The sequence below is a fragment of the Hakea prostrata genome, chromosome 10, assembly GCF_041222555.1.
Source record: "Hakea prostrata isolate BN-2017 chromosome 10, UWA_Hpros_2, whole genome shotgun sequence".
Classification (NCBI taxonomy): domain Eukaryota; kingdom Viridiplantae; phylum Streptophyta; class Magnoliopsida; order Proteales; family Proteaceae; genus Hakea; species Hakea prostrata.
The window spans coordinates 29,289,333-29,361,421 of record NC_142609.1 but is presented as its reverse complement, the minus strand read 5'-3'; the positions used below and the strand labels follow the sequence as shown (position 1 = coordinate 29,361,421).

At 39.2% G+C, this 72,089-nt stretch overlaps 1 protein-coding gene across 1 annotated transcript; it reads left to right on the top strand.

Moving 5' to 3' along the window:
* Positions 1–12,383: 12,383 nt before the first annotated feature.
* Positions 12,384–70,133, top strand: LOC149002433 (uncharacterized). Its single transcript, XM_089136616.1, has 6 exons — positions 12,384–12,642; positions 35,967–36,069; positions 45,685–46,046; positions 46,321–46,416; positions 69,236–69,295; positions 69,408–70,133. Exons 2-6 carry the CDS (start codon positions 35,967–35,969, stop codon positions 69,609–69,611), a joined length of 825 nt encoding a protein of 274 aa, XP_088992742.1. The 5' UTR covers positions 12,384–12,642; the 3' UTR covers positions 69,612–70,133.
* The last annotated feature ends 1,956 nt before the right edge of the window (positions 70,134–72,089 follow it).

Genomic DNA, 72,089 nt, shown 5'->3' with positions numbered 1-72,089 from the left:
ACAATTTGGTCGTGCCCAAGAAGCTCCAAATTTGGAGCTTTTTGGGCACAATTCAAGCACACTCCTTGAAAAATGTGGGGTACACTTGGGTTCAAACAACTGCAAGGCGTTGATGGAGGGCATCAGTGTATTTTCACCTTTTAAACATGAAACACTCCAAAACCAAAACTCCTCCACTCTCTCACATCTCTCTCTGGCATCCCAGCGAATTCGCCACCTTCTTCATCGTCGTCCAACCAGCAAGTTCAATAGTCAATACCGTTACTCCATCATCTCTGCTACTCCTAATCGATCACGGAAAACTTTTTTACTCATCGCCATCATCGTCCAACTAGCGAGTTCAGCAATCTCTCCTACTCCCAATCAATCACCCAGGAACCCTCTATCGAAGGTAGGATTTTGAATCTTCTTTCTACTATATGTTACCTCTAGATTTATGTGGTTTTCTCTTGTACTAGGGTTTTGTAATATGTTTGTATTTTAGAGGAAGAAGAAAAGACAAGTAAACAGAGTTACAAAGTTGCATAATTAAATCTGCTTTTCATCCCTCTTTATCATTTCATTGATTTCAAAAAAATCTGGGTTTTTCTTCATCGGTCTTCTTGTTTCTACTCCTTCTCAGCTTAAAGAATCTATGATTTATCAAACAATGAAAGTCAAACATAGACAATTCTTGCTGAAGGCACTCCAATAATCCTATATATTTTGATGCTCTGGTTGTATGATATCAAAGCATTCTTAATTTATCTATCTTTGAATTTTGGCTAAATAACTGCACTAGTGATTAGATCAGTAAGAAGGTAAGTATGCGGATGTGGGGTGAGCCTTCTCTATTCACTATCAGTTGTTTTGCCCCATAACATATCAAATAGTGGCCAATATTTTGGACAGACAGACCCCTAGATTTTCTTGCTCAGTTTCAACTTCTACTTCGAAACGTCAAGTAGTAAAACAAGACTTTGAGAAGCCCAGCAAATGGGTGAATGCACAGAACAGTTACAACACAGAGAAGGTTGTAGGCATAAATGCGAGTCTGAAAATTGACAAATGGTGTGTTCAAATCATTGCCCATTTCTAGCTTTCTTTCCATTGTATTTGTTCTGAGAAATTGCTTTTGATTCTTGTCTATGGCCTTCTTCAAAATAGTTCATAATGGCTAAGAAGTTTAAAAATTATGTCACGAGATAACCTTAAACTTTACAATTGTTACCAGCCATCTGCCACCTTGGAATGTTATCCAAAAATTGAAGATTTTATATATCAACTCTTCCATAAGAACTGGTTTGCATTCTCTTCTACTCGGATATCCCAATGGACTGTTCGATTAGATAATATTAATTAAAATCTCTTCTCTAAAGATGCAAACATGGTTGTAGATGCAGCATTCTCTTGGAATGCTTGCTTGGCTAAATCTGATTCATCAGAATAGTTTGTTCATCCAAGTGGAATTGATTGTGGGGGCTTTCAAATGAGATCAGTCTATTGCCAAAAGTTGAACTAATCATTTTCCTGATTGGAAGTTCTCATTTTTTTTTTTTTTTTCTTTCTTTTTTTGGTTATGGATTGTATGGATTATGTGTGCGCTTTAATAGAGTATAGACTATAAAAATTTGGCGTTGCATTGTATTTACCTTTTTTTAGTTTATTAAAAAAAGTTCCAATTTTGTACATACCATAAAAGATTTTGTGCCCATTTTGCCAAAGAAACGTGCACAACCATACAAGATTTTAATACATATTTTGTGCCGAGTTAGGCAAACTGACACAGAAGCAAAAAAAGTTCATTCTGTGCCAAATTGGGCAAATCAACACTGAATCATTACCATACAACTCCTTAATGAACATAACTCTAGGGATTGTTGGGACCTACTGAAGTGTTTCGTTGTGAGGATCTTTATCATTCACTACCATTTTTTCCGGTAAGACAGGTAAGGACGCAGTTACATACATAATTTGGATTGCTTGATATGTTGACCTACTTATTATTTTAAACATATCAATGACCCTATATCTTATTGTAATTATTGTTATGCCTAACTACTTGTTAATTATGAATTATGAATGATGTTCATTATACTTTACTTCTTTTTGTGTTGGGGAATGATGTTGATTGGTGCGACTATGACTTGGGGAATACGTGGGTTTGGTATTCTTAGCATGGGACATCAAGAGCTATGGTATTGGAATATTGCCTCTGGTGTTCCCAATACCTTTCATAGTTGTTGTCCTTCATGACTAGGATGTCTAGATGCATGGTTAAGTTACCCATACATTCTATAATAACCCCCATATTTCTTGCCGAAAGAAGCTATGGGCTATCCGGATTGAAGCCCATGGATCTGGATTCTGTTGATGAGGAACCTGCCTAACTGGGAACCCAAAGAAGATCTAGTGGAAAATCTGACGGACTGGGTAGATGGATTTCTAGCTTGAGTCAAGTCAAGTTTGAAGATGTCTAAGATCAAGGTAAGAACCCCCCCCCCCCCACATGTTGGGCTAAGTTAAAGTGGTGTTGGGGATCAACCAGATGAGCAAAGCACCCAAGTACTGAAAAATACTGGGGGGCAATTGCTTAAGGTGGTTGATAGACCCAACCAACTGCCCCAAGCGACTAGTTGGTCTGGTTGCGGGATTTAAACCCCATTTTGCCCCCGATCCTCTATACATAGTCATCCACGACCTAATTTCATATTATTATATTCGTGGAGGCTGCGTAGACACTGGGGAAACTGTGTACACATGGTTGGTGGTGAAGAACCCTCGAATCACGGAGAAGGCTTTGATTTTGCTTTGACTTTCAGTTCTTTTGGAGGTTAGTTAAGCACACTCACATTTTCCTTGAATTCTTTAGTGTTAGAGAGTTGTTCCTCCCTCTAAAATTCTGTAGTGGTGAGTAGGAGTGTTTAGAATCCTTCCCATCAATGATCTCGACCAGATCACGTCCGAAGATGGATTCCTATATCTGGATTAAGGGCTGATTTGCCGAATAAGATGCAGTGGATTTTAGATATTCCTCTTGTAATTTAGAGTGTGGTGACCTCTTTGGAGTTCTAAGGACGAAATTTGGATTTGAATCACCCCAAATCCAGATCGAGGATGGGTGATCAAAAGTCTAAATTTCAAACTTAGAAATATGCCCGAGAGAGGGTCGGTCGATCAGGAAGTCGGCCCAACCAACAGCCCTAAGCAAACCGGCTGGGTCACAATGGCCATGTCAATTTGATTTTTGCTCCTTTTGGATCTCAGACATTAATGAAACTTCTTAACCCTAATCTAGGTGATCTCTGAGGTTTGTTAGAGTGGTTACTTGTGAGGGTTAATATGTTTCTCAATAGTTTCTCCGCTAAGACAGGTAAGGTTACAATTGCATATATGGTTTGACATATGATATGATAAGATGTCTATCACTTTGAACAAGTATGTAGTTTTATATCCTACAGTAATATTAGTTTAATTCTATTACTTGATGATGACATGTTGTGGATGATGGTAGATGAGTCATTTTTTGATATGGATGTGTTTGGTGCGAATATGATTGAGAGTTATCCTTGCTAGGTATTCCTAGCTTGGGATATCAAGGACTGTGGTATGTGACAGTGTTCTTTGATGCCCCTAGCACTATCATGGTTGTTGGATTTCATACCTAGGAGGTCTAGATTGCACGGTTAGGTACCTTTACATGCTACTACCCTTTTGGTAAGGATATTGAAGCCGAATGATCCGTGATAATGGTGACGTAACTCTGTTTCATCCTACAAGCAGAGCCAGTCCATGCGGAGAATCAGTGGTCCACTATTCATGCAAGGGTAGGGTTGCATATGTTAGGGTTGGGCTCATGGGCACCCAATAAGCGTCTGGGAGTCGTGAAGGGACATGAGAACATCTGCCCCAACAATATGTGGATGGCCATAGGGTTAGGGAATGGAGTCCAACAGAGGTAACCATCCGTGAGGATTCTCATTCCTAGGTGGAGAAGGATATTGAACCGAGTTGATTGGTGCCATAGGATAGGTATTTGGACTATATGAATATGTTATTGTAGGACCTTGAATTGGGCTAGAATCCCAACATGTGCCGATACCATGCTAATGGTTGTGGTGAGAGAGTGTGAACCTAAACCCCAACCAAGGTTGATTGGCGAGGACGATACCCCCTTGCCTGGTATCCAGTTCATGAGGGATTAGAGTGACGAGACCTACCAAGAGGAAGGCTAGTGTTATATCTTAAAGCATTTCTACCTTCTTAGACACTTGCATGGTTAGCTGTTAGATGCATCCATACTATTGCATATCATCTCTTCATTATTATTATTGATATGTTTATAATGTTGATGTGCATATGGGATTGCTCCCTTACTGAGTTCGTTAGAACTCATTCTTTGTGGATATTTCTTTTTTCTTTAGATGAATATATTGATGTGGGAGAAGTTTTGTATGTCTGGGAGAACCCAAATGAAGAGACTCTGGAGACATCAAGGGGAAGTGGTGTTGTGTGACGAAGCCTCCTGTGAGTGCATGAGTGTGTTTATAGCACCTACTGATGGCAAGAGGATCCAAGTGGTTCGTCACTTGGATAGATCGATGAAAGAGGGCTTTATGACTCCTTTTATTGAAAGATTAGAAGAGAAAAGTGTGAGCCCTGAGAAAGACAAAATTAATGATTAGATTTTGAGATTCTCTCTACTTCCGTTGAAATACTCTTTTGGATACATCTCTTTTATTCAGTCTTTGGATTACATTCACTACCTTTTCATTGGATTTTGGACACTTTGTTCCCTTTACATTAATTATTAAATTGTTCTTTGCTCTTAATTTGATATTGTGCACATTTATTATTACCGATGGTTAAATCGTATATCTTGTGACTGTGGATCGCACCCACAGGTTGTCAGGCGGGACTGATACCAGCGGGTGGGGTATGACACATGCTACTACCCTTTCGGCAGGGGTATTGAAGTTGAGGGACCCGTGATGGCAATGACGTGGTTCTATGGGTGTCCACAAGACGGCTTGGGCGTCATGAGTAGACACAATGTCCCACTATTTATTATGCAATGGTAGGGTTGCTTATGTTAGGGTTGGGCTCAGGGGCATTCAAAAGACGACTTAGGTGTCGTGAGGAGACATGTGAGGCTTCCACTCCAATATATGTGGATGACCATAGGATTAAGGAATGTTGTCTAATAGATGACTTGGGTGTCGTGAGGATAAGCATTCCTAGGTGGAGAAGGATATTAGACTAAAAGGGCACCAGACATGAGGAAATGTATTTGGACCAAATATAGTGTGTTACTCTATGACTTTTGCATTGGGTTAAAACCCTGACATACACCAATACTCAGACCAATGATTGTGGTGAGAGAGTGTGGACTTAAACCCCAACCAAGGTTGATGATGTGGACTAAACCCCTTACCTGGGATCCCCATAAAGGTAGCTAGTTTGTGAGGGATCAAAGTGACGAGACCTATCCATAAGAGGGCTAATGTATATCTCAATGCATGTCTACCTAGATAGAGGCTAGCATAGTTAGACAACTTAGATGCATACTTTGCATATTATTTCATCACTCATTACCTTATTATCATACGATCTTGGTATTAAGTGATTGTTGCCTTATGAAGTTCTTTAGAACTCATTCTTGTGGATTCTCTAGTCTTCTTCAGACTACTTTGTAGGTCATGAGGGAACCCTTCTCCAAAAGAGTTTGCCGACGAAGGAACCAAGCTATGAACCCGTAGAGGATTACTCCTAAGTGCACGGATACTCCCGCTTCTATTTCAACTATTCCTACGGAGTCCAGCCTTTTAGAGATTCCGAAGGATATTTGTCACATCCACCCAACCGATACCCTATCTAACATACCCGAGTGTGCGACCCACAGTCCCAAAGATCAGTATCGAGGAAATCAACCTCCCACATTTACAATAATATAATCGAGATTTAACTATATTAATCAAGATAAGATTCAAGAGAAATAAACAATCAGAGTGTGGAAAATGATACCAATAGAATAAATCAAATGTAAAGTGTAGCGGAAAATTACTCTACCAACAGTAGTAGCGGAAAAGTAGATCAAAAGTAAAGGAAAGATACAGTCGGTTCCCAAAATAAAAGGGAAAAGAAAAGAAGTAAACAAAGCTAAACAAAGGTCTCATATAATCTATAAAGTATCCAAAAGAGAAAGAGATGATGTCCCATTGCTGGCACACAAGTGCTAGAGTCGGACTAATCCTGATAAACTCCAGTCTCGTACTAGTAGTCTTCACCGTCGTAGTCACTGTAGACAGTACCTTGAGTACCATATGAGTCATCAGCTCAGTCTTCATAGTATTGACCCTCAATATCATCTGTACATGCAGGTAAGTCTAACAAAGATGTTGCAAAAAGGAGTGAGTTCAAAAGAACTCAGCAAGGCAGTTCATTCCCATAATAACATAATAACATACGATAACAAATCATACAGAATGCAATATGATATGAAACAGACAACACAGATATAATCCTAACTCTATGTATGCTGGTCTTTATTGGCAGACATGCTTTAAGTCATAGCACCATACTCCTCTAGGTAGGGTCTAAATCACTTTCCCTCAACCATCTCGGTATCTTGGGTTCTCTGGTTGGCAATGGGTCCTGAAACCTTCTCGGACAACCTTGGCTGAGGTTTAGGTCAACACTATCTAACGCCTTCGTTTGGTATGAGAACTGGCGCATGTCAAGGTAAAGCCTAGCCAAATGCAAGTCTTCTACTTGGTTATATCAATTTAGATCCAAATACTTCCATTCCTCGCCTCTCACAATCCTTTCTGACATCCTTCTCCCTAAAGTCAGCGTATCCTATGGCTACAACCAACTCTGACTACAGACCCATCAACCCTATTGGTCATCCACAAACAGTAAATAGTTGGATACAGACCTTGAGTTCCCATGATCGCACGCCTACCACTACAACCCTACCAATGAATGGCCCCCACAATGCGATTCATGTCCTCTCACGGGTTGATTACCGATCTTGAGTGCCCACAAATCTCCATTGTTGCCACGGGTTGCTCGGACTCAATACCCTTCCAATCGGGTCTAATATAACAGGGACATCCTAGTCAAACACTTCTAGACATGCCATAGGTATGTCAACCAGTAATCAGGGAAAGCGCCAAGGGGCACCATAGGAATGCGTCCCGTACCACCTCCATTAGTGTCCAATGACAAAAATGCCAAAAGGGCATTCCCCATTCCCCAATCACAACATAAGCAATCAAATTCCCAAATTAGTCATTCACAAGCACAACTGATAATACAAAATATAATTAAATAATCACTCGTACACAATTGAAATAATAATTCAATCACATGAACAAGTACTACTATAGTTGAGAAACTACAACAGTAATATAATTATAAGAAAACTAATATGATAGTAGTATGATCATGTAATCCAATCAATTTCAAGTAAACATGTATATTAGGTTATTAGGGATCAACCGTCCTTACCTTAAACAGTCTTCGAAGAATTCCGGAAAATAAAGAGGAAAGGTCCAAGACTAGCAAATAAACCCTAAACAAGCATATAACAATCATTAGGAATAAGCCCTAGAAGATTAGAAGTCAAACAGATCTAATCAGACGAATAACCAAGCTATTGTCAACTTGGGCAGCTTGGTGAGTCGATTGACCCAGTTGACCCAAGGAACAATACGGGGCAGAAAACCCTAAATCGGTCATAACTTCTTCGTTTGAAGTCCGATTGCTCCGAAATTTGAAGGGGAGTTCTCAAAAAACATAATAAGACTATCTAAGAAGGTCTAAGCATCAAACATGGTCAGAAGAATAAGTTTCTAATTGAACCATAAAATTAGGTCTTTATCGTTGATAGTCCGTGGATCTCACGGAAAGACTAGAGAGAATGAGGATTCACTCTAAGGAAAGAAGAATAGCAATTCATAATCAAGAAAAGTGTTGGGGAGGATCCAACAAATAAAAGATAAATCATGGTTCCTATATGGATACCCTTTCTTGAAGGTTACCCACAATTAACTCTCAAAATAACCCAAGGTAGGTTCAGAGAGAGCACAAGAAGAAATAGGGATCCACCCATTGATGCGTCCAAAATCTGCTCAGCCCTTAGATCTCCTGTGGATGACCTGCAAAAACAAACGTCAGATGTGGCCCGACTGCTGGGGTCAGGAGTCCACCTCCGAAGGCTAAATCAGTTGATGAACTGATCATAAACGGCTCTGCTTGAGCACAGAGCTAAAGAATGAATGATGAGAATACGATTCAGATTGTATGTATTTTCTGTCCCTACCTTGTGGGTAGGTGGTGTCTTATATAGTGTGTACCTTCGAATCTCCTTCGTTGGATGTATTTGAGCCTTCTTCGGATAGCCGTCAGATCTTAACGAATAGATCCGTTTGAGGTTTGGCTAATAGATAACTCCTTTGATAATATGATCGTTATATGGTAGTTATCCATTTGATAATGATCGGTATCTTGCGCAAATGTTGCTAACCGTCTCCTTGATGATTAGTCCATTCCAATTATAGCGGATTCGGGCGTATCTGTTGACTGAGTCAGTTTACTTCCTCCGCAAGGTACCTTCTGAACCCGGCCCGCTAGGAAGCGAGTCGATTCCTTTCGTTTCGACCGAGGTCGAGGGTCGAACCAAGGATGAACCCGGTTCGATTATATTTTCTCCGTATCACCCATCAATCATGGAGATAGAAGGAAAGGTTGTAACAATGGTGTGAGACCTTTCCCACAATCACAAAGAAAGGTAGAAAATTAAGGAAAGAGTAATCAAGATCTCAGGTAAGATCAAATACAAAGAACATCACCATATGGCTTCAAGAACATAGAGTGAATGGGGGATTTACTCTAAGGCTAAGAGGATCAGAGAAGAGGCCATTACAGTAGTGTAATACCTTCCTCACAATCGAACAATCAGAAGAAAAGAAGAGAGAAAAGATCAAAGAAGAAACAGATCGATTACTAACCTTTGTAGAAGAAGATTCGATGAAGAAACTCAAACGGATGCTTGGGGATCTTCCTTGGCTTCGAAGAGGAGGTTCTAGGGTTCTTCCCATGATCTCTAGAGGCTTTAGAATTGATAGTGAGTGAAAATCATGGAGTTCCCCTTTAAATAGAACAAAAACCCTTAAAGAAATCAGAGTTTTACAAATTTGACCTTGTTGTCACTGTGGGTCGATTGGTTGGTCGACTAGCCCAGTCGACCCATGTTGACAGCAAGCCCAAAATAGGGAATTCAATGTCCAAACCTTAATACTTTTGAATGGGCTTCTCACAACTCATCAAACAACTTACCTAGCATGGAGGGATGCCTTCAAACCATATCCAACTAGGCTTTAAGTCCAACAACTAGGCTCTCCTTCATCAATGTGCAGTTTCTTCTCCAACTCAGACAAAGTTTTCAAGTATGGAACGTCATCATCAATTTCCATGGGTTTTGGGTCAAACACCATGTCTTCCATTGAGATGGCCCATAGTTGCCTTCTTCCATCACTTCGGGTCTTAGGACCTACAAACAACAGGGTTTTCAGGTTAGGGTTAGGGCTGGATTTCACAATATCCTTGAGATTTCATATGAGGACATTGTAGCATTGGTTGTGTTTACGTATTACTTTGTTTGCCACGTTCGGATGACTGCTAGACTCTTCAAGTGGCTTGGGATAGATGAACTGGATTTGTAATCAACATTGAGACATTCACTTTTGCTTTTGTTGAACTATGCTTAGATGATTTATTTCCCTTAATACTCATCCTTTTTATGGAAATTTGTGGAGACTTTATTATTATTAATTGATGAATTGCCTTTGCTCTTGATTATAGAATTGTGTGTCTTATTTACTATTAATAGTGTTTAACTGAGATCTTGTGGCTGTGGATTACATCCACGGGTTATTGGTTTGGATCCAGTATCGTCGAGTGGGGTGTGACAGATTTGATACTCACATGCTGACCCAAGAGATCGTGTCTTCCCCAACAACACTCAATTAAAAATTACCATGGTGGCCACTATGGTTGCCATTATAATGGACCGGTATATAAGAAGATACCTTAGGAGGAAACCCTATCGACTTGATGTTGACGTGAGTTTCTTGAGACCCAACGTATAATTGGCAACCAAACAAGAATGAGCGAAAGACTGTTTTATAATGTGGATCATTTGTTGTGCACGAGGAGGCTCTTAGAAGACAACAAATTGGTTTTAATAGAGGAGAATTTTAATCCACATTCTAGTTGTAAAAGGATTAGAAATTTTATCAATTAAAAACCTTACTAAAATCATAGCTTTGAATAGGAAAATAGAGGCTCCATTTCCATGTCAATATCTTATGATTTTCAAAATAAAGAACTATCTGGAGAGAGTGATAACCCATTTTGGCTAAATTTTCTTGTTCTCCATCCATTTCATACAATGAAGTAGTAAGATTACTTCACGTCTCCCTTTGTCCATGGTTTTGGGACTCGCTTTATGAGCAATTAGTTTTCTTCAATGTTTTATTCTGCTAGTTTATTGGTTTTTCAGGTCATAGGATGTGTAGGAAACTTGGGACTGCAAATTTGCATTGATGGATCATAGAGGTTTTAATGATTGGAGATTGAGGGTAAGAGTGTCAAATAAAAAATGAAAATGAGAGATAGACTCTATAGCTCTAGCAAGGGCAACATTGTAAAATTATAAAATTTGGAGGCAAGCAGTGTGTGAAATCTCGGTGATGTTTGCCAGTTTGCTAGTTGTCAAAACCAGCGAAATGGAGAAACCTTGCTGAGATTTCACTGACTTACCAAAAAAGCAAAGCCATCATCCATTCATCCCCCATCAAGTCATCATTAAATGCTTTACCACGTTTGTGGTCAACAAAGCTCAACATAGTATTTGTTTGTTTTTAGTCATTCAGACTCTCACATAGTCAACTCATTCTTTCATTTCTTCTTGTTTTCTCATTGAGTTGCAGAGTTTCCGACCACCATCTCCATTTCCGATGATCTACGTCAAAGGTTCGAAGCTATCGTCATGGACGATGACGAACACCATCTCCTGCAACTGTAAACTCAACGAGCTCTCCTTAGTCTCGCCTCTCACTTCTTTTCTCTCTAAAACGCTAAAATGATGTTGTTTCAATCTCTCTCCATCACTGTTTCTCTACAGATATGGTAAGGGTTTAGTTTGATTCGAGGATTCGAACGAAAGCTGGAGATACCGGCGACGTCTTGAGGCAATTTTCCGTGTATTTTGCTAGTTTTCAGCGATTTTTGGAAAATTCGTTTCGCCCGGCCATTTCGGTTCGCCGTTCATCGAAACTGCCGAATTTTGGCAAAATTGTGTACTTTGGAGGCAAGTGGCTATGAGTACTACTGTAAAAGTAAAAAGACATTAAGGACATTTTAGGAATTATGAATTATTCAATCATGCTTTAATGGAATCTGCTAACTAAATGTACCATTATGCTATTTTAAGAGACATATAGCGGTGTCTCGACAAATTTGATATATTTTGGGAGTGACTATGATTTTTGCAATATACTTTGGGTGTCCAAAATACTTTCCCCTTTTTTTAAGGTAATTTGAGCATGAGTTAATTAAAAATTACTCTAAAAATGATAAGAATATTCTTTATTCCTATGAGATTTTTCCTATGCTCTCAAATAAAAATATAATACACACACCCAAAATGAGAAAAAAGTTAAAAAAATAAAAGAGTTTTTTATGTGTGAGTCCTCTTAGTAGACCACAAATTAATGTTGGGTTCTCTTAGTGCAATATATTATGTGTAAGTCCCAAAAACTAACATCGTTAGCCACTATTAAGTATATTAAAATTTCAAACATAAAATGATGAAAATGTCCCTCAGGTTATTTAATACATTGTATTATTATATTTTTCTCCATTTATATATATAACCCATATAATGAATGCATTTAATGGCGACTAACCGTGTTAGTCTGCTTGGGATCCGCACATAATATACAATGTGGATCATCTTCCGACGACTTTACAACAACAAACTATGTGAGGGTCAAGTAAAAAATAATAAAATATATTATTTAAAAGAATTCATCCCCTTAATCCTATGGGTCTCGCTGTAATTTGTGATCAATACTCCTTAAAGATCAAGAGATAATCCAGACTCCATAATATGATAATATATTGAATTAAGGAACCTAATGTGAGTTTGTGGTCACTTAAAGGTCCTACATAAAAAACTCTAATAGTTTTGCCAATGGAGGGGTAGTAGTATGGTTATGAACTTAACTTCTCAGTGGGGGGTCGTGGTTCAACCCCTACCTCAACATGTGTAATATCCTTATTCTTATATATAAAAAACGCCTTTATACCAAAAACTCTAATGGTTTTGAGAAAAACTCATTTTACTTTTCAGCTGGGGAGAAAACTGTGAAAAGTAAAAACCGAAAGAAAGGAAACGATCGAAGGGATATCAACTCCTACTGGAGCGAAGCTTGAACCCAGCAGCCGACCTTGAGAAAGGGGATCCCTCTTCTTCGTCTTCTCTATCTCCGGTGACTTAAGTGTATCAAAATCATCTTTTTGCAGCAGTTTGTCTCTTCTCCATCTTATTCCTCTCGGCATTTCCTGGTGTTTGCGAGAAGTTGTGCCGTTAAGGTCAGTAAATAAATCGGGTTTTCTCATTAGGATTCTGAGTTCATACAATTCTTCTTGTTTTCGGCTTTCCCAAAATTTGTCAGATGGGTTTTCTCCAAGTGGGGCGTTCTCCTGTTTACCTATATTTGTTTGAACTAATTGAATCTACTTTCTTGAAAACGATCAATCTCGTTTTTGGGTTTAGTAAAAGCAGAGAACAAGCAAAACCTTCTGCTGGTACAAGGCTATCAGCTCTGTTTCTCAGTGAAGCTTCCTTTTAGTCCATAACCCTATAGACACTGTTACGACTTTTAGTTATATGTGGAACTTCATTGTTCCTTTGAGGCTTTGAATTTGTAATGTGCTGGTTAAAGTTCGTCTTTGATTGAAAAGTGTATGACTGCCATTTACACTTTGGGCTGATCGTCTCTGTCTATAAATAACAGAGGTGGAGAACAGATACAGAATTATTTGTTTTTCCATGTTCTTGATCTTCAATTTGTGATGCCAGTGAGATTTTGGTGCTTTTTTTCAATGTTGATAGAAAGAAGTAACAGTCACTTCTTATAGCTATGGTCGTATGGATAGGTTTTCCCCTTTCGGACCGTAACCATATTTTGCTCTCTTCTGCTGTTATTCAACTTCTGTTCTTTGTAATAACACTTCCAGGAACTTCAAAGGTGACTTCTCAACCTTTTCTGTATTTCCACACGTTCCCTATTAAAAGTTAAATTAGACACCTAGTTTCACAAGGGCTATTCAATTTCAGTTCTAGAAAGCAATTCTGCTTGCAAGCTGCTGTTGACTACTTTCAATTTCTAGTTATATTAAATATTTCAAAGAATTATCAAAAAAGAGTCGTTGTTGAAGCTACTCTGCCCCTACAACCAGCTGCAAGCAAGGGCAACCAGCAGAAGTTCAACAATCAGCAGTACTTTATCTTTCTTCTTCCTTGTTTTATGTCTCTTTGTTCTTAGATTTAACCCTTGATAGCGGTGGCTAAATATCTCTAACCCTTGGGACGGAGTGGAAGAACTTGAAGTCAAAAGGTACAGGTAGAGTCCTGTTGGAGACTGTGCTTCGAATCCCAAGCAACAGTTTTTTTGATCTTTATGTTCAACACTGTGCTCTGATCCCCAGCGGATATCATAGATTCATAGGTGGGTGGATTTCCATGAAAACCCAAACTTTACTTCCATATTGCAGAGAGAGGAGAAGAGCTTTTTGCTTACATCAATCCAAAGCATGCTTTGGTAAAATTAGCAATTTGAGGCTCACTTTGGAATATGAACAGTAAAATGTGCTCATGAAATAAAATTAATTCACATAATCTGCACCATGGAACACAATTTCGCCGAAAGTCAGTGAACGGCGAAACGATACTTCCGGCGAAAACGGATTTTTCAAAAATCGCCAGAAAATCGGTGAAAATTCGCCGATTTCCCGGCGAACCAGCGAAATACACCGAAAACAGCCCCAGGAAGTTGCCAGTATCTCCTGCTATCGTTCCAATCCTTGAATCAAACTGAACCTTACCAAATTTGTAGAGAAATAGCAATAGAGAGATTGAAACAACATCATTTTAGCATTTCAGAGAGAAGAGGTGAGAGGAGAGACTGCAAAGAGCTTGTTGAGTTCACAATCGCTGGAGATGGTGGTCATCATCGTCCATAACTATGGCTTCAGCCTTCAACGCAGATCGTTGGAAACGGAAATGGGTCTGCAACTCTGCAACTCAGCGAGAAGAAAGAAGAAAAAATGAAAAATGAGTCTTGAGTCTTAAGTCTTGACTGTCTAACTGTCTGAGACTCTAAGTGACTTTAAAAAAACAAAAAACCCCAAACATTGCATTGAGATTTGTTCACCACCCACGTGGTACAGCCTTTAAAGCATTTAATGGTGATTGATGAGGGATGAATGGATATGCTTGCCTTATGCTTACCCACCTTACATGAGTAATTAATGGGAATATAGAAGATTTTTCACAGGTTTAGAGCTGTGCAGTACATCACATCAATCACTTTTTTTTTATAATATAATTTATATTTTATAATTACTTTTTCGGTAAGTTGGTAACCAGTGAAATGACGAACCTCCCCGAGATTTCAGTCCTTGCCAACAACCTGCATGAACCACGGATGTTATATCTCGCCGATATTTCGGCGAGATATATCCATATCACCCGGTTCTCTAGGTAGCGAACCGGGCGATATGAATGAACTTTCGTTCTATGATCTGCACACTTGGTCAGTTGTTGCATAAGATAATGTAGAAAGTACCCCATTGGGCCCATACGACTGATAATATAATGTTTTCTGTTCATTTCCAATGTCATAAATTTCACCAACATGTAGAATTGCTTAAAAAGGCTTTTCTATGTCTGATTTCAATGAAAGTTTCTGGAGAAGATCTCCTTGCAGAGTCTTGCTATTGTTTTACTATTAATTATTTTCTTGTTTAAAATGTTATCTTTTGTGTGGATGATTGGATGGAAGTTGTAGCACTTCTGGTCTTTTGACCCATTGTCTAGACAGTTAGATTGGGATCAGTTGAACTGGGAGTCACCTAAGGTTGATTTGGTTCATTCCTATTTGGTCCAATGTAATACTCAATCTGATTGAATTAGGACAAGTCATGATGAGTTCTACAAATTTTTATTGGGTTTAAATTCATGGTTTGACTTCTCGATATCCATGTGTACACAATGAATAGGAATTAGCTTTTATTGTACTGTGAGGAGGAGAGAAAAAGTTGATTTTTGTCCATGATACTCTTATTATAGTTTAAACCCAAACCCAGAGCCAGAACTGTTGACACCTGGGCCTAATCACCCAAATTATGGGAGGGATGCTAGTAATAACTGCTGGGATTGCAGTTAGGGTGTAGGTAGGTTGCTTGGCTCATGTACTTCCTTACTTCTCTAGTCCTTCCGTCTATTTGAAGTATGTAACACAACTTTTTAAACTCCCAATCTTCTAGTTTCTGTTTCTGTTACTAGTTAACGTTTTGAATTGCATTCCTCTTCTTTAAACTTCTATGAATGTACATTTTTGGTTTGTGCGTAGAACCCAGTTTCTTTTCAAGGTCCAGAAATTCCTATGTCAATCATTCTATTGTTGCAGTGCTTTCTCATTAATTTCCATTCCAATTCTTACATTTCTTATTTTTTCTTTAGTTTCCTTACAGCATTTCCTCAATATTCAAATGGTTATGGACGGTTTTGTGCTTGGTTATGAATGATGTGTTTTGGATTTCTTGAATTATGATGGGTACTTCTGTAATAGGTTATGGTCCTTATGGATGATATTGTGATTGTAATGGATTAGCTTTATTAAACTATGGCTGGTTTGTAATAGGTAGTTGTGATTCATATGGATGATATGGTTTTAAATTGCTTTGGATTTCTTAAGCTATGCTGGTTTTGTAATAGGATTATTGATTGTGGTTGTGTTGATGTGAATTTGTTGAACTATGGAAAAATAATTCGTGATAATATACCCATCAATTGTCCATAGCCAATTGGCCAAACTATGGAAAAACCATTAGATTAACCATTTTTCTGACGTCGGATTCGGAAACCGGCATTCAGCAACCAGAAATTGGAAAATGACAATTGGCAATCAGTAATAGCATAGTTTATCGGATCAAATAAGTATCAAATATCTGATTAAATTTTGGATTCAAATTCAGATACCTTGTGGAAATATTTGACGGATATCGGATTAGAGTCGGATAGCGGTTTTTCTTATGGAATTTGGATAAGGATAGTGGTGTATCCGAGCTGAATCTGATCCCTTTACAAGTCTAGTTAATTGTCATTTGGATGAATGCAGCAAAACATGGCTGTGTTTTTCGTATCCACCTTAGTCCATTTTACACTCGTGCTAGATATGTATAGTAAGCCAATAATACTTTTACTTGAGGTGCTGTCAAAAAAGGAAAAAGCGATTTCTGTCTCTAACAAACAGTCAACCCTAGCAGCTAGGCTTGCTAAAAGATCCTTATACTTCATTTTCTCTATCTCGAGTGACCCAGTCCATCAAAGTCAGCTTGCTGCAGTGTTGATCTCTTCTTCATCTTATTCGTCTATCGTCTCCTGGTGGTGTGATTGCGAGGAGCAGAAACCCTCCAGGTGAGTGAAATAAGAATTGGTTTTCCCCTTTCAATTCTTCTGTATTCATATTGTTGTCACTGAATAACCGACAGAGTCACTGTCAATTGACTCAATCCAAAAATAGTAAATTCAAGACAAGCACCACTAGAAAGTGTTCCTTCTTGAGTTATCCCAAATTTATTACCCAAGAAATCTTGAATATCGTCATGGTAGGAAACTACTTGAGCTGAACTTTATTAACAAATAACTTTGTAGGTGTATTGTACTAGTTTTGGCATGAATGTACTCATGTAGTATAATTGCTGTTTAAGTTTATATTTTAGTCTTGATAATTGAGAAATTTCTCTGACACTACTCACTTTGATAGTCACTTTGAGTTATTCTTACTCTGTTTGCTCTTATATTCTTTTATAAATTTATCAAGCTGTTCTTATGATTGCAATATGTTTTGTATTATTTTTGTTAAAATCTCTTTCAAGGTATATACGAGTCCATATCCTCTAGAACTTGCTTAATGTTGGTTAGTCTTTCATGTCCTATTGTGGGATTGATGAAAACCACGTCTAGGGCAAAGGGTAAATTGGTAATTCCCTAGACTTAGGGTGTAGCCAAGGAAGTTCCAGCGAAAGAGGGAAGGGTTTTAGGGTTTCATACAGCAACCTAAGCCTGCTGAATATGAAAGTCAGATCTGAATTCTGTTGGATTTTGAAATTCTAGGGCAAACTAGGGTTTCGGTTACAGTTGAGACAGGGGCTAGGCTTGCTGTCCTGCAGTTCAGACTTGAGAATGCTAGTGATCTGCAATTCAGAAGCTGTTTCAAAGGACGGACTGAGGTATTGGTGTTTAGGGTTTTTCTGAAACTTTCAAAACTCTGCAATTCACTTGAAGAAGATGGAAGTGTAAGAATACTTCAAATCCAGAAAATTGGGCTGATTTGGGAATATGAGGTTAGGACTTGATATGGAGAAAATATGATCGAACCGGGTTCATACTTGGTTTGATCCTCGACCCTGGTCGAGACAAAAGGAATCGACTTGCTCCTGAGAGAATCGGATCCGTAAGATGGCTTGCTGAGGAAGAAAACTTATTCAGCTACAAGCACGCCCTAATCCAACTTATGGATTAGGTTAATTACCCTAATGATGGCAGACTCAAATTGACGGCTGCTACTAATCATTATCGAAGGGATAATCATCGCATAACCTGGAGGTTTCTCAGGAGTCCTCTACTAGTCCAAACTAGTAGAAGTCTATCGCTGAACGGATCTAACTGTTAAGATCCAACGACTACCCGAAGAAGGCTCAAGTGCATCCAACGAAGGAGATTCGAAGGTACACTCTATATAAACCTCACTGCCATACGAGGTGAGGGACTCAGATTCATATACAAACTGGTAGACGTAAACTATCAGAGGCTTACGATCTAGATCACCTTTCCCAGTTCTTCATTCCTTAGCTCTGTGCTTCTAGCAAAGCCGTTTGTGATTAAGTTCATCAACTGACTTAGCCTTCGGAGGTGGACTCTCGACCCTCGCGGTCGGGCCACGTCTGACGCTTTCGTTTTGCAGGTCATCACGAGGAGATCTAAGGGCTGAGCAGATTTTAGACGCATCATTTGGCGCCGTCTGTGGGAAAGACTTGTAAAGCCATGGTGACTAGATCGGCAGCAGCCGTAGTGGCCGCTGCACAGGGCGATTCCGGTGTTCAAATCCCTTGAGTGAATAATCCAGACGTTCCCCAGGGAAGCCAACATCCTGTTGAAGTAGATGGTGGTTAAGGAGGACATAATCCTCCAGATACATTCCAAGATGATCACCAGACGAGTGGTATTACCACAAGAACCTGATCATCGCGATTCAGGGAGACGTGCATTACCACGTGATCAAAGATTGGCTGAAGATCGGAATATCGGTCAGAACTTTCGTGAAGGTGACCGAGGACCTATGAGAATTGACCATCAACCTAGGCGAGACGAGGTTCGACAAACCGCAGGAAAGTACAAGCGATTCAAATACAAGGTTGGATACAGGGGTGAGGACTCACTCACCAACTGTCAGAAGAACCGTTCATGATGATCGAGCAGTTCGCGATGAGCGGAATGTTCGTGATGGACGGGCCGTTCGTGATGATCGAATAGCTCGTGAGGATCGTGTTTTTCGAGGTCGTGATCATATTGCTGAAGATCACCCGACCCAGATTGGTCAGGAATTGGCCAACATCAATCAGAAATTAGGGCAGTTGGCTAAGGGAAGGATAACTGAAGATATTTACTCAGTCATTCGGAAGACCCCCTTTGCCGAGCCAATTGTGGGATATCAGTTTCCCCATAACTTCCGTTTGCCTACCTTTTCTACATTCGATGGCTCCGGAGATCCAACGGCCCACATTGGCTATTACCAACAGACCATGGCAGTTTCAGGTAATTCTGATGAAATTCTATGCAGGTTTTTTTGTTCATCTTTATCCGGAGCAGCACAAAAGTGGTTTTCGAACCTCCCATCTGGAAGGATCATAAACTTTGATGAGTTGGCGCGCAAATTCATAGGACGATTCCAGAGTGGAATACAAGTCAAGAAAACGGAAGAAACCTTGTTTACAGTCAGACAAGGAAAGAGCGAATCGATCAGAGAGTTTCTGAAAAGATTCAACAAAGTAACGATGGAGATAGAATATTTGGATGAGCAAGTAGCCAAAACTGCTCTATTCACTGGACTCACTAACCGAAAACTCCTGGAGTTATTACTACAGGATATGCCTGCAACTTATGCTGAGTTGGTACAGAGATGCCAGAAGCAGGCCAAAGTCATGGAGATCTTAGATGTGCGCCAAGGAGACAATAAAGTCTCCACTAAGGAACAAAAGGCTCCTGAGCAGAAGCCAAAGCCAAAGAAGAATGTCCGCGATCGGGTTGGAAAATCTCAGGCTTGGCGCCAGAGGTCTCCCGGTAAAAGTGAGTATACTCCATTGAATGCTCCTCGGACTGATATTTTAAATATCATCAAAAGGCAAAATATTTTGAAGTGGCCACCTAAAATTCCTTTGAAGCCTGGAGAGCAGCAGGATCGAGAAAAGTATTGCCGATTCCACAAGGACTATGGTCATTATACAAATGACTGTCGTCATCTAAAAGCAGATATTGAGAGATTAATATCTCAGGGACACTTGTTCAATTTTGTTAGCAGAAGAAGGGAGGAGCCACGTGAGCCACGCGCGGCTGCCCCTAAAAGGGATCGTTCGGTTAGTTCAGAACGATCAAGGGAGGCTCCGAAGTCTAAGAAGGGCAAGGAGGTGATTGAAGCTACTCGGTCACCGATCCTTACAATTTTCGGAGGACCAGAGCCGAATCACTCCGGAGTTTGAAGACAAAATCCAAATTTATCGGAACCGGAGAGACGTAGAAGCGGAAGAAGCCAAACGGTGAAGATTCTATCACCTTTGGCGAGGAAGATAAAAGGGGCGTTTGTCTACCTCATGATGATGCCATAGTCATCAAGGTAGAGATTGCACACCGAGAAGTGCATAGAGTTTTGGTTGATACAGGGTCTGCCGCTGACCTAATTTCTAAAGCTGAAGGTGGATGAGGACTTGATGGAGCCTTCATCCACGCATTTATATGGTTTTGCAGGATCATCTGCGGTGGCGGAAGGATCTGTCCAGTTGGACTTATCTATTGGGAGTTTTCCTAAGGAAGCAACCGTCCGAATCAATATTTTGGTGGTTCGGGAACTGCCAGCTTATAATGTTATCCTCAGGCGACCATCTTTATCCAAGATAGGTGCTATTGTTTCGACAAAACACCTGAAGATAAAATTCCCGACTGATATGGGAATTGGTCAAGTTTTCTCTGACCAAAGGATCTCTCGACAATGTTATGTTGCCTATTTAAAAGACAAGGAGGGCCCGAGGAAGGTGACTGCCTTACCTATAGAAGTTCGAGATGATCGGGAAGAAGCAGAAATGCAAAGGCCCGAACCAGTGGAAAAGCTGGAACAAATCCAACTGTGTACCGAGGATAAGAAAAAGATTACTTATATCGGGTCTGAGCAGCTGGAGGAATTCAAAGATGAGTTGAAGTTATTTCTTCAACAGAATAATGACGTATTCGCATGGTCTGCTGAAGACATGCCAGGAATTGATCGGGCTGTCGTAGAGCACAAACTCTGGATAGATCCGAAGGTGAAACCAGTGATACGAAAAAAGAGAAATTTCTCCATTGAAAAGTATGAAGCCGTTCGGGGCGAAGTTGAAAAACTGAAAAATTCTGGTTTCATAGAACCAATTGAATGTCCAACTTGGTTAGTTAACGTGGTAATGGTAAAAAAGGCGAATGGGAAGTGGAGGATGTGTACAGACTACACAAATCTCAACAAGGCTTGCTCTAAAGATTGTTATCCATTACCTCGGATTGACCTCTTGATAGATGCGACTGCAAGATATGAAACTCTAAGTTTCATGGATGCCTACTCAAGGTATAATCAGATCCTTATGAATAAGGAGGATGAGAAGTTCACGGCTTTCATGACTGATCGTGAAAGCTACTATTACAAAGTCATGCCATTTGGCCTGAAGAATGCAGGAGCTACATATCAGAGGGCCGTCAACAAGATTTTCAAAGATTTGATAGGGAAGAATGTTGAAGCTTATGTTGACGACATGCTTGTGAAGAGCTTTACAAAAGTGAATCATATTGCAGATTTAACTGAGGTATTCTCAGTACTGCGAAAATATCAAATGAAGCTGAATCCAGAAAAGTGCGCCTTTGGAGTTTCTTCAGGCAAATTTTTGGGCTTCATGGTGTCACAAAGAGGTATTGAGGCTAATCCTGCCAAAATACAGGCTCTGGTTGACATGGAGGCTCCCAAAACTGTTCGTGATGTGCAGTGTTTAACAGGGAGAGTTGCCGCTTTGAATCGTTTCATCTCCAAGTCTGGAGAAAAGTGTTTGCCGTTCTTTAAGGCACTCAAAGATTTGAGGGGCAGCAAGGAAGCAAAATGGACCGAAGAATGCCAGAAAGCTTTCGAGGAGTTAAAAGAGGCACTGGGACAACCACCGATTTTGTCCCGACCAGAGAAGGGGGAAATATTACAGCTATATCTAGCGACGTCCCTTTCAACGGTCAGTGCAGTACTTGTTCATGAAAAAGATAAAAAACAGTGGCCGATTTACTATGTGAGTCACGTATTACTTGATGCAGAGACACGATATTCGCAGATTGAGAAGCAGGCTCTGGCTCTCATGATGGCCGCCAGGAAGTTAAGGCCATATTTCCAGGCTCATCCAATTGAGGTATTTACAACTTTTCCTCTCAGTAAAGTTCTTAATAAACCTGATTTGTCTGGAAGAATGGTGGCCTGGTCGGTGAGCTCAGTGAGTTCCAAGTGAGCTTTAAGCCCAGAACCGTAATCAAAGCTCAGGCACTAGCTGATTTTGTAGTAGAAACTACTGCACTAGTGGAGTCTACCATTGAAGATCCCATTATACCAACCACTTGGGAGGTATATGTGGATGGTTCGAGTAATAAAGATGGAGTAGGAGCTGGAATTCTATTGAAAAGTCCAGCAGGATTTATTATTCGATATGCTTTGAGATTTGCATTCGAAGCAAGTAATAACGAAGCAGAATATGAAGCTCTAATAGCTGGACTTCGGTTGTCAAAAGCATTGTCCATTGCAGATGTTACTATTTATAGTGACTCTCAACTTATAGTCAACCAAGTCCAGAGGGAGTATGGTATTAAAGAACCACGCTTGTAGAAATATCAAGAAATTGTGTAGGCATTTCAAAAGCAATTTCGGAATCTAAAGATATCTCAGATTTCGAGGACTGAAAATACAGTGGCAGATGAGCTATCTCGATTAGCCAATGCCAAAGAAAAAAATCTAGACCCTTCGGTCCACATTGAAGAGATAACATTTCCAAGTTATCATGAGAAGGAAATTTCTTATATTGAAGCAGAGCGTTGCTGGATGGATACGATAATTGAGTATCTGAGAGATGACAAATTACCTAAGGATCCAAAAGAGGCAAGATTGATCAAGATACAATCAGCATGATTTGTCATCCAGAATGGGAGACTATACAAAAGATCTTATTCAGGACCCCTTATGAGATGTATAGGTCCCGAAGGAGCAAAATCAGCTTTGGCTGAAGTTCATGAAGGGATTTGTGGTGCTCACATGGGTGGACGAGCCCTGGCACACAAAATTCTAAGGCTTGGTTTATATTGGCCTAAGATCCAAGAGGCTGGTATGGAGTATGTTCGTTGATGTAGCAACTGTCAAATTCATGCTACAGTATCGAAGCGCCCAGCGGAAACCATGACTTCGATTCTAGATCCCATTCCCTTTGCGATGTGGGGATTTGATATCATGGGCAAATTTACCAAGGCGTCGAGCGGACGAGAATATCTGATAGTAGCAATTGATTACTTCACGAAATGGGTTGAAGCCAACGCCCTGGCAACAATTACTGAGAAAAAAGTGGAGAAATTCGTGCTTGAGTCAATCATATATCGCTTTGGGATTCCAAAGATTATCGTCACTGACCATGGTACTCAGTTCGACTGTCCGCAATTCGAGAAATTTTGCGGAATATATATGATCGAGTATCGTATGTCCTCAGTGGCATACCCCCAGAGCAATGGACAAGTTGAAGTTACTAACCGAACGCTACTGGAGGGGATAAAGAAGACTCGAAGCTGACAAGGCTTTATGGGTCGAAGAACTTCATAATGTACTGTGGGCCTATAGAACTACGGTTCGAACACCCACAGGAGAAACTCCATTCAGGTTAGCATATGGGTCCGAAGCATTAGCATCTGTAGAGATAATGGCGGGGACAATACGGGATCGAGGTTCGAGGAAAAAGCGAACGAGCAAGGACTGCTTGATAGTCTTGATCTGTTGGACGAAGTTCGGACAAAGGCAATAGCACGAACTCAACATTATCAAAGAAGGATAACGTCTCATTATAATACCCGAGTGAAGAATCGTCGGTATTTAGCCGGAGATTTGGTGTTGAGAAACACCTTAGCTTCAAACCCACGTCACCAAAGAAAATTGGACCCTTCCTGGGAAGGACCTTATATGGTTGTAAAACCAGTCGGTTCAGGAGCTTACAGGCTGAAGAACATCAACACCCTGAAAGAGTTGGATCGTTCGTGGAATGCCAGGCATCTCAAAATTTTTTATCCTTGATGATGATTTCAATTTTGTTCGTGATGTAAACATTTTCAACTCAATCAATGCAATTATTGGCTTTCAACAAATTATTTTTTGATTGGGGGGGCATCATACACCACATTCAAGAACAAGATCCAAGGCATCGGATGAAAATCCGTGTGGGTCCTTCAACACTTATGGAATTTTTTCGGAACTTCTTAAGTCAAGGCATCGGATGAAAATCTGAGTGAGTTCCTTTCGCAAGGTGTCGGTTTAAAACCCGAGTAAGTTCCTTCAAGACTTATTGAATTTTCGAAATATCCTTAAGTAAAGGCATCGGTTTAAAACCCGAGTGAGTTCCTTCTACAAGGCATCGGTTTAAAACCCGAGTGAGTTCCTTCTCAGACTTATTGTATTTCTCCGGAAATCCTTAAGTAAAGGCATCGGTTTAAAACCCGAGTGAGTTCCTTCTTAGACTTATTGTATTTCTCCGGAAATCTTTAAGTAAAGGCATTGTTCTAAACAACTAAGACCTAGTGCAACAGCGATTCAAGTGACTAGCAAAGTTCAAGATGAAGTTAATTTCTTGTTTCTTCAAAAGACCAGAAGAGGCCGGTCTCAACATCAAACATAAGATTACAAAAGCTGGATACAATCTTCGGTCAAAAAAGAAAGTCATCATCGATGATCATTAAGAAGTCATACAAGATCGGCACAACTTTGCTAGAACAAACACATGAGTCAATCTTTGGTATGGATTCAAGGAAAAGAAGAGGAGAAATGAGGATTACAAAAAACATTTCAGTATGTATAAAATCCTCCGCAATTTCATACACTTTGTTCAGCTTGTCCAGGAGAAGTATGGTCCTCGACCAAACTTGCATTCAATACGAGCTCCTCATAATTGAATCCTTCCAAGGGAGAATAAACAGGAGAATCTTCCAGATAATGCATAATATCTGGATCAGAAGGCGGAGGATCAATCTTATTTTTGGTCCAGTCAGGAGGAGGAAGGCCCAGGTTGGTAAATACTTCAGGATGGCAAACAACACTGTAGGGAGTCGTATCAAAATGAGGATCCTTCCTTAGTATTGATTCCCATACTTCGTTCTCATCATCCCGGTACGCCTACAAGTTATAAGCATCAACATATCAACAAAGGGCTTACTGTGTAAATACTTGAAGACGCAGGCTCTGCGAACATCAGTTGGAAGGGATTCGGGCAAAGGAATGACAGCTTGCCTTTGAGGTAACGCTTCAGATCCTTTGGCTCCTGACTTTCCAACTCCTCGCTCCAGTTGCCGGATCTTCTCCTTGGCATCATCCAAGTCTGACCGGAGACAATTGATCACCGAATTCTTTTCTCCTGCAACCTCCCAAGCTATTTTCCTAAGGCGAGCAATCTCAGCATCTTTAGCTTCAGAGATTTCCCGAACTGGAAACTTCATTGCTCAACCTATTGAGCCTAGAGGCTGCTTCCACTTGGTTGTGGAAGTTACCAGTAAGACTCCTGCAAACAACTTCCGAGTTAAAAAAGAGCAGAAGAGTAATATTCATAATCAAAAGATAATGAAGAAAGACTTACATCACCATTGACTTCATAAAGACCTCATCTGGAAGTTTGGAAAGAACTGCGCTCTCAGAAGTCATTCAAGCAGAAGTGCACCATTCCAACGCTCTGTCAAACTCGTTTGACACTAATTCTGGCGAAGGATGAGAAGGATGAGCTACATCAAGAGAAGGATGAGCTTCATCACTTGCCAACCGACGACGCTTCCTGGTGGCAAAATCCTCCAACTCCAAAGGAGAGAAAGAGGATGCCAAACAAACACTAAAATTGGAAATAGCAGCAGCACCTACTGGGACCGCACCTTCATCAGATGCCAACATAGTTGCCTCAGATGCCCGAAGAGTCTCCTTCGGGGGTGCACGAACGATCTCTGCAGCAGGGGTGTCAGCAGCGCCATCAACAGCGGAGTGATCAAGATCTTCCTGGGAAGAACAAGCGATCACTTCAAGCAGAAGAGGCGTAGGGGTGGCATCAATAGAAACTGTGGGAATCTGACTTGAAGATTCACCAACAGAAGTCGCCTTACGCTTAGAGGATTCACCAGCTGAAACCACCTCACTGGCCCCAACCACCGCCGATGAAACGATTTTCTTACAAGATTTCGCTTTAATAAAGTTCGGGTCGATTCTGGGAGCCACTGTATACACAGAAAAAACCGTATCAGTACAGAAATCCAACAACAAAAGCAACGAGGGAAAACCCTAGTTCTCTGTCAAATATGAAATACCGATTAAATAAACCCCAAGTATTACTACTATGCAGTTAACTCAGGGGGAAAGGGAAAGAGATGAGTAATAGCAAAAAGCTCACTTGTTCGGAAGCTGACAGAGTTATTGTTGAAGTACGACGAATACGGAAGCAAGCAGGAGAACGGAATGTTGCTTTTGCAAATCTAACTTACAGATAGCAGGATAGATGGAGAGTACCCACGAAGGCTTTAAATAGCCTCAGGTATTGAGACGACGGTTGAGAGCTAAAGACAACCAATGGCCCAGATCGATAAGACACTTCGAAATCCGCAACAAGCAAGATCAACGGTCAGAGGGAGGCCACATGGAAACATGTGGAAGCGAGCACACGATGCAGGAATACTTCCAATCGTCGCACCGCCATTGTGATAATGGATGTATTACCAATTTATTGGAAACAGTGAATGGTATACCAAAGCAAGAAAACGTTTGGACTTCGCAGGTACCATAAGGGAAACGTGTGGATTTTGCAATAAATGAAGGAGTGGGGAAGACTAATGCATCTTTCCAAAACGTATCTTCATAATATCTTTACAAGATTATCATTCGTCGAGGAATGTGAAGTTAAGTGATAAGTTTTATCATTTATATTTTGATATTCAAGACAAGATTTCGATAGGAGACGAGGAAATAGTAAGGCAAACATGGAAGAAGTGTATATTCATTAGCAAGGAGGTCAATCTTTACAAAAAAGAAAAAAGATAACTCCTTAAGCCTCTTCCTCATTATTGCCCGAGGAGCCCTGTACATGAGGACTTTTCTCAGGATCCTGAGAGGAGCCTTCCTCTGGATTGTCGTTGTCAGAGTCCTCTTCAGCAGCAGCTTGTGACTCGGCTTGTGACTTTTCCTCTTGAAGTGTCGGCTCGTCAGCAAGATATTCCTCATATTGTGGGTCAGTTGGAAAAGGATCATCCTCTTCCCGAGCCCAGTCTTGGAGATTCATGCCTAATTTCCCGAAGACCTCTTTGTGGCATACCTCACGAAAGGGAGCAGTATCGAAGGAAGGGATTGACTCAAGAATTCTTTCCCAAACGTCATTTTGCCCCAAACGATAAGCTTGGATGTTGTAAGCACCTAGCAGTTTGGAGAAAGGTACGCTGTTCAGGTACTTCCGAACACAATCCTTCCGAAGCTCTGGCTTGATGTGCTTAGGCTTGCTAGGAATCGCCCACTTCAAGTATCTTTCGTTCTCCGCACACTGAAATTCCAGTCTGTCACCGAACAACGTGGCATCTTCTTTCTGCTTCTTGGCCTCACGCTCGGCGGCAACATCGCGAGCCGTTGAAGAATTGAGGGCCTCCTTAAGGGAGTTCATCTCCTCTTCATGCTTTCTTTGCAGCTCTTCGGCAGCTGCCGTAAGCCGGTCTATCTCAGAATTGGCTTTGGCCAAATTCTCTTCACAGGTCTGCAGCAAGGAGCCGTTGTGGCCAACCCGGCTCAATGCTTCCATGTGCTGATAGAAGCTCAACACAGCATTCCTGGGAAGGCAGAAATTATCAGAAGAAGTCATAAGAGATTATGAAAAAAATAAACAAGTAGGAAGACCGTTACCTTGTGGACTGATTAACAAGGGCAACGTCGTCCCGGGCTTCAAATTCTCGACGATCGGAAGGTATAAGACTGAGGGAGCTCCACTCTGCAGCTTTCTCAGGATCTTGTGTCACCCTGTCGGTCAACTTCAGGGTCCACTGGGGAGTGAAGACCTCCTCACAGTCCGCAGAATTTTTGGATTTTTTATGGGAGGAAGCATCAAATGTATCATGCCTCCTTTTGGTTCGGGCGGAGGAGGAGACATTTGACCTCTCCACCATCGGCTTCTTCCCTTTACCCGAAGCATCAGCCACAGGCCTGACATTCCTGATACCCTTGTAAGAAGGGTCGGGGGAGGGAACAGAAGCCTCTTGATCAACGGTCAAGGCTCTAGGTGATCGTTGCTCAGCTGTCACAACGGCCCTAGCGGCCTTCACTCGCAGGTTCTCGGGGTTCATTCTTGGAGGCACTGCAAAGAAGAACAAGAGTCAGAATTAAAGATGTATGACTTCAGTAAATTTAAAAGATAATGGTTAGAAGCTCACAATGAGCCAAGCCTCAGTACTGAAGGATGGAGTTATACTTCACCTCAAGTCCATGTATCTCTTGATACCATGGAATGGATTTGATTTTCCTAATGGCCGCCTCGTCTTCTTTGGATAAGGGAAGGCCCCGGTTATTCTCAGAAGAAGAAGTCCACCGCCTCCAGACGGTCGGGAAGTTAAGATTTGATGGAGGCGCTCGACAGAAAAAGTATCGTTCGCGCCATCTTTTGTGGTTAGAAGGGCAAGTTCCTTTGACAAGGATGCTGCCCCTCCAATCAAGTTCAGCCTTATTGCATTTGGACAGAAAAACCCAGCCGGGAGGATGGGAGATAGAAAGAACATGAAAATGCACAAAGAGAGAAAGAGATGGCGTAATGCCAAGTTCAAAACACAAACCCAAGAAGCCGACGATGAGACACCAGCTATTGGGAAGGAGCATTCCAAGGCAAATGTCCCAGTCATTCAGAACGGCTGAGAACAAAGGATTAAAAAAGGGAAAGCAAACCCCGCTTTCCAGTGCATCTATGTACAGGGAAAACTCACCCGAAAGGGTTGAATCAACCCTCTCATCAGGATGGGGAGCCCTAACCTGATAAGAGGGAGGAAAATCAAAATCTTGGATTGCTGAAAGGAGGGTTTCCTCCTTGAAAACGGAGGGGACAGAGCCAGGTCCGCCATCAGACCTGGAAGTTTGAGGCTGCCTAGAAGACTCGACAGTTACCCTAGGAGTCTTGGAAGATCCAGACTCAGGAAGGACAGAAGGAGTTTTGGTTTTTCTCTCCAAACTTTTTTGAGAAACTTCAGCAAATTCGCGCGAGGGACGTTTAGGGTTTTATTATCACTATCCGACTGTTCGGAAGGAGGGGAAGCTAAAGCTTCGTTACCACTACTATTACTGACACTGGGTACCAGAGAAACCCTATTATCCCCCATTACTTGTTTCAGTAAGATACAAAAAGAAAAAGACCAGTAAACTTACTGATTCAGTGATGCAAAAGCTTGAGAGCCAGAAAGGCGCGAAGCAGACGACGAAGGTTCAAATTCCATACAAGAAGAATGAAACCTACGAAGACAACGAACCGCTTTTAAAGCACCCGCACGAGTGTTCGGGAATCTGAACGATCGAGATTGATTCAACATTGACGATCGAGATTAGAAGACGTTTTGAAAGTTTGAACTCACGAATCCAAAACAGGCGTTCGGAAACCATCGCTTGGGTTACGTGAGCCACGACAAATCGACTGCAAGGAGACACATGGCATTGCCCTCACAACGCTCGAGGAAAAGTGACCACCGCATTAAATGTGATATGACATTTAATGAAACACGCAGAGACTATTGCCTGACGAAGAACCCAGTTAAAAACCAAGCCCTAGGGATCGACCGAACGCTTGGTCTGGGGGGCTCGTGATATGGAGAAAATATGATCGAACCGGGTTCATACTTGGTTTGATCCTCAACCCCGGTCGAGATAGAAGGAATTGACTCGCTCCCGAGAGAACCGGATCCGTAAGATGGCTTGCTGAGGAAGAAAACTTATTCAGCTACAAGCACGCCCTAATCCAACTTATGGATTAGGTTAATTACCCTAATGATGGCAGATTCAAATTGACGGCTGCTGCTAATCATTATCGAAGGGATAATCATCGCATAACCTGGAGGTTTTCTCAGGAGTCCTCTACTAGTCCAAACTAGTATAAGTCTTATCGCTGAACGGATCTAACTGTTAAGATCCAACGACTACCCGAAGAAGGCTCAAGTGCATCCAACGAAGGAGATTCGAAGGTACACTCTATATAAACCTCACTGCCATACGAGGTGAGGGACTCAGATTCATATACAGACTGGTAGACGTAAACTATCAGAGGCTTACGATCTAGATCACCTTTCCCAGTTCTTTATTCCTTAGCTCTGTGCTTCTAGCAGAGCCATTTGTGATTAAGTTCATCAACTGACTTAGCCTTCGGAGGTGGACTCCCGACCCCAGCGGTCGGGCCACGTTTGACGCTTTCGTTTTGCAGGTCATCACGAGGAGATCTAAGGGTTGAGCAGATTTTGGACGCATCAGGACTGTAATCTAGTACTAGGGGCGACGAAAAGAGAAGGGAAAGGAAGTTTAATGGGGCTGGGGTTTGGGATTTCCTATTGGGACTAGGTGGCTGTATTGCTGAGAAGGGGGAAACGGGAGGGGCCACAAATGCTAAGGGGGAAAGTTGGGGTTAATTGGAATTGAAGGGGAAGGGGTAGGGGTTAGTCGTGATGGGGTGGGGATGGTTTCCTAGGTCAAACAAGAGGGGAAGGGGCTGGGATGCTATGGTTGACTGGGGAGGCTTCTACAGTTTGTGCAAGAGAGGGGGAAGGGTGGAAAGACTGCTGTACCTGGAGATTGGAATGCTTGCTGGAATGGTTGCTTGGATGCTTGATGATCTCTTGAGAGCTTCTGAATTGAAGGAGATAAAAAAGAACTTGAAAGCTTTTTACTCAACCAATGCTCACCCATACAGGAGACCCTGATCCTCAAACAATCAATTCATTAATTCATCCAAGACAGAAAATAACAATGCATGAAGAGGCTACTTATAGCCTAAAATAACGGACTCTGACTCCAAGTGGGATCTCCTTACTAATAGGATCCCACTACATATTGGACTGGACTCTTATCCAAAACTCCTAACAGGTAAGGAATCTTATCTTATCTAAACTACTAAATTGGACTCCTTCAAAAACAACTTTATAATCAAACTGGACTGGACTCTATAAACAAATCCAAGCCTCACTCAAATTAACAATCTAGACTCCACGAATTTTTTTCTGGAAATAATAAAAATAAATTCAGAAATGAAATAAGGGCTAAAATGCCCAAAATACTCTTTAAAGAGGTTCGGCCAGCTTAAGGTGGCTTCTTGGAGCCATCTTTGGGGCCCCGCTTAGACTTTTGGCCAGGGTGGGTCCTTGCATTCACATCAGGGATTTTATGGATCTGTGATGGATGGTGTTTTCTTTCATATAATGAACTTTATCTTTTGAATTTTGTTTCGAACATTATGACTGGAACTTTATTTTGTGGGTTGGATGAACCGTATCCTAGATGATGCTTTTATTTTTCTTGTGATGAACTTTATCTTTTGGATGTTCATACTTTAAGACATTACAACATGAACTTTACCTTGTGGATTCTGTGAGTTATATGATGTATATTGTTGTAGGTATCTCCTTGATGTTGTAAAAAAAAAAAAAAAAAAAAAAAATGTGATGCAGTATCTGAACCCTCCCAGTCCAAGATTAAGTCCAAGACCAAGTGTAGGGCCAAAGGAGCCACCTAGGTTGCTGTCTGATTGCTTTATTTTCAGTGTTGATTACTTCGTTCCAGTTTCAATTGCTTTCTTCAGCTAGTCGATAGGTTAGTGGCAGAATTTACGACTCTATCCATATGAGGGGAATTGTTCATTTGCATTTTTCATTTTCATAAAACATATGTATGATTAGTTAGAGTTTAAGTCTGTCCTTGTACACATCAAATTAAAAGACATAGTAAAAATAGAATTCAGCTAGAATAGGGCTTGAAGTACAAGACCAATTAGGAAACCCAACGCCTAGGATGTATAAATAAGCCCCTCCACTTGATGGGGAGAGGCAGATTTGAATATTCAATGAAAGCTTCCTTTCAAGCACTTTGTGTGGGTTTTAATTATTGGTTTTGTCAATTAGTTTGAGGATCCAATTAGGAGTTCTGGTTATCAATAAGTTTGAAGATCCAAACCTTAGGAAGGTTTAGTGAAGTCCATTTCAGATCCTTGACAGTGGCTGTAGGAGACAGCCTTTGACCACCATCTTCAACAGAACTCCAGCTCCAACAAGGCTCTATTCAAAGTTCTGAACAGGTACTACTGAAAGCCCCCCCTAATCCCATCCTAACAGTTTTCAGTTGTTCTGTCAAAACTAGTGGAGGGAGGGGTGATGTTTCCTGAAGAGGATGGTGTTGGAGGGGATCGGCAGCTACTGAGTTTTCGGGTTTGGTGAGGAAGAAGAGGTGCCGAAGGGATGGGATGGGAGACAAGGATGGGTGCGATGGTAGGGGAAGAAGAGAGGGCTGGAGAGATCCAAGTTTTAGGGGTTTTGGGGAAAAGAATGCTGCAAGAGAGAAAGAGGGGGTAAACAGTTGGGGCTCTGAGGGACGAAAACTTATTGTCGTTGAGATCTTAAAGTAGATTAATTGCAAGAACAAAGCCACAAACCAGGCTACCACAGAATTTCCTCCTTAGAAAACCTCCAAACTCCACTCATTTCTCCTTCAATGAGTTTTCATTCAATGATAAACTGATTTGTTTACATGTATTGGGCTGTATTTATAGCCTACATTCAGGGACTCATACTTGGGCTGAACCTTGAAAGCAAAGCAAAACAAATAAAAACTTATAAAATGATGAGGACTCTTACTTCAATTAGGACTCTTCTTCATCTCATCCTAGAAGGATTCAAATTACATAGTAAGAGTAGGATTGGACTCCTAGTGAAATTTGGACAACAGTTGAGAGGAATCCTACTTTAAGTGGAACTCCCAAGTAGACTAGGACTCTTAACAAGGACTGATTTAAATAACAAAATAAAAATAGGACTAGACACTTGACAACTTTCTGCATCTAACAAGAGCAACTTGGACTGGACTAGGGGTACCCAAAATGACGAAAATGCCCTTGCTGTTGAAAAGTTGTCCCACCCTGCTGGGTTGGGTCGTTGGGTCTTCCGGGGGGGGGGGTCCTACATCAGGATTCAAAGATTGTGCTCACTGCCTCACTAAACATTGACAACTTTCGTGGTAGCATATGCTGGAGGTGGACGATAGTTGGGACAAATTTCGGCCTTCCACTCATGGATTCCTCTTCCATAGAATCAAATCTTCTCCACCAGCCTTTATAGAGGTTGAATGAGATCATTGTGAGAAATCTAAACATGGTTAGGGTCATTAGAACTACTCTCTTCCACCATGGCTCTTATAACAAGTAATGTAAAGCTAAGATCAAGGATGACTTAGCCCCAATCAAACCCACAAACAGAAAAGGTCAGGACTAAGATAGAATTGGAGATCCAAGGGGCATGGCCAAATCAGATTGTAGAGACTAGATCAGGTTTTGAATGAAGGACAGCAATAGTTCATACAGCAACAACTTCAACGTAGGCTTGAAAAAGAGAAGAATAAGGGATAAAAATGTTTCAGTTCTCTACGCTGGGTCCTCAACCATAGGTATTTAGCTCTCAACAGCAAGGTCCTCGCCCTTCTTACCACTCAAGCAAAGAGGCAAGATAATAAATTCAAAGCAAAGCTTCATTAGCAAGTTAATAAAAATTTGTGGGCGTACAACCTGTTACATATTTATAGTGCTATTAATTGCTCTTCAAGTTACAAAATAGTATAGAAACTATGACTGAGAATATTTTGCTGATCTGCTGAATATATAATAAAAAAATAGAAACTTACTTGAATCTAGGCTTTATTATCAGCCACATGCTTGAATCCTAAAATAGAAACTAACTTTTAGAAATTTAGGAACACTAAATAGAAATAGAAACTAAATGAATCACATGATGTCTTCTATCTTCAGTCTTCATAAAAGATCTTGACATAATCTATTCATGGGTCTCACAAAATCCTCAAATAATATCTTTCAAGGCCAACAAAGGTCTATGATACTGTTCATGTGAACAGTGTGTTGGCCTCTTTGTTGTCTTTTAGAAGACCAGCTGGGCTGATTTGACTTGGCCCAGTTGTCCCAGTGTAAACAAGTTCGATTCAGCCACTACATCTGGAGTCAATTTCTACAACTAGTAGACAATGAGAGGGGATAAACTCCAGATTGTTGGGGCAGGATTTTCTTGCATATTGCCTAGATGAAGGCAAATCTGTTCTTGTGGTATCCATTTGGGAGTCCCCCCCAAATTCCCCATCAAAATGTTTTTTCAATCTCTTGCAGCTGAACATGGCCTTTTCTGGTGAAAGAGAAGGTTTTCTTGTTTTAGAACTTGAGCTGGAGCTGTTTTCACTTGAGTAGCAATTATAGCTTGCCTTAATTCCTTAAGCTAGAAGTAGCTTTAAATCCAGACTTCTGAGTACTTAAAATTTTCTTTTGGTAAGTCAGACTTCTGTAATAAGCACAATGATGTATCCAGGGTTGGGCCCCCCCAGAATGGACCCAAGCCCAACCGTGAGGCAGGGAGGCCAATTCCATCTCAGGTGTAGAGTGGTCAATTCCTACCCCTGCATCGTGCTGTAATGAAGACTGAAATCTAGTAAATTAGTTTATTTAGAAGCCTTGAGAGTCAAATCAGTATTTATTTTCTTATTATAAACTTTCAATTGGAAAGAGTCATAAAGTTGTGTTATTTTAGGAAAGAATTGTTTCATTTTTAAGAAATTTTACTTTTTAGGATAACTTAAAGAGGAAGAATTCTTTCCTTTTTGAGTCTAGTTTGTTTGCAGTTTGGTTACTTAGATCTTAGATCTAATGGCTGAGATTGCATTAGATTCCTTTGGATAAGTGTTTCAGAGTCCAAGCTGTAATGGGACCCTAACAGCCAGGATATCCCAGTATGAGTTAGTTAGAGTCCTTTGTTTCAGGCTATAAATAGCCTTTCTATTGTAAGTTATTTTGGTGTTGATGAATGACGAGTTTGAGAATTTGACTTTGGGAAAGTCGTGGGATTCCTCTTGGAACGCTGCTGCGGCTATGATAGAGTGCTCTTGTTTCAAGTTTTGAGATTCCTTCATCATCTTCAGGCTCCTCTGTAGATTTTCCAGCAAGCTCACCACCATTCAAGTAAGTTAAGACCCCACCCCATCCCCTTCAGGTGCAGCTATTCCCCAATCCAAACCCTCACTACAGTAGTTCCTTTCCCCCTATTCTTCTTCCCCACGATTTCAGTCCTAACCCCACTAGGATTCCCTCAACCCCAGCCCCAAGACACACCTTTATACCTTCTATTGGATTGCCTAAGCCTATAGTACCTAGTCCTAATCTTAAAACCCCCAAAGCAGCTCTAATTCTGGTGTTCAGAATTTCTGCACTTCATCTACTTCCTTGAGAAGAGTTGCAGAATTTTTGAAGTTTCCAAGAAAACCCTAACCTTTCCAAACTTAATCCCCCTTTCTCTGAAACAATTTCTAACTTACAGATTAGTAGTATTACTAATTCTGACTTACCGAAACAGCAACCCTTGCTCCTTCCCAACCCTAGTCGAAACCGTAAATTTGCCCCTAAATTCCAATTCATATTTGAATTTCAAAATTCAGCAAAATTCAGACCTGTTTCACCAAACCCAAAAGCCTTATAAACCCTACAACCCTTAGCGAAGGCCTTCATAAGCCCTAGTTGAGTGCTGGTTCCATTCTAGAAGATCCTGATTGTCTAACCCAAAACCTGGGGTTACATCACACAGTTAAATATTCACGTTGTCTTTATTTTTCCCTTCTTCAACTTACATGTTGAGCGCTTGTGCATGTTTGTGGTGTATTGGTTAATGCTGTTCAAAATTATCCTTCTCGTTTTTATTGTTACACTAATACTATCATTATTATTTCTGTTATCTCATTATTTGTTCATGTATCTGGTGTAACCATTTGTTATTTAGAGAAGCCAAAGAATGCGTGTCTTGACATGTATTTTTGTGTGTGATTATTGCACAGATGAAATTTGTCCGCTTATTGTCAAGAACAGTTGATGGTGACTTATTCCGGCGCTGCCACCCGCCCTGGGTAGTCAGAACTTTCTGTACAAACATGCCATCCGGTTTGTCCTCTCTTACAAACATTGTTGTTCAAATTTTTGATCCATTAGTTAGAGTTTGTACATGGAAGTTACTGAATGAACCATTGTTATCTTAAATACAGATAAACTGAAAGGAAACTATTGAAGCAAGACATAGCTAAAAAGGGAAGCTGCCAAAGTACTATAACACAATCTATGCAAAATTAAATAAAAAATGCATTATTGATGGAGTTCTACAATCACTGGCCGCTATTAAACTGTAATAGGTACAGAGGTGGAGTAAATGAGTAGACTGGGTAAGAGGCTAAGGTTCGTAAGTCGAAGAGACACCCCATCAAACACTTCCTTAAGGATTTTTGTTTCTAATATTTATTTTGAGGCAAACCAACTTTAAGTTTACAAAAGTACTATTCACATTTTATTTCACATTTAATATGTATTAGTACTAGTTCATATAAAAATCACATTCTTTATAATGTATACGCATAAATGAGGTAGAGAAGTGTTCCTTTCAGTTGAACATTGGGATATGCAAATAATACACATATAATATGACTAACTAGTTGGACATGATATGCTATATCAAGCCTAGTATGTAGTAGCTAAGTGTTATATTACACATGCCATTTGTTTCGATCAGATTTTAAATTATTGGGTTTGGTAAAGTGGGAGGAGCTGTTATAGGAGTTGGAATTGGACACTCAGGTAGTTTTTTTTGAGGTTTTATTCTTATATAAATGCCATACATTAAATTATTTAAAGCCTACAGTCTAACCTTCAATAGCAGTAATCTTCGGACACACTGAGGTTCCGACCAACAGGTGGTTGTAGCAGCAATATAAAAAAAAATTAAATAAATAAATTAATTAATTTTATATATATATATATATATATATATTATTTTGCTAGGGTTATACAATGCCCTAGGAGACTGCAATCGATACAAGGCATGGTTAAGTTTACAAACCTTCCCATGAGTGCGTGTAGGAACAAATCTAGGTGGAATACCCATGTAGTCTTCTCCTTGTAGTTCTCCATTAAGGCAAGCATTTTTTGCCTCCAACTGTATTAGCTCTGATCTTGGCTTTAGGTGCAACAGTTTCCTAATAGTCAATTCCATAGGTTTTTGTGAATCCTCAAGCAATCAATATGGCTTTTTTAAGTATGCAAGTATCATTAACTTTATGCTTCACCACAGAGGCACATTTGCGCCCCATGGCTTTCTCACCTGTTGGAAGATGAGCTAGCTCCCAGTCCTTGCTCGTTCTCAAAGCTCTCATTTATTCATTCTTTGCCTCTTTCCAGTAAGAATGAGTTAGAACCTCGTGCCAATTGTTAGGAATGGATACATAGGATAATGAAGAAACAAATGTTTGTGAAATATGGGATAGAGAGTCATACACTACATTGGAGATTGGTTGTTGGTTGCATGTTCTACTTGACTTTATTAAGCAATTGGTCAATTAAAGGTAGGATCAACAGACTCACCAGAGAATGGAGCAACTGTTGATCTAGAACTGGTAGATACATTTGGTCACAAGAGACGATGATGGGCTTCAGAACTTGTTTTTTCCTTTCTTCCTTGTATGATCAAAGACCTTGAGCTAAGACTGTAATGAGGCTTGAGGTTGGTTGAACTATTAACTCTTGTTTCCAGTGAACTGAGGCAATTGTCCCTGTTACACCATGTTGAAGTAGTATTTCGTCACTGTAAATCTCCAAGGGAAGGACCCCCCCCCCCGCCCCCGGGTGGGGAAAAGATGGAATCGAGCAGTGGAAAGGTACTTGTAATTGAAAAACAAGGTTTATTGTAACAAACAGCTTGAGATCATAAGGTTGGTATAATTTGTAGCTTTTTGAGAAGCTAAATTTCCAAGAAAGATGCATTGTACCCAGTTGTCCATGAACATGATGATCACATGCAAAAGCAACATTTGCAAAGACTTTTGCTGGGGGTGGATCTGGAGTATTGTAAAGGTCAAGTAGCCAAGGAGGAGGTTGATGGGACAGCATTCATCTAGCATTTTTGTAGGCATTCGGTTAGTTAGATAAACAGTTAGAAGAATGTTGCCTTAGAAACCAGCGGGAACTTGCATAGAGAATGTTAGAGCATGAGCTACCTCGAGGTGAAGGTGCATATGCTCAGCTACTTCAATCAAGGCAAAGGTTACAAGTCTTGGCAGTAGGTCATGAGTCATGGCAAAAAAAAAAGCACTCGTGTCCTCTTTTTTTTAAGTAGCCATTTTATTTGGCATATATAGCAAATTAAAAATTATATAAATATACTAATTTGTTAAATGAATGTTAAAGAATCATACGAATACAAGTTATTCATTAAAAAAATAAGTAAATTAACAAACCATGTTTGTCATATTATCTTAGCATATAAACATGTTCATCTTAAAAATTTAAGCAGTTGAATAACTTCTTTTTCCATGAGACTTTTGTGTATTAGATAGAGCACAAAACCAGCTTTCCAACAGGCCCATAATTGCATAATCTTATTTATATTGGAGGAGTTACGTTCTTGTCAAACTTTGTTTTGATGTGTGTGATGCTATCATTATCGCTCTAAATAATTTTAAAAAAATAAAATAAAAATAGAAGTATGAATGTTTAACTATAGTATTTGTTTTTAGCAATGTTTTATCGTATTAAAATTTATGCAACTTTTAGTCTTGAGAAAAATCCACCATTAAAAAAATTAAATGTTTCAATTAAGAATAAACCAACTTTTTTGTAGAACTTTTTTCTTCTTTTTTTTTTTTTTGGGGGGGGGGGGGTGAGGTGGCTGTATTTGCTTATTTGTAAATAAGAAAGTGTATTTGATTTACTTGAATGATACCATGTACATTGAGATATGATTGTAAAGCAGGTTGTTACTTTGTGATAGTGTGAACTTCTAGTCTTAGCATTAAGCTGGGTTTATGAAACAACTTTTATTGGAAAATATCATTCTTTTGATGAGGCAAATACAGATTAGTGGTATGACTGATCTTGATTTTTGATTTGTTTTCATGAAATAGTCAACAAATAAAAGAGGTGATATAAAGGATGATGTTTCCCAAAGAGTTAAATTATGGTGGATGAAGTGAAAGGTGCATTCGACGTTTTGTGCGATCGACGTATTCCATTAATTAAAGTTTAAAGGGAAATTCTATAGGACTGTCGTTCGACCAGCTATGATATACAGTGCAAAGTGTTGGGTTGTTAAAAAGAATTATATAGAGAAACTCAATGTAGCAGAAATGAGGATGCTAAAATGGATGAGTGGCAAAACTAGGAAGGATAAGATAATGAATGATCATATTAGAGTTTGTCTGGGAGTTGCTCCCATAAGTGATAAGCTTCAAGAAAGTCGTTTAAGGTGGCACAACCACGTTCAACGGAGACCTATAAATGCCTCTTGTACGGAGAAGTGATATAATCCCAATTAAAGGAACTAGAGAGCTAGGGACAGATCTAAGATAACCTTAAGAGAAGCGGTGAGAAAGGATATGCATAGCTTAGGCTTTTTATCTAGCATGACCTCAAACAGAACTAATTGGAAGGCAAGAATCCATGTAGCCGACCCCATTTAGTTGGGACAAGGCTTATTGTTGTTGTTGTATTTGTTTTCATGAAATAGTCAACAAATAAATATTTGATCAAAAGATTCAAATTTTTTGGGTTGAATTATGTTAAATATTTCAAGAATATGAAAGTTACTTGCCACATTTCACAAATAAATGTACTTATTAGAATTTCCCCCACACTTTTCTTTGCTAGTTCTCAAGCAAAGCAAAAATAAAGAATTGAAAAAATAAGGGATAAAAAATCCCAACTATTGTAGGAATCATGGTTACACTTAACATGTGCAGCAAACCTTAACCCACAAGGCTACCCCTAGAGGACGAGTCGTATCTTGTGGGTGTTTGTAGTGAATATACACCCAAAATTCTAATTTAGCTCAAAACTAAATAATGTAGGTTTCAACTTTGACAATAGGTAAGCATACACTCACAGTCCGTAACTATGACAATTCTTGACAATTCTCCTCAACTGGTTTTGCTTTAACTTTATTGCCCCTTTATTCTTAAGACCAAGCATATATTGAATAAGAGTCTCACCTTATATCTTTCAAGTATAACCTCTCTTTAGGCAAAACCACTTGTAGAGTAAATGGGACCAAGGACTAAGGCTTTGGAGTGTTTTTTACCGAAGAGTTTCAATAAGGCATTAACGACACTCATATGTATTTATATATTTTTCATACCATTCTTCTCTTTTTTTTTTTCTTTTTTTTTTTTCTTTTTTCTTTTTGAGTAGTGAACTCCACTACGGCTGGCCTGAATAACATGATGAAGCAAACACCAAAACCCAACTTACTTTATTGTTTCGCTTTTATGTATACACTCACATTGACAGTGATGCTAGAGTTCTTTTCAATAATCTCCTTCCTAGGGATTTCAATGAAGTCACCGCCATAGTTGTCACGGCGACGAGGCGATGCAAGGCGGTTTAGGCTAATTGAGGCGATGAATCGACGAGGCGCCCTCCGAGGCGCTTTTGAGGCAGTTTTTTAAGTGAAATTTTTAGTGTACATCTCATTCACTCTAAATCTATCATATCTTATATAATAAAAAAATTAATATCAGACTACCTCAAGTCATCCAACATACTACAAACCACACATAATAGGTCCTAAATAAGAAGTCGCAAGAAAAAAGGAAGAGAAGAAGTTGCTTGTCACTGACCACTGCTTGCCAGAGTGTCGCTGCGGGAATGGAAGAGAAGAAGAGAGGAAGAGAGAAAGAGATTAGGGATTAGAGTGAGAGTGAGAGTGTGAGACTTGAGTTAAGAACTTAATCTCTTTCAATTTTGTTTGTTTTTATTTTTATTTTAACATTTGATCACATGTAGCGTCATTATACATATGCATATAGATTCAAACAATAGATACTTTACAATCGGAATCTAATAAATATTTCAATATATGCCTTCAATTAGGCATCTTTCTCGTGATTTAAAAAAGAAAGAAAAAAAAGCAGACGCCTTATTGCCTAAAAATAAGGCGACGCCAATTTGAGGCACTCCAAAGGAGCCCAGACACCGAGGCGACGATTAAGCGACGCCTTGACAACTATGGTCACCACGATTCCTAAGTTAGAGTACCTTGTACAATTCTGTGGAATTTTATTTTTACTTTCTACTCTTTTTATTTTATTGTTATTTCTTTTCTTTTCTTCTCTGTGTCATGCCATTGGTCTCAACTCCTAATCGAAGGATCAAGAACCCACAAGACCCACAGATGGTCCAACACCTCTAATTTAACATGGGTTGGACCCCCCCCCCCCACAAAAAAAAAAAAAAAAAAAAGGCCCCAAAAACCAGACCGAAAAAAAGGCACTTAGGCTTGCCGAATACACCAGGGGTATTTTGGTCATTTTTCAAGCCCCCTTTTGGGGCTCAATATGGATTTTGATAGAATCCCTTCAATCCAATGGTCATGGATCCAATTTTGGTTTTTTTGTTTGGGTTAGTGTTTGAGAGTTATAGCTTTTTTTTTTTGGTTGTGTTGAGTTGGTTGTGGATAAGATTCCTTATCTCAAGGGGATCTTTAGAGGTTGTTTTCTATTTAGAAATTGTTAAAGAGTCCAGTTTGATTTAAAGTTGTTTTTTTAGTTAGATAAGATTCCTTATCTTGTTTGTTAGGAGGGTTTTGGATAAGAGTCCAGTCCAATATGTAATGGGATCCTATCAGTTAAGGAGATCCCAATTGGAGTCGGAGTCTGTTATCTTTGTCTATAAATAGCCTTTTTCTGCATTGTAATTGGCAGATTGATTGATGAATAAAATTGTGATTTGAAGAATGGACATGAGAGAAGTCGTGGGATCCTGAGATGGGTAACCTGCGGCTGGGTATTTGCCATTGTCTTCTGCAGTTTTGAAAGTTCTTTATTCTTTTTGAAGCTTTGAACTCTATTCTGCAACTTCCAGCAAGTTTCTACAAGCTACAGCCATCAAATGACAGCTCCAGATCAGCTCCAGGTTAATCCAGTCACCTCCCAACCCCATTAGAGCCCCTTTCCAACCCCTTCCTCTTCTTCTAGGCCACCTGCAAGTTTCTTTTATTTTTCCAGAATTTTCTGGGATTTTTGGACCTTTTTCTGGACGCAAAATTTGAGGACAGATCTATGGATCTGGCCCAAACATTAGGAGTATCCTTCCCCTAACCCTAGTAACCTTCCCTTCTAGCTTCAGCCCAATCGGACTAAACCCTAAACCTAATTCAATTTGAATTTCAAGTCAGAAATTTCAAATTACGAGAAATTTCAAATTACGGTAACTGCAGGCCTAATTCCCTGTTACAGCAAGGTTCCCTAAAGCCTCAAAATACCTTATAACCTCTGAACCACCTTCCCCTTCTGCTGGAAATCTTGGGCTACGTGAAAAATTCCAGGGAATTTAACAAATCACCCCCTGCCCTAGATTTGGGGTTTCGTCAACCTCAAGTTGAGGGCCTCTTATTTTTCTAAGGGAAGTTTCATCTCAAGATACATACAATTTACATTCCTCTGAACATGGTTTTTATGTGTGAGCGCTCGATGGATACCAAAATCACTCTTTTTGTTATCACATCATAGCACTAGAAAGGGTATGTATATCAACCAAAAGCCAAAATCTAAATCTAAAAAAAAAACTTAAGTTTCTCCCCCCCCCCCCCAACAGTTAATTGATGCAATGCCCTCAATACATGAAGAAAAAGAAAAACAAGGACAAAGTGAAGGAGGGTTATACCTTTTAGTCACCAGTGTAAACAAGCTTATAGAGATGCATAATCTCTACACTATCACCCCTTGGCATCTCATTTAATGGCTTCGGTCGATGACTATTTACTTTAAAAGTTACTGTAGTGGTAGGATCCATAATCTTTATAGCAACATGGGGATACACAACCTACACAATATAAGGACCCTCCCTGCAAGAGTAAGTTTTCCTGGAAATAAGTGCAATCTAGAATTGTAAAGTAAAACTTTTTCACCAGGTACGAAAGATTTTCCAAGGATGTGCTTATCATGATAAACTTAGTCCTTTCTTTAGAAATCTTAGAGTTGTCATAAGCATCATACCTTAATTCTTTCAACTGAAAGATGACAGGCTTTACCATACACCAAATGGTAAGGGGAAGTAGGTAAGTAGGGAATTTTCCTTACAAAGATTGAAACAATGATTCCAAGGCCGTAAGGTTGTTGTATAACTTGGTATTGTATAGGTTGACAGCATGGGAATTCATATTGTCTTCATAGCCACCTACAATTGAATCCTAAGGATTCTACAATAGAGTAAGGACTATTATACGTTTTTATTTATACTCTAGTTAAAAGTAATATCTTTGAATTTTATTTTATTTGTTTATATCTAATTAAAAAAAATAAAAACCACTTTGATTTGCCTAAATTGAGAAAAACCAAATAGATAATTCCTCCTGAGAAATCTCTTAGTTTGCAAAAACTTTGTTCTGAAATTAAAACAATCACAAACACACGGTATTGTGTAGCTACGAGTCAAATTCAGGGAGATATACCACTTAGTTCTAATATTTCAAGGAAATGTGAGAGTAAGAATGGGTTTTTTTTTTCTTTTTTCCCCGACTAATTTAACTAAGCTAATGGTCCTAAACATGCATCTAACGAAATTTGAATTGGGAAATAAAATAAAAATGCCTAACCATTCATCATTTGAAAAAAAAAAGTGCATAAGTAAATAAAGACGGGAATAATTGGATCACAATAGATTAAAAAAAATAAAAAGGCAAGTGATTCAAGTTTCAGCTCAGGATCGAGGTAGCAGAGTGCAACTAGATGCGTTTGATTGTGAACCCTTTGTCGTAGTTTACAGTCCATTGATTAGGGGAAGAAGTGTAAAATAAAAATTGCGAAAAGGAGATGATAGAACAATTAATAAACATAAGAACAAATGAAAACGGAACCTTAGCCAAAGAGAGGCACGATTGTAGGCATCTTTGATCAAAGATCCATGGGGGAAGGGAAACAATAATAAAATGTTGAAAATAAATTCCTAATCTTTAAGAATAGAAAGGGTAGATAGAAGCAGGAGAGACGACTAATGAATGTTTGAATAATGAAAAAAATTGATCGATTCCAAATTTAACCAATCCTAGCAATCTGATTTGGGTTAAACCAAATCTGAAATTGCTAAACCAGAGAAAGACGAAGCCCATGAAGAAACTTGAATTTGCATTGATCACAACTAATGGTTACATTGACATAAATAAAAAGAAGTAAACAATTAAAAGAAAACTAATTGCGTTAAAGAGATTCCATGTTTTTGAACCTAAACATGAAGTCTAATAATTGAAACCCACAAAACAGCAGAGAAGAAGAAGACCTAAGAAAACTAAGAAGTGATTGTGAAATTTGAGAGGTATATTTATAGGGAGTTGGTGGAGGGGGTGAAAATATGGAAAGAAATATAATAATAAGAATAATGCTAAATCAAAGAAAGAAATAGTGTAATTAATACACAATGAAGGAGAAATGGAAATGGAAATGGAAGGAGAGAGAAGAAAGGAGATAAAAGAGGAAAAATAAAAAAGAATATATTTTAGTGAAATTAAATTTGTGAGAGATGAATGTGTGAGAGAGAGAGAGAGAGAGAGAGAGAGAGAGAGAGAGAGAGAGAGAGAAGAAAAGAAATTATGAGCCAATTAATGGAGAATAAAATAGAGGATTTATAAAATTTAGGATAGTATGGAATATTGGGAGGTGAACTCATATGAGGGAAGAAGATCCTAATATTTGATTGCTTTGTGGGCCTTATATGTACACTTAGAATTTTTTTCTTCTCGGAAAAAAAAAAACTAAGCCCTTGACCATAAATAATTTCCTTGGAATGATTGATCTGGCCCACTTGCATTTCGATCCAATTTGGCCCATCATGCTCAAAATTGGGCCCTTTCCACATTAGCAAAATTAAACTGGTCCACTTTACATGTAAAATTGTATGTATCATACCTGAAAATCCCGAATAGTCTCCAAGCTCCCAAGAACTCCTAAAATTTGCACTTCAACAAAAACCCAAGGTAGGTTTATTCTAAATGTAAAATGCATGATTTATGTCATAAGATTTTACACTAAATGTGCTCATCAATATGACATTGTGCAAAAGGACACTAAGCATATAATATCAGGGCTTTAGAGAGAGTTTACTGGAATTGAAGAATGTCCTTCAAATCCTGAGAGAGAGTGGAAGACAGATTGAGAAGTAGGAATAGGGTTTTTCAATTGGTCAATGACCAAGAGGAGGAGGACGCTTTTCTTTTGCTTTTAGTTTCTACAATGAAATTGTCGATGTTGCCCATATTTTTAATTTATCCAATCACATGTTAACCAAGGAGTAGCATGAAAATAAGGTGGATGTGATTTTGAATGCAAAATTGGAAGGGTTGTCATATTTTTAAAATCTTCTCTTTCAGTTTGATATCTATTTCCTTGAATGGTGCAGAAATTAAAAATGCTATACAGAATAGAAATCACCCCCTGAAATTGAAACAGAAATCATACCAAAACAGCCCTTATCTTGAATATTTGATTGATTTCTTTTTCCTAACCTGTATGTTTGATCTTTGTATAGATACAGAAAACAATGATAGCAAAAGTAACAACTCCGTTGAGTCCGCTGATGATTTTGAGCGACGGATATTTGGAGGCTTTTCACAAAGTAGCCCAAATACTGATTCATTTTATCAGATGCTTGATGGGCTAGAGAAAGCTCGTGGAAGATCTGGTTCTGGTTCTAGGCAAAATGTTGGCAGTGGTTCCCACCTGTTGGATGGTCTGGATGAGACTTTCAATACATCATTGTCTGATGGGATGGATGGAAAGCTGAAGAAGGCTGCAACATACTTTGAGTTTGACCATGAGGAGATAGCTAAAGAGGATTATGCATTCAGACCAGATGTGTCCTTTCTTCCTGGGATGACATATACTACAAAGGTATGAAATAAATAACCTCGAAAGTTATTAATTAGAGCAGCCAAGCCCCTACTTCGAGTCCCAACAGAAAATATACTTTCCCATTTGTTATACAGATTAACATTTATAGTATTGAGGCATGAGCTTTTACTACTAGGATAATATTTCCAAAATAGCTCTTATTGTGAATGTGCAACTATGACTCTTCCTCTCTTTCCTGACACCCAATTTTCTTTTTTCCCTTGTGTATGTGCTCGGTACCTTATTTAGTATGTTGTTTTTCATATCATTGCAGGATCTGGATCTTACAAAGCCAGCTGTACGTAAATCCAATAAAAGAGCTGAGTTTGAAGTAACAACTGAAGAAGTTCTCAGAAAAGCTGATTTTCGGGTGAGCCTTTTCCAGTTTCCTTTATTCGATGCATTGCTTGATAATTCATTAGAACGTATGCGGTGACTTTATGCTTCACCAGAAATGAGGCTAGTATCGTTCATAAATCCTACATTATCACACATTTGCGCCGCTATTTGTCAAAGACATGAAGTTACTCTGCAGTGTAATACACATAAAGTGAGTTACAACATCTTTAATGCCTCTGTACTCCGGTTTTTGAGTGGTTGATTGACCTGAATTAATTCAATTCTTGGCTTGACATATGGGACATATGTAGCCTCGTATGATTGACTGTTGACACCCTCCACCCTTAAGAGTAATTTATTAAGTTTTCTGGCCATTCACCTTTTTTGCTTGGATTTCCATGTTACTCTGGATTATTAACTTTGAATTTTTTGGTTGTGAACTTCAATTTATGCTGCATCCAAGATGCCTAAGGCTGCGTTTGTTTGCTGGAATAAAGGTGGGGTGGGAAAAAAGGGGTGGGAAAATTCTTGAAAAATGTGTAGATTTTTTACTTTTCCCTTAAATCCCAAAATGCTAGTTTGTTTGGTTGCTTGGGGTGGGAAAGTGAGAGACAAGTTTCCTTGATTCAAGGAAACTTGTCTGCTTATGTGGCAGCCCAACTTTCCCACCCCATGCCATTTTAAAACCCCACATATTTGGTGGGACTTTGTGGGAAAGTTGGGAAAAGTAAAAAGTGGGACCCACCCCTATCACTTTTCCACAAAACCCTTTCCTTCCCTTTTCTACTCCCTCACCCCACTACACATGGGACCCACATGTTTTTTTTTCCCACCCCTTTTTTCCCACCCCACCTTTGCAAACAAACGCAGCCTAACTATTTAAACTTTCTGAATCAATTGACACCTCAACATTGTATTATGGGAATTATGTAGACTTTGCATGTCATAATAATCAAGAATTCAAACTAAACTGATTTAGTTGGACAAGGAGATCAAGAAAGGGAAACTGAGAACAAGAAAAGAATCCAAGACGTTATTAGGGCAATCTTGGATCAAATAGTAGAGAAGTCTAGACGCTGACCCTCCACCCACATGGAGAAGAAAATTTCCAATCCACTTGGTTGGATGCTTAACACGTGTTCAATCTAAAAATAAAATCCTCTTCTTTAAGGAAATTCCGAAAATGTAGGAATCAAAATCTTCTCGCTCATTTCCTAATAAAAGTGGATTTTTTTTAGACTAGACACCTGTCAAGCATCCAGCCATGTGGATTGAAAATTTTTCTCTCCATGTGGGTAGAGGATCCATACTCATAAGTCTATGGTAGAGATACAATCCAAAGTGAAATAATGAAATTGTTTTGATTTTGTATAGATGTTGGTCTGTAATTTCTGTTGGTTGTGCTCGGCATGGGCTTCACTAAATTGTCACAAAGATCAGGTCCAAAGGGAACCCAAATTATATATTCTATATTTAATTATAGTAATAATTGGTTAATTATCTTTGTCCCTTTAAAGGATCGAATTGTTCTTTTTCTTTTTGGGGATAACAACAACAATAACAACAACAATAAGCCTTGTCCCAACTAAATGGGGTCGGCTACATGGATTCTTGCCTTCCAATCAGTTCTGTTCGAGGCTATGCTAGATACTAGGCCTGAGCTATTCATATCCTTTCTCACCACTTCTCTTAAGGTTATCTTAAGTCTACCCCTAGCTCTTCTAGTTTCTTCAATCTGGATTATATCACTTCTCCGTACAATGGCATTTATAAGTCTTCGTTGAACGTGGCCGTGCCACCTCAAACGACTTTCTCGAAGATTATCACTTATGGGAGCAACTTCCAAACCAACTCTAATATGATCATTCCTTATCTTATCCATCCTAGTTTTGCCACTCATCCATCTTAGCATCCTCATTTCTGCTACACTGAGTTTATCTATATGATTCTTTTAACAGCCCAACACTTTGCACCGTACATCATAGCTGGTCGAACAACAGTCGTATAAAATTTTCCTTTAAGCTTTAATGGAATACGCCGATCACACAAGACCCCAGACGCATCTCTCCACTTCATCCACCCTATTTTAATTCTTTGGGAAACACCATCCTCTAAATCACCTCTTTTACTTATGATTGAACCTAGGTACCCTGAAACATTCACTCGAGGAGTTTCTTTATCATCAAGTATCACCGCCTCATCGTCTACCCGATCATAACTAAAGTTACAAACTAGATATTTTGTTTTCGTTCTACTTAGTTTAAAGCCTTTTGATTCCAAAGCTGCTCTCCATGATTCTAATTTGGTATTAATCCCCACTCGAGTCTCATCAATCAACACAATATCATCAGCAAAAAGCATACACCAAGGAACCTCATCTTGAATGTCTTTGGTTAATTCATCCATTACAAGTGCAAAAAGATATGGGGCTTAAAGTTGATTCTTGATGTAGCCCAACTGTAATTGGAAGTCAACTTTCAATTTTGCATAAATTAGAATCTGATGTACCCAGGTCTCAAATCACGTTATCATTAGGTGATTACCTCATATCAATTATCTATTGAATCAACTGAATTAATCAACCTATAAACCCTAACCTAGTCAAGCCAACCGATAGTGATTTAACAAGAAATTGGAAGCAAGAAGAAGAAGAAGACACAGGTGTTTGATGACGGAGTTCGGCTCTTGAGCCTACGTCTCCGGGACTCGAGTGTGAATCCAATCCACTATAGGTTTGGGTGATTACAAACTAAAGAAGAAGAACAGCAAGGAACATATAACCTGTAATACAATGTCTCTGGTTCTCATAAGACCATCGAACGATCGCCTTGCTCATACGATCAGAAGCCCTATCTTTCCATGATCAACAACCACCTAGAACCATAGGTACAGAAGATCGAAGACGAACGCCATGAACGAAAAACTCAAGAAGCTTCAAGAACCCGTAGCAGAGAGCAAACCAAAATCAGAAAGACGAGTTGCATAACTCGTGCGAACCAAAAAACCCCAGCCCTAATATAATAAGGCTTGAACCACATGAACCAAAAGAAACCGGTTCGGTTCAATCACTAATAATAATACAAGATTACCAGATTACCCCAACATTCTCCCCCTTAATCTGTATCCCCAAAGAACTAGCTATAGTGAATTGGATGCGACCGTCATCGTCCACGTATACCTGCACACACAAGACAAAAGAAAAACATAGTACAAAACAAATAAAGAATATGCAAAATACCTAGACACACTAACCATGCAACACTAATGACTCCATGCAGATATACCATGCAACAGACTGCACCAGGTAGAGAAAACCCTAAACATAACTCATAACTCATAACTCACTCATACAACAATGAAGAGCAAACATGCACACACCAGGCATATATCCCAAAACTGAGATAAACAGAATAAGAGTTATAAAAATTTGGACAGCATCTCCCCTAAAACTGCAACATATGCAAACCTAATAAACAAACACAAACATACCTGGACATCACCACACCATAGATAAATGGAAAAACAAGTATACAATCTCCACAAAAGATAATAACCCACCACATAGACTTACTCATGCCAACACAAGCATAATAAATATATGAATTAAAACAAGTAAGACTTTAAACAAGAGACTTGTATAAATTTCAAGAAATCCATGGTGATATCCAAAACCAACCTAGATTAACAGAACCTCACAACATCAACAGATGAACAACATGGATCCTGACATAATTGTCAATGTCAATACAGCCCATAAATCTACAAATGCTTACAATATAAGCCAAGTCAAGTCTAAAACATATCATATGATACATAAGAGAACTTAACCAACTAGAGAAAAGAGATTTAAACAATTCAAATATATAAAACATAACAAGTAAGCATAAATCTCTCCCCCTCAATCAGTAGATTCCAAAACTTAGGAAATTCCTAACAAATCCATGTATTTTCATTTCAAATTCTGATTTTAAAACCTTCCCCAAGGAATACAATCATGCAATCAATATGTAAATCACATAGATGCAGATATAAGACATAGAAAATGAAATGAGAAACTAGAGGCAACTGTCAACCTAAAAATGCAAATACAATGCAAAAACTCAACCATCAAGTCTTATATATCAATGCCAAGGGTATTCAAATGAAATCACAACAGAATTCATTAACAAGTCATATTTCCAAACTTAGTTGTTAAAATGCCTAAAGAAGTTGCAAATCTTTCTTTCTTCCTCACTAAAGTAAAGAAAGACAACAAGTATCCAATTACCCATTAAAATAATGAAGAGAGTAACTCAGGATAGCAAACATTCTAATAGCCTTACATTTAACCAACAAGATGAAAATATTCTAAACAAACCCAAATAGGCAATAACACTCCTCAATCCATCACTGGCTTACTACCACAAAAAACTACTCAGACCAAGACCTCTTCACCCACTCACTACATATGACGGGTACAAGTCACAACTAGACACATCTAGGTCACCTAGAGTAGAAACCAAACCAGAGATAAAAGAAGTAAACTCAATAAGACTTGACAACTCTGACCAACAAGACCAGACTCAATAACCACATAAAAATATAAATGCAAACAAGACATAACCTAACCAATAAAACTGGTGCAAGTCATCTTACCAGACAACTCAATAAATCTGACAATAACTACTCCCAAATCAAAATCATACAAGCTGACAAACCATATCCCCTGAATCTCATGTGAACCCCAACCTGTGAGGACACACCCTCTTGACAACACCTATGTCAAGACCAGCACCAATGCTGAACTGGAGAACAAACATCTCCCCCTGGAGACCAACCTCTCCAAACACTTGACAACACTGTGTCAAAAACTAGCACTCATGCTACACATGGAGACTATACCTCTCCAAAAAACCAGGGATATATCTAATGCTATACCAAGTGAAATAGGAATCCTCATGTGTAACCAACTGTAATAAACAGTCTCAACACCACCTATTACCACTCTAGCATTACAAAAAACAGTCAGACAAGTATACCAATGCCAATAAAAGCATCCATGAGAGTACAAAACAACAACAAATACATAACATGCCATTACTATCATAATTGGTCAAGAATTCTCACACAACAAGGTATATCTTAACCAATAGAAAAACAGGCATAAAACATGTTGTCTCAGATTTATGAAAAAATAAACAACTTCCTTACACAAGCATATCACCTTAAAAATAAATAGACCACCTCCTTTTAACAAAGGAACAAAATAGGATAAACCAAAGTGTGCACCCAATGGAAACCCAAACAACCAGGTCTTAAAACAAGGTTTATGCTAACACAGAAAGCACCTAGGTCATCAAAGGACCTCAAACATGTTTATTTCACCAGAATTAGGCACATTATTATTAGTTGTCTCATTTTCTTGCAGTTTTCTCTTATATGCAAAACAATCTTTCTTAAAATGTCCTACTTTCTTACAAAAGAAGCATCTCTTGAGGTTTACATCAGACTTGTTGTTCCCATTATTATTCTTATTGTTATTCTCATGACTTTCAAATACTTTTCCCTTCCCTTTGGGTCTCCTTTGTTTGTAAGAGCCTTTACCCTTAACAAACAGATTCTCCCCACTGCCCTTAGTCATACCAGAAGCCAATAGTTCAGACTCCCTATTCTTTAAGGCATCAATTAGTTGTTCTAGGGAAATGTTTTGACAAGCATACTTGATTGAGTTCTTAACAACAAGATAATCATTATGAAGTGAATTCAATAGGATAATAGACAAGTCCTGATTTTCCAATTTAGTCTTCTCACCTGTATTGGCTAAGTCTTGAATAAGCTTCTTAAATATATCTAGGTTCTTGTCAAGGGTAGTTGTAGGGTCCATCTTAAACCCATACAACCTCTCCTTCAAATAAATTTTGTTACCTAGATTCTTCTTCTGGTATATCTGCTCAAGCTTGTTCCAGACTTTTATAGGGGTGTTGTCTTCATCATCAAGACACCTGATGACCCCATCTGTGATGTTCCAGAGCATGCATCCAATTGCATTCTCCATCACTTCAGTCCTCAAGACTGGATCAATACTTTCAAAGAAAGTATCTGGGTCATCTATTGATCTTAGGAGTTTCTGTTGTGCCATTAAAGCTCGAACCTTCCTCTTCCAAATCCCAAAGTCCCCTGTCCCATCAAACTTCTCAATGTCTACCCTGGAACCCCCCATAGGAGTATCCACACTTAGGTAACTAGGACTCAACCCTAGACCCTCTCGCTCCAGTAGAGCCTGTGGTAACTACACTAACCACACTGGGAGGAGTGCCCTCCCCTGGTAGACCAAATCCCTTACTTAACTCCACTTTGAAGCAGATAAATCACACACAATCAGTATATATTGGAATTAAATCACAATACTGATATAAACAATTCTGAAAAAATATAATAAACAGAATTAATCAATCACAATTTTATTATCTACTCATATACATGTGTCAGCAGTATTTAATCAAACATTTATTAACTCAATAGGCCAATATAAACCAAATAAAGTGCCTAAGTTATCAATTGAGATCACTACTGCAGTCTTGTATAAAATTCTAGCAGAAATTATATAACCAGTGATCAATTAACAGTTAATAAAAACAGAATAAATCTCATACATAGATTATCACAATTACAAAGTCAAAACAGGTCATAAAAATTAGAACCGAATACCTACTGGTAACATACAAGAGCAGCAGTAGTATATATGACCAACATATGACAGTAATCAACCTATATTCATATGAGATTAATTCAGCAAATTAATCTAATCAGAATCACCAATCCTCATATAGATTAACATTGGAAATGAACAAAAAATTATCAGCAGACCAGAATGGTAAGCAGCAGAAGCAATAAATCAATCTATATTAAAGAAAATAGGTTATCAATTTAACAGGTTAACACTTGCTGAAATTATATAAAAAACAGATTATATAACCAGCAGTAGAATCATCCGAATTATAATCAGCAGAAGCATAAGCATATACAGATTATATAATCAGGGAAAAATGATTCAATAATTTAACCTATTGCAATATGAGATCATAGAATCGAATTAGATATAGGAACTAAACAAAAGCCCTAATCCATCTAATTATCAATCACACGAAAAATGAACCGAAACACCGGCTGTCTCAGGCTAGCAGGGTAACCTCAGCTCTGATGCCAATCTGATGTACCCAGGTCTCAAATCACGTTATCATTAGGTGATTACCTCATATCAATTATCTATTGAATCAACTGAATTAATCAACCTATAAACCCTAACCTAGTCAAGCCAACCGATAGTGATTTAACAAGAAATTGGAAGCAAGAAGAAGAAGAAGACACAGGTGTTTGATGACGGAGTTCGGCTCTTGAGCCTACGTCTCCGGGACTCGAGTGTGAATCCAATCCACTATAGGTTTGGGTGATTACAAACTAAAGAAGAAGAACAGCAAGGAACATATAACCTGTAATACAATGTCTCTGGTTCTCATAAGACCATCGAACGATCGCCTTGCTCATACGATCAAAAGCCCTATCTTTCCATGATCAACAACCACCTAGAACCATAGGTACAGAAGATCGAAGACGAACGCCATGAACGAAAAACTCAAGAAGCTTCAAGAACCCGTAGCAGAGAGCAAACCAAAATCAGAAAGACGAGTTGCATAACTCGTGCGAACCAAAAAACCCCAGCCCTAATATAATAAGGCTTGAACCACATGAACCAAAAGAAACCGGTTCGGTTCAATCACTAATAATAATACAAGATTACCAGATTACCCCAACAGAATCCTCACTAGAATATTTGCCAGATTTGAGGTTAGCGGTCCATTATGTTATGAGAATAAAATACAAGAAATAGGGATTTAAGGTTATAAAGTTTTAAGATTGAGGTGAGTCCTTTGAAATCGTGTTTTGATAGAATCACTGTACCGCAATTAAGAGTGATCGAGTTCCTTTCAATAATGTTTATGGGCTTCAAGCTGTTTTGGGGGTGAGTGGGTGATGTAGGTCCGAAGACCTACCCCGAGTGGAAGACCAAAGGCCAGAGGAAACACTAGGCTTGCTGCCCAGCTGCAGAAGGAGCAAATTTATACTGAAGGGCAGTTCAGTAATTAAGCAATCATAATGGGCCTTTGTGAGGGTGAATTATAAAATCCAGCCCTATATAGACTTCTATTTCAGTTAGGAGTCAAATCCAAGTTAGTTCAATATGTTAGAATTTGTTTCAAATTCAAGTAAGTTGTTGGAGTACAATTAGGATGTATCCTGGGTTGGGCTTCCCAAATATTGGGCCCAAAAACCACCCAATAAGGCATTCAAGGCTTGTTGAATACCCCAAGGTAAGGGTGTCAATCGGTATGGTTTCGGTACAGTAGCAACTTTGAATACCGAAAACCAAAACCGTACTGTACCGAATTTAAATGGTACGGTACGGTTTCGGTATTTACAAAAACAGTTCGGTATTAAATCGGTACGGTAAAACGGTTTGAACACGGTATCTAATGCGGTACAATTTTGGTACGAATGAACTTATGCCACTTTGGTTATTAGTTCATTAAGATCCTAATGAAATTGTGATCAATCAATCAAATATAATTTGAAATTAACATAGATAAAGCAAATAAATCTAATTAATAGAGACAAAACAAGTAAATCTAAGAAGAGGAGTGAATGATGAAACAAAAAATTGAAATAAGGAATTAGGGATAGGGAAAAGGTAAAGTGTTTTAATTGTAAAATTACAATTTATATCTCTTAATTTGGTACGATACCAATTCTATATGGTTTCAGTAGGTACCAACGGTATGAGTACCTAAAACCGGAATCGTACCGAAGAAATTCGGTTTCGGTACGTACCGTACCGAATTTTGAATGGTACGGTACGGTGCGGTTTTAGACTCGCGGTTCGGTACGGTTAAACGATTTCGGTATGCAATTGACACCCTTACCCCAAGGCTGCGTTTGTTTGCAAAGGTGGGGTGTGAAAAAAAAACATGTGGGTCCCATGTGTAGTGGGGTGAGGGAGAAGGAAAGGAATTTGTGGAAAAGTGATAGTGGTGGGTCCCACTTTTTACTTTTCCCAACTTTCCCACAAAATCCCACCAAATATGTGGGGTTTTAAAATGGCTTGGGGTGAGAAAGTTGGGTTGCCACATCACTAGACAAGTTTCCTTGAATCAAGGAAACTTCCTTATCTCTCACTTTCCCACTCCAAGCAACCAAACAATTTACCATTTTGGGATTTAAGGGAAAAGTAAAAAATCTACATTTTTTTCAAGAATTTTCCCACTCCACCTTTATTCCGGCAAACAAATGCAGCCCAAGTGTTTTGGTCATTTTCTAAGCCCCTTTTGGGGGCTGAATATGGGTCTTGATAGAATCCTCTCAATACAAGGGTCAAAGATCTAATTTATTTTTCTGTTTGAGTCAGTGGCAAGGTTATTAAAGCGGCAAAGCAACTGGGGCTCCGTCTTGGCGATTAGGTAGCAATAAAACGACCAAAGCGGTTTAGTTAATATTTTTAATATAACTACTTTTAAACTACTTTTTATTACAAATATTTTTTATAATAAACTAAAGTACTAAACAAACATTCAACAATCACATTCATAAAAATAAAATAATAAAAAATAAAAACATTCAAGATTCACAATTATGAAAAATTATCTAAAAAAGATTAAAAACATAACTTCATCTCATCAAGCATCATAAGATTCATAACAATAATTATGTAGTATGTACTATATCAGTAATCAATGTGAAAAATGAAAATGAAAGTAGTAATTTTACATTCTTACTTACCTCTATGATAGTGTGACGCCAAATAAGTGTCTTGTACTCTTGTGCATAGATCAGTAATCAGAATTGATGTATCCATTTTTTCCTTTTTTTAACCAAATAGTGCCAACATGATAAATTAATAGATCTCATTATTTTGATTTCCAAGTCATTGTTTATTTAATGATTCATTGATTATCAATGTTGAATATGGCTCATGCTTCACATTCTGTTGCAGACAGGCACTTTGGGCCTCGGAGTTCATTTGCAAATTGGGTCTCGATTCCGAAATGGCTGACATATTTAAATTTATATACGGCATTGTAAAATAAATTATGATTAAAAAAAAATAATAATAATATGCACAAATTACAACATGTAAAAAAAACGGTTACTTCAGCATCTAGGCGGCAATATGGCGCAAAAGGCGGCAAAGCGGTAGTGCCTAAGCAAAAAAACGGCAACAATTTAAGTGGTTAAAAATCGCTTTGCCACCTAGGCAGAAGCTTTCATAACCATGGTCAGTGGTTTAAGAGTTACAATCCATTTCAATTAGGGTTGAGTTGTTAGGATAGGGTTCCTTAATTTTAGGAACCTTATCTTAAACTAGTTTTATTTTAGTTAATTTGGTTTAAAGTTGCTTGTTAAGTCACAAATAAGTGTCTGTAAGAGGTTCCAATCTAAGGGCTTGAATCTTGTAGTAATTTGATTCCTTTTTAAAAGGTTGATAGAGTCCAGTTTGAGTTGTAATTGGATCTCATCTGTAAGGAGATCCTTGTTTGAGTCAGAGTCTTTAATTTTGGGCTATAAATAGCCTCTTTCTACATTGTAATTCTCAGTTTTTGAGTTAATAAAAATTATGAGTTGAAGAAAAATGATAAAACCCTTCTAATACCTTAGAAAATCAATACTAAAATGCAAGAAATTAACAAGATAGAAACTGGTTTTAATGGTGCTAGCCACCCCCACACCCAAAGGTGTTCCTCAGCCTATGGCTGCCCAAGAACTCTCATAAAACATTCGATTCCCTCTCCACTCCCTTGTCCCTCTATTTATTACCCCCAACTAACCTAATTCTCTCTCTCCCCTCCACATGGCCTCATCCTAGGATCCTAACATTACCAACCCCTCGAAAATCACCTTGTCCTCAAGGTGATGGAAAATTTGAGGTTGAGTCTTCACATGTGTGCCACATAACTAGGCCATTTCAGTCCCTCTTGAGCAATATACCAAACACCATAGACACGTAGATGGGAGCTGAGGAGGTGCAACGCTACCATTACTAAAATATGGTTGCAGCGAAGACCAAGAAACGATGCTGCAATATGTATTTCTGCCACAAAGAAGAAAAAGTGAATGGAATCCACTAGAGGACAACCCCCAAGCAAATCGAGAAAAAATTCCGGGGAAAAACCAAGGGAACGATGCCCTCTCCGATGGATTTTAACTGGCAGATTTTCCAGTTCAAGTGTTGTTGCGGAGGAGGTGGGTTTCTTCACCGGTGTTGACTGTTGCGTCTCTGCCTTGGGGTTTTGCATCAGATGCGTAGGCTTTCTCAAGAGGGAGGTAGAGGTCGCTGGTTTCCCTTGTTGGTTAGAGCATACCTTCATTGCTGCAGCCTTGATATCGCCGCTTCCCTTTCCGTCGTGAATTGCAGAGGTTGAAGACGAAGGCTCCCCAATATTTTGGTTCGGTTGGACCACTTTTCTGGTAAATGTTTGAGTCAAGCTGGTTTTGGGTTTGGGTTTTGATCCATTTGAGTTATTTGGGTTCAAGGTAAAGCTGAGAAGGCTTGGGTTTTGGGTATACGAAATGGGCTAGGCCCATGGGTGATGGTGAAATGGGGTGTGGTCCAAATACTTAAAACCATGGGTTAAAAGAAATGGGTTGGGTGTTGGCTTGATGGGCTGGATTGGGCTTTGGGTCATGAAAGTGGAATGGATTAAGATATATGAGTTAATAAAATATGATGGGCTTGGGGTTAAAGAAATAGGTTGGGCCCAAGGAGGTTTCTTTGGGAACCAAGCAGCCCAATCTTTATATTTGGTTTGTTTGGGCCCTATGTGGGAGGATAATTTTAACTCAATTGGGCCCAATTTAGAAGAACCTGGACTCTTAATGGGTGAACCAAACTCATAACCCAGTCTGGGGTGGGGTGCAAGTTCAGCCCTGGCAGCCCTGACCTAAGCCCGCCCTGAGCCCGAATAGGGCTTGGGCTAAAGATTTTGGCCCTAAGGGCGGGTTAGGGCCAAAATATTCTGGCCTTGAACTAGGGCCAAGGGCGGGCCTGGGATTACTCTCTTGCCCGCCAAGCCCATCCCGGTCCGTCCCTGATTTTGGCCTTGATTTTAGCCCTAATTTTGACCCTGATCTTGGCCCTGATTTTGGCCCTGATTTTGGCCCTGATTTTGGCCCTGATTCTGACCTTGATTTTGGCCCTGATTTTGGCCCTGATTCTGACCCTAATCTTGGCCTTGATCCTGGCCCTGATTTTGACCCTAATATTGGCCTTGATCCTGGCCCTGATATTGGCCCTAATCTTGGCCTTAATGTAGGCCCGTGATTTTGGCCCTGATTTGAGTCTGGACCCTCCACCCATATGGAAATGAATTAATTATAATCCACATGGGTGAATATTTGACACATGTCAAATTTTAAAAACATGATAATGTTTTGTAAAAAATTAATAAAAATAAATCATATCTTCATTACCAATGTAGTAAGCATCCGCCTAATTTTGGCCCAATTTTGACTCTAATTTTGGCTTTAGTCTTAATGTTAATTTGACCCTCATCATGTATTAGATTTTTACCCTAATCTTCACATTAACATTGATATAACTATAAATTTCGACTTTGACCTTCAGTCATTTTGATCATATTAGACTATGAGTTCACTTTTTATATTATTTTTAAGATAATTTTTATTTTTTTAACTAAGTCATTTTTAGTTTCAAAAATCTTTTTTTTTTTTTTTTTGACTAATGCGAGATTAATATAAGTATATAGAGAATTAATATCTAACAAATCTACACCCCAACTTCTCATCATGAATATTGACATCTTTCTTTTGCCTCCAATGTGATATTTCAGGAAAGAAAAAAAACTTATTAAGATAGATAGCTATGTTTGTAACTAAAATATAATTTTCTTTAACTACGAAAAAAATATCAATACTAAATTATTGTTGATTTACTTGTTAACAAAGTTTTGAATATGATTTTTTTTTTTTTTTTTTTTTTTGTTGAATAAGGATATCAATGGGAGGGGTTTTCAATTTCCATCATCGAAGTAATGGGAGAGGTTTTCAATTTCCATCATCGAAGCAATGAGAGACTTTCAGAGATCAATATAGAATTATGGAGTATGAATTTATTTATGTTTAAAGCAACACTATCAACTTATTGACTATTTTATCATTTTGTATGAGTTTGAATCATCTTATATTTCTATGAATTTTATTTTTAATTTACTTATGATATTATTATTATTATTTTTTTTTTTATGAATTTACATTTGATATTTTAGGTCCAAGGATAGGACCAATTAAGGCTAGGGCCAAGATAGGGTCAATCAGAGCCAAGGACAAGGCTAATCAGGGTTAGGGCTAGGGACAGGGCCAATTAGGGCTAATCAGGGTCAGGGCCAATTAGGGCTAATCAAAGTCAGGGCTAATTAGGGCCAATCAAGGCCAACCCATCCCGACTCGGCCCAATTAGGGCCAATTAGGGCAGGAATGGGCTTAGCTTGGCCCTGTAGGGCTTAGGGCCAGGAACAATAATCCTTGGCCCTGAACTAGGGTTAGGGCGGGAATGGGCTCAGATTAGAACATATAGGGCTGGGCTTGGGATTACAAAAGCCCGGCCCAGCCTGGCCCAGTTGCAGCCCTAGTCTAGGGTGAACCAAACCAACCCCAAAAACCCTTAACCTCCATCATCTTCTTCCTTTCCTGCGAACAGTTTTCTTGGCGGCCGCTGCCAGCTTTCCAGCGATTGTCTCTAGCGTCTTTCGATCCTTATGCTTCTTCAATTCAGCCGCTTGAACTCTCTCCTCCACAGCTTTGGTCCGGTAGGCATCGATAGCCAATCCTCTCCTTCTCTTCTTCTCTCTTCTCCCAACATGGCATGGAACCACCATGGTAATCAACTGATCTCTGCCAGTGATTTCACTTGGTGTTCTTTCCATCGGTTTTGCTTGGTCATCCCTCAGTTCTTCCTGGTTGCCATCCCAAATCACGCTTACCTCCATCGTCTGGCCATCACCAAACTCAGTTTGTAGGGCTTCTCTAAAACTCACCCAATCAAACACCGGCCAAGACCTTGCGTAAACCCAATACAACGTGTCTCCTTCCAAATGCTGAAGAGCTATTCCAAGCCAATACTCCTACGCCACTTGATGTTGCTTGCAGAAACATTCGACTTCATTCAACCATTCTTGCGCCTTTCCATCACCAGAAAACAAAGACAAAGCCATTTCACCTCCCTGGATCGACATAGCTCTGATGTCAGTTGATAAGACCCTTCTAATACCTTAGAAAATCAATACTAAAATGCAAGAAATTAACAAGATTGAATCTGGTTAAAATGGTGCCAGTCTCCATTCCCTTGTCCCTCTATTTATTACCCCCAACTAACCCTAATTCTCTCTCTCTCTCTCCTCCACATGGCCTCATCCTAGGTCCTGACAAAAGACTTTGAGAGAAGTCGTGGGATCCCTAGGAGGGGTGACCTGCGGCTGGGTTTTGAGCATTGTTTCTACAATTTTCAAGTTCTTCTACTTCCAGCAATCAAGCAACAATCACACATGGTGGGAGATCTCTCGAGATCTCTCATTTTTTTCTATAGGTGACAAGATGGAGGTCGAGAGCAGAGAGTTGGGATATCTCGCTCTTGATCTTGCCATATCTCGCTCTAAATCTCATTGGAACTCACGTTTTGCCTTTTTTTGTGGATTTTGGCTGGATTTTCACTTGCAACTACTCTTAGCACATCTACAACATCGAAGGAAGATCAGTCATTCTCTACTTGTCTTATGAACTTATGATTTAATGACTTATATAGAACTTCTAATGGTTGTATAATTTTATTCTATACTTGAAAATTGAGATTGGGATACTTATATGGATGGAATTTAGATAACATTTAGGTTATTTGATGCATTTGATACACTTGTTCTTCATTTATATGCCTTAAAGGTTCTATATTATATGTTGTATAACCTTGCATTCCTTAATCCTACGACATTTTGGTTTCACCCTATGGGTGGACTTAGAAATCACACAGGGTTGTTTTATGTTAAATCCAAGGCCACCAATGTATTCAAAAGGCCTTAAATAGGTTAAATATCAAGTTTCAAACCAATTGGGACCCTAAAACCCACCGAGATAGGTCACCGAGTTGATGCCAAAAAATTGTATATCTCGACCGAGATCTCGCCGAGATGGTCAAGATCTCTCTTTTTCAAGGTGGCGAGATCTCACTCGAGAGCAAGATCTTCTACCATGCATTCACAGCCTTCCATTCTCAACATACAAGTAAGCTACAGCCTCTTTCCCAAACCCTAGAATCCATTCCCCATCGCCTTTCTTCGTCCCACGTTTTCAGATCCCACCCCACCTAGGACTTCTTCATTCAAGCCCCAAAACACCTCATTATACCCTTTCTAGAGTCACCCAAGCCTGTAGAACCAAGTCCTAACCTCCGTTTCCCCAAACCAGTCCTATTTTCTGGGTTCTGAAATTTCTGCACTTCATCTTCTTCAATTGATGTTGCAGGTTTTTTTTTTTTTTTTTTTTTTTTGAAATTTCCAGAAATCCCTAAACCTTTCGAAACTTAATTCCCTTCTCTGAAACAGTTTCTAATCTGCAGACTAGTAGTTCTACTACTTCTAAATATTAGAGGCAACAACCCTAATCCATCACCCAGCCAACCAAAATCCTCGGTTGACTTAAAATTCAAAATTTGAATTCCCTTAAGTTTCAGACCTATTTCAGCACTCCAGCAGCCTTGTAGACCCCTTTAAATCCTAGCCAAAACACCAAGAAACCCTAGTTGAGTGCTGGTTTTACTTAAGAAGATCCTGGATATCCAACCCTAAACCCTAGGTTACATACTAGTATCTGTTAGGTTATAAATAGCCACCCATTGCATATATTCACAGGTTCAGATAATAAATAAGATATTATAGGCAATTGCTTTGTCGCTCGTTGAGAGTAACACGCTTCGGCAGTGCAGGTATCTCCAGTTACTCGAGTAGAAGGGTCTCTAGTGAAATCAAGCTGAGGTTCCTCTAAGATTATAAGTTCAGCAGGCATTCTGTTCAGTCCATCATCTTCATTGCACGGAAAAAGGCTTCTACTTCCAAGTAATCGTTAGCCAGCAATACCCTGTTTGATTCCCAACCCCATTTGAGCCCTTCTCCAGACTCATGAACCCTCCATTCATATCTGAACATTCCACCATCAGAATTTCCTTAAACTGCATATCCATTACCTTAAGATACATGCCAGCACTGGATCCCAATTACAGCCCACTATGCCCAGCCAAATCCATAATTCCTTAATGCCCCATTTCCCCAAATCCCTTAACCTTAGTCCAGAATATGAAGGTACTTTAATCAGCAGTCATCTTTCGAAGTTTTCCCTAAACCCAGAGAACCTAATCTAGGTATTTTAACCCTACATTTGTTCCCTGGTTTAGCCCAAACATAAAACCCCAACAACCATGGTTAAATTCTCCAGGAACCGCAATTGGCCCCAACTGCTTATCCATCTCAGATCTTGGCTTATTGTCCCTCATTCGACTGAGACTACATCAGCACGTTGGGTGAATGATCTGCACCGGTTGAGGTTTATGGTTGAGGGTGCTTTTGGTTTGTGACAAGGGGATGGGGGGTTTGGTTCATTATTTATAGGAAAATTACTGTGGATCCTGAAGAGGATATAGAATAACTACCCATTAAAGGAAGGGTCATTAGTTAACTTTGCCGGATCTCTTGAGATACGTTACAGACAAGGATAATTACATTATATCATGTGACCATATGACTTTCTTTTTTTGATAAAACAAACTAATTGCATGATTCCACCCAAGAATCAACTCCAAGACATACGAGGACTCCTTTTAAGAAAGCAACTTGCCTAACCTTTTGGACCTGAGTGTTATCTGCTTATGCTTACTGTTTCCAGCATGACAAATTCTTGTCAATCTCATACCTTGATGTTTGGAACTTCGTTTGATGTATAACAGGGAGTTAGTTTTTTGGAAGGCCAAAAAGTAGATCTGGTTGTAGGTTAAATTTTTTTTTTCCATGTCTTGCTTTACCTTTTCCCCCTTAATGGCCCCTGAATCAACTTGGACTTGCAACTTGCATTTACTGTCAAGTGGTTTGCATTTACTGTCAAGTGGTTCAGTTTGTAAATTCTACCTAGATTCTATGCATTGATATTGACTGATCCAGCAATTGTTTTCCCATTCGAGTCATTAGTGTTAGACATATTGACTAGAATACCCCTTGTGTTTTTGTGTTATGTACCTTTATGTACATATATATATATTGAATTAGATGAGGCTTTTTCATTCATTAAAACCTAAATCTAATATGGTATCGGGCGGGTTCGCTCTGCTCACCCCACTCTTCGGCTTTCTTCGTCAGTTCTGCTCCTCTTTTTCTGGTTTTCTCTGCAAATTTTTGGTTTCTTGAGTATCCTTGCATGTTTTCCCTCTGCTGTTGGCTGTGTCTTTGCTCATTTGGTACTCTGATCAGTTGTTTCTGTGGTTCTTGGTGGTGTTTTGCAGCTTTTGATTTGTTCGTTTGTAGTTCTTGGTGTTTTGGTGTTCTTTGTTGTGGATTGGAGATAAGAGATCTTGGTGTTTTGTGGTTTGTGGTTCTGTGATCATTGGTGCTTTGTTGCTTCGGTGCTTTGTGGTTCTTGACTGTGATTTGAGTTTTTGGATCTGTTGCTCCGGTGATCTGTTGCTTCGGTGATTTCTGAATGGCATCTGATTCTGTGACTAGGGATTCTCCTTCCTCTGCTGCATCTCCACAACTTAACTTCTCTAATGTCCATCATTTTCTGTCTGTCAAGCTCCTCTGCCTCCACCTATCTTGTGTGGTGATCTCAATTCATCCCAGTACTAAAGAGTTTTGATCTGTTGGAAGTACCTTGACGGTATTTTCCATGCCCTTCTCCTTTTCTTGAGGCATCTGTTTCCACTCTGACTGCAAATCCGACGCCTAATCCAGTGTATTTTGCCTGGCAACATCAAGATCAGATCTTTTTGAGCTGTTGTTTGTCTTCTCTCACTCTCAGATTGCTGAAATTTCTCCCTCTTCAAAGGTCTGGAAAATTCTTGAATCAACCTATGCCTCTACTTCTCAAGCTTGAGTCATGCAACTTCGTATGCAATTGCATCGATCAAGAAAGGTGGCGATACGATTACTGATTATTATCTGTTTCGTGTGAAAGAGATTTCTGATGCCCTTGCTCTAGCCAATCAGCTCATCTCTGATGCTGATCTTGTTTTGTATGTACTTGGTCTCAGATCTGAATCTGGAGCATTCCTTAATTCGGTAATTACTTGTGAGAATCCAGTGTCTATGACAGATCTACATGGCCTTCTTTTGTGTGAGGAGCTTCGTTTGAACACTGCTCTTCAAGATTTAACCAATATTACCACTCAGTTGGAATCCACATCTGTATCCAAGCCTCCTACTGACTCTGTTTCTCTGCCTCATTCAGACTTTAATTCTTCTCGTGGTGGTCTGTTTTCAGGCAATAGATCTCAGCACTTCAATGGCAATAGAGCTCAGTCTTTTGGTTGTGGTGGTTTCAGAGGTACTGGTCAGCATTTTAATAGGTCCTCTGTTTGTCAACGCTGTAATCGGCCAGGACATTTTGCTAGATTTTGTTTTCAACTTCAGAACTTTGCTGGATCTTTTGCTGGTTCTGTAGCTAGTCCTCCACAAGCTAATTTTTCTGGTCATGCTAGTTTTCTGTTTGGCTCTTCACAGACTTGGATACCCGACTCAGGGGCTTCCCACCTTATTACTCCTGCATTACAGATCTGAATCATATTTTTGACTATCATGGCTCAGAGAGTGTGAAACTTGGAGTTGGCTCAGGTTTGAAAATTCTACACTGTGGCAACTCTTATTCACGGTTCTGATTCTTCATTTCTCTTGAACAATGTTCTCCATGCTCCTGATGCATCTCATAATTTGTTGTCAGTAAGTTTGCTAGGGATAATTCTGTTTTTCTGGAATTTCATGCCAACTATTTTCATGTGAAGGATCTATACTCGGGGCATATTCTGCTTACAGGTCCCCTTGAAAATGGAATGCCTTGAAAATGGAATGTACAAATATCCATCTTCTTTGCCCTCCTCCCCAGTGGCATTGTCTGCTGTTATTGCTTCTCCTGAGCTCTCGCATATTCAGTTGGGATACACTGCTTCATTTGTTGTTAGCAAATTGATTTCTGCTTTGGTTTACCTACTGTTGGTAGTATGAATAAATCTCTTTGTATGCCTTGTCAACTACTAGGGAAATCACATTGTTAACCTTGTAAGCACTGTGCCACTTATACCACTGCTCCCCTACAATTGTGGATCTTTGGGGTCCAGCACATGTTCCATCTCATGATGGCCATAGCTATTACATATCATTTGTTGATAATTTCACCCAATGTACCTTTTTATATACCATTGCAAATAAATCTGAGGCTTTGAGGCTTTGTTTGTTTTTCAAGTTTTCACGGTGTTTTTTGAGAAATACTTCCAAACTGCCATTAAATATTTTCGATCAGATTTGGGTGGGAAGTATAGATCTTTTTCAAAGTTTCTGAGAGATTGTGGTATTGGTCTTCGATTGTCCTGTCCCAAGACTTCATAGCAAAATGGTTGTGTAGAACGTTTAGACAAATTGTGGAGGTTGGACTGACTTTGCTTGCTCATTCTGGTATGTCTTTGCACTTTTGGGTTTGAAGCATTTTCCACTGCTGTATATCTGATGAATTGCCTACCAACAGCTGCACTTGGGTTTGAGTCACAGTATTTCAAATTTTACAATCGACATCCAGATTATTTCAGACTTTACAATCGACATCCAGATTATCTTTCTCTGTGTACTTCTGGTTGTCCCTGTTATCCATTGTTACGGCCTTTTTACAGTCATAAGCTTGATTTCAGGCCTACATCTTGTATTTTTGTTGGCTATAGTGCACCTCATCATAGGTTATCATTGCTAAAATCCAGTTACTTAGAAGATTGTGGTGTCACGGCGTGTTATCTTTGGTGAGCATCTTTTTCCTATGAAGGAATCTCAGTCCTCTTCCTTGGCTAAGGTGTCTTCCACTTTGCCGGCCACACATTTGGTAGTCTTTCTTGCTGTGCATTCGTGTTCTGGATATAGTGGTTTGAAGGCTTCTAATGGTTAGCAAATTTTGGTTCATTTCTTGGGCCTGTAACTAATAATGGACTTTCTCATGGACAATCTTCTAATAATTTGCTTATATTGCTAATGGGCCACATGGGCTGCATAGACCATCTGACCCTAATATGACTTGAAACATGGTTGATGGGTCACTTGGTGTTTATGGTTCTGAACTGGGTCTGACTCGAACTGCTGTTGATGGGTCACTTGGCCTCTCTGGTTCTGAAAACGATTGGTTGAAAATCAGGGATGATGCGTCGTCCCCCACCACTAGTTTTCCTATGGTCCAAACCTTTGTCGATGGGCCTCTATTATCTACTGACGATGCTGGTTCTTCTGAGCTTCGTGAGACTTCTCCTTTGACTTTACCTCCCGCACCTATCCCTCTGATAAGCCCCTCATCACTTGGGTGTACAAATGCAAGGATGGGCAGAGGAAGACAGCATCATTCGCAGCAGGTGCAGGGGAGAACACAGCATCACTCACAACAGGGGCAGGGGAGAGGACTGATGGCAACTCCTTATTGGACAGCAACAAGATAACATTCATTTCATTGCATGACTGATAATCAACATGAATCGATACAACTCTGATTCTATTTACTGGTATTTAGTTCTTGGAATAAGAAACTAAACAAACTAAACTTGTAGAGGAACTGAATATCAGTGAATAGAATCAAAGTTGTATCGATTCATGTTGATTATCAGAGTTATGCAATGAAATGAATGTTGAATGTTATCTTGTTGCTGTTCTACTGTTTTGCATTTGTGGATGTGAGTAATTGTTGTTCCTATTTTTGATTTGGGGGAAGCTAAAATCAACTCCCAGAGGGTCCTATCACCCTCAAACTCACAAATGTTGACACGGGCTCAGACTGGGACGTGGGTTCCCAAGAAGATATTCTCTTTGCTTGCCACAAAGCATCCTCTTCCCCTTGCACTTCTTAGTGCATGTCAGGATGATGTTGAACCAACGTGCTGTTCTCAGGCATCTAAGAGCCTTGTTTGGCGTCGTGCCATGGATGCTGAATTTAGCGCACTGGTTGCCAATCACACATGGGAGTTGACCTCTCCACCATCTCATGGGCATGCTATAGGATGTAAATGGCTTTTTCGAATCAAACGACGTTCCGATGATACTCTTGAGCGGTACAAGGCACGTTTGGTAGCTAAGGCCTAAGGGTTATACTAAAGAGTTTGGATGGATTATGGGGAAACATTTAGCCTTGTTGTAAAGCCTACCACCATTAGGGTTCTCTTAGCTATGGTTGTATCTTCTAGGTGGTCCCTACGTCATTTTGATGTTAGCAATGCTTTTATGCATGGCACCATTGAGGAAGATGTCTACATGCATCAGCCACCTGGCTATATTGATAGTCAATTTCCTGATCATGTGTGCAAACTCAAGCATTCCCTCTATGGGCTCAAACAGGCATCACGGGCTGGTTTAATAGGATCAACACCTATCTTATTAGCCTTGGGTTTAATGGATCAAAGACTGATTCCTCACTGTTTTTTTGGCAACAGGATGATGGTCCTCTCTTTGTTCTTGTCTATGTCGATGATATCCTAATCATCAGACATCTCAACAGGCTATTGTGTTCATTATGCAGTCTCTTGCTTCGGAATTTGCCCTTAAGGACCTTGGTCCTGCTCGATTTTCCTTAGGGTTTGAGTTGATTTCTCTTCCCTCAGGATTGTTACCTTCGCAGCAGTGATGCATTTCTCCTTAGCTTAGCCGTGACAGTATGACGGGCTAAACCTATTGCCATGCCATTTTCTCCTCCATTGACTTTATCTAAAGAGAGTGGTCAGCCTTTATCTGATCCTTCTCTTTATAGGAGCCTGGTGGGCGCTTTGCAGTATGTAACTCTGACTAGGCCGGATTTATCTTTCACAAACAACAGGCTATGTCAGTTTTTGGCAGCACCTAAAGATGTTCATTGTTCTGCACTGAAATGTTTGTTGCGCCATCTCAAGGATACGATTCTTTATGGGCTGCATATTAACCCTTTTTCAGATAATCTCATCTCTTGGCAATCTTGGAAGCAGACAATGATTGTTAGGTCTAGTACAAAGAGTGAATATTGGGCTCTTGCTCTTGCCACTACTAAGTTGACATGGATCCAATCACTTCTCACTAAGGTGGGTCTTGGTTCTTCATCGCCACCCACTCTTTGGTGTGATAACATAGGGGCTACATGTCTCTCTGCTAATCCAATGTTTTCATGCACGGACTAAACACATCGATGTGGATTTTCATTTTGTGTGAAAAAGTTGTTTTTGGGGGTCTTCTTGTTCGGTATCTCTTCACACATGATCAGCTTGCTGATATTCTAAGGGGTTATCTGTGTCTTGGTTTCAGCAGCTTCGATCCAAACTCAAGCTCCTCTCTGGTCCCTTGACTTTGCGGGAGGATGTTAGACATATTGACTAGAATACCCCTTGTGTTTTTGTGTTGTGTACCTTTATGTACACGCTATTGATATATATATATATATATATATTATCGTCTCATCTGAATTAGATGAGAGGTTTGCATTCTTGAAAACCTAAGTCTAATACTCGATCATTTTTGCAATTTGAATCTGTACTTCTGTAGTACCTTTGTTCTTACTTGTCTGTTTTGATGCAGAATGTGAGATTTCTTGCCAAGTTTCTTACTGAAGCAGGAATCATCATCAAAAGGAGCCAGGTGATTTAAGTTCAAATTCAGAATGGATCTGAGTCAAATACATGTTTTATCTGAATTTTATAATTTTGTCCTTCATTTTTTTTTTTTTTTTTTTCAATTTACTGTTGTGTAGACCGGCATCAGTGCGAAAGCTCAGAGGAAGGTAGCTAGAGAGATTAAGACAGCAAGAGCCTTTGGCTTGATGCCATTCACAACAATGGGCACAAAACCATTTGTTGTTGGGAAAACAATGGAAGATCTCGAGGCGGATGTTGAGTATGATGATTATGATGCCAGACGACCTCCTTTTAGAGGAAATCGTTCCAACATGGTCTAAGATGCTAGTGCAGGTTGATACTCACCTTATTCCAACTATTTGTTTAGGGTCTTTCAGGTATACAGAAGGTGGTTTTTCCCCCTGATGTGTTAATATAGCCAAAAATTGGTTGGCAAAAAATGTCCTATTTAAAATTTGATCTTATGAGAAATTTAGCCTGGTCTACAGATTCTGGAACAGTAAGTTTGCTTCCATAACTGCCAATAATTTCAGTCTCGCAGCAACTTTGACAGAGCCAAAGTTAGTGAATGTAGTTCCTTTCTTCACTTGGTCTTGTGTTTGATTTTGGGACGATGTGATCTTTATGTACTGTTGTAGTGGTAGTGGTGATGGCAGGTTGTATGTGACTATGCAAGACAACCCCAAGGCGTAGGATCTCATGGAGAATAATTGTTCCAGAATTCTAGAGAACTTAAAAGACTTTTGTTTGCGAGTAGAATTCAAGTGAAGTGAAAGATTAACTCTCAAAAAAGATTTTGTAATATTTATAATCATTATTTTATGTGACTATATGACTAGTTTTATTATCATTTTGTTTTGTTTTTATTTTTCTTTGATTTTGATTTTGATAAGTTTATAAAGTTCATTAGACCAACAATCCAGGTGTAGAACTGGGAAACTGGAAAATATTTGAATTTTGGAGGTCAGATCTTGCTGGGCCTAGAACCGACTTTACCTTGCAGGTTACAAGATTCAATCAAAATCTTACAAGAGATCGAATGTCTGGATTCAAATTAATAAGCCATATGCATGTTGGTTCGAGGACAGATATCTTGAACAGATTAGATTTCGAGTAGTTACTGCCTTTCCTTTGCCTGCTTCACGAGGTAAGTGTATTAAATTTGTCAAATTTTTACTGTGGCTCAACATTTAAGCAACTCTGAATGAAGCATATGCCAAGAATTGGGTAACTCATTTTTACATAGAATGGGATTATGACTTTGCACCTCTTGGGAGTTTGAGAAGTGCTCCTTGGGTACCGGTTGTTAGATAGAAAAGGGGTGGACAAAAGTAAACTTTTTCATGAGCATATTTTGTTTGGTTCAATGGGAATGAAAAAAAAAAGGGGGTAAACGAGCTTTCTTAAATTAAGTTTGCATGTCTACGATGATGTGGCATATCATTTTTTTCATGAGTTTGGATCATCTTCCTTGGAAGGGAGCACCTCTTAAGCTTTTCAACCACAAATTCACGTGAGACCTACAATTAAAAAATAAAAATAAAAAAAGTGAGACCCACAGTGGTACCTTGTGGCCCCCTTCGTTGTATTCGTAGTCAGCAAAGCATCAAGGGAAAGTGCTCTCCCTCAAGGTTATTGATCCAGACTCTTTTTCCACCCCTTTGCTCTTCAAATTCTCACAAAATTAAGAGACTTTGTGTGAAAGTGAGGAATATAATAATCTTGTTAGAACTTAGCCATTGATTTTATTAGATCTAATTATAATCATTACTTTTTCTTTTTTTTTTAATCCCTACACTTTCTCCTCAAATTTCCATTCCTAATAATAGAAATTTAAATCTCGTTTAGAATTTCAGCCATCAATTTTATCACATCTAATCATAATCATTTTATTTTATTTTTGAATCCCCAAATTTTCGATTCCTATTACTAGAAATTTAATTTTAAGTTCTATTAGTTGGATGTTTAGAATTTTAGCCATTAATATTATTAGATCTAATCATAATCATTGAAATTTAATTTTTTTTACTTAATTTATGAAAATTGATTGGTTTTCCAATATTTAGTTAATAGACTTCAAATCTATCTTTTATTAACTTAGTCTATCTTTTTTTCATACAATTTCTATCACAATTTCTTTCCCACCCTTTTCTTTCATGATTATTTAAAGTTTTTCTCCCACAATTTTAGCCCCTATGCTTTAATTCAATATATTTTTTATAATTTACTTATAATTGTGATCTATATTAATAAAATAATTTAGTGGTGGGGCCCACAATAGGTCCCGCATTGACCCTACATAATATGCACGGTGAAAAAACATTAGTGCTCATCTGACGGAGAGGTGATCTAGACTCATTATCCCCCCCAACAAAAGTTCAATCCTAACTCCGCCATTGATTAACATACTGACCAATCCAAGATGACCTATTGGATTTTTTTTTTTTTGGGAAAATAAAAGAGGGGATGCAGTAGCGGCAACCTAGCACCCCCTGCTACGCAATGTTCGAACTTTTTATCAAGTGCGACCTATGCAAGCATTAGCCCTATGTACTACTAGCACAAGTCTTGGCCCAGTCAGCAGAGCCCCACCGGTGTCCTAGTATAGCAACTAAGGGTGTAAATGGATAACTGAAATCCACTCCCAAATTCGAATCTGCATCCGAATCCGTTTGGCAGTATCCAAATCCATCCGATTACTAATAGGATGTGGATATGGTATACCCTTTTCTTACCGATTTTTATCCATTCGATTAAGTCCCTCATTTGGATTAATTTTTTTATTTTATAATTTTTTA

Bases quoted from the DNA above. Each gene is read 5' to 3' on its own strand.
- LOC149002433 (XM_089136616.1), top strand. From the start codon at position 35,967: ATGAAATTTGTCCGCTTATTGTCAAGAACAGTTGATGGTGACTTATTC. The intron at 46,047-46,320 runs GTATGAAATAAA...ATATCATTGCAG, and splicing joins GGATGACATATACTACAAAG to GATCTGGATCTTACAAAGCC. The intron at 69,296-69,407 runs GTGATTTAAGTT...ACTGTTGTGTAG, and splicing joins TCATCATCAAAAGGAGCCAG to ACCGGCATCAGTGCGAAAGC.